This window comes from Calliphora vicina, chromosome 1 (assembly GCF_958450345.1).
Source record: "Calliphora vicina chromosome 1, idCalVici1.1, whole genome shotgun sequence".
Lineage (NCBI taxonomy): Eukaryota > Metazoa > Arthropoda > Insecta > Diptera > Calliphoridae > Calliphora > Calliphora vicina.
In genome coordinates this window covers 108983404-109055492 of record NC_088780.1, presented here as the reverse complement: position 1 = coordinate 109055492, position 72089 = coordinate 108983404, and the positions used below count along the sequence as shown (strand labels likewise).

Below are 72089 nucleotides of genomic sequence, written 5' to 3'. Positions count from 1 at the left end.
TTTTAAAAAATCACATCAATGGCATTTCTATTTCTTGTAAGCAGAAATTTCTTTCAATAGAAGATTATTAAGCTGATATAGCTAATGGGATATTCAGAGGATATTTTGAAGGCACTCATTACGAATCTGTAACAAATGTTTGAAAAGTTTTAATGGCGACTCCAATATGACGGATAAATTTTCTAATTAAAATTTTAATTTTACTTTTAATAACCACAACATACATATGAATTTCAAATTACGCATTTGAAATCAGGCTTCTCACATCATGTCTATTGCACAGTGGTATAAAAAAAACAATTATGAAAGTAAAGTCGGTCAAGGCCGACCAGATGATACCCTACACCAATATAATTATGGACCAATTGCAACAAAATTAGGTGGCATGATTTCTGCATGTATAAAACCTATTTGTGTTGAATTTTATTTGAATACCAAAATTTTTAAGAAATCTACACTCATTAAAATGATTTTCGGAAGTGGGCATTATATGGGAGCTATGACTAATTACACAGTGCAACAGTGAAAAAACACACGATCATGACTATATAGGTTCGACTCTACTACCAAAGGGTAGTAAAACCCTATACTCAGTTTGTCCATTTTGGTGACCGATTTTTTTTATGGGCCCACAAATTTTCTGAAAATCAGTTGGGCCTCTAAAAAAGGTGTCATCAGTTTTTGGTTAACAGCTAATTCAGACTTTGTGATACGGCTTAACTTTATATGGCAATAATATAGCTAAGATTCCGCCAAATAAATTTTGTTCCTATTTTTTTCCAAAAAATAGCTTTTTCGTGCACTTTTGTTGATAAAATATAGGAAAAAAATTTTTTTTTTACTTTTTTTAGAATAACTTCCAGGGTCTCCTAATTTTTCACTAACAATATTTAGGAAAGTTGTAGCTACGGTAAAGTTGAACAACTCTTGAGAACATATCAATGCGCCTCACGTGTCTAGTCACGGTGAGGCGAGTATGACTTATATAAAACTAATTTTTGCAGAATTTGGTTTGGGTAACTATATAACTAAGGTATTTATGAGAGCTTAACTATTTTCAGATAGGGCAAGCGCATGGGGGCTAGGAGAAATAATACACTGATTTTAACTAAATTCAATAGGCTTCGCCCTTGATGCATTAAAGAAGCTTGTATAGAATTATCTTTGAAATTGCGACTTGTAGTTTGATTATAAGGTTTACATGGACGGACAGACGGACGGACATCGCTAAATCGACTCAGAAACTGATCCTGAGCAGATTGGTATACTTTAAGATGGGTGTTGGGACAATATTTTGGTATATTAAAAACATCAGCACTAACCCTATATACCCTCCCCACTATGGTGGTGTAGGGTATAAAGAGCGAAATAATTCTGTAACAAAGAGGTAAATTCTCTGCGAGATGTTAAGTTTTCCCTAATTAATTTGCAATAATCAACAATTCTTTTTTTTTGCTTGACACATACATTTGTTTTTAGTCCAATAAAGGAAAAATGGAGAAAATCGGGAAATATTTGGATCCGCTGTTATCAAAAAACTGGAGTCGGGTGGGTAAAAATGTTGAAAATTGAATTATCAAATGAGGAAATCTCCTAAACTAAAAGAGATAATTGATAGCTAGGATGAGGTTTCTTGTAGTGCTCGACGAGCAGATTATATATATGTAATTTTTTTGAAATCTAGGTGTCCTAATTTGGGGACCCCTGGTGAGCCATGTCGAAATTCAAAACTTAAACTCGACAAACACTTCCTCTTTGCGCATGTGACTAACTGTTTAGAAAATTTTTAGTCAAAGAACAGTAGCTTAGAACTATGTATATTAATGATCGCAAAAAATAATGTCAGGGATAATCATTGGTATCATAATTACTTAAATAAAATGACACTATTTTATTTTGAATCATATTACCAAACTTCAGAGCCATTTCGAAAGGCTAAACCTCATATTTAGATAACCTGTTGATACAATCAGCAACATCAGGGGAGTTACGGTCAGTAGCCTATATCCTGAGGTTAACATAAGAAATAATTTGTATAACCTACAGCACAATAAGTAGGGAGGATATTATTTTAAATTGAATTATGTATGTATGTATGTTTTAAATGCAACTTTTCTCTTTGTGTTAATTATTTTTTAAACTTTTATTTACTTTCAGTCTTCAAATAATATGCTGCATCGTTAATCATTCATTGATTATATATTTAATGTAATAAATTCAACATTAATCTCTCTCTCTCGAAAAAAAAAACTTAAATATTTATACAAACAAGTACGAGTACAAGCCAAAATCACATTTAATCGCCCAAGAAAGAAAAAAAAACAAAAAAATATAAACGAAGTACAAAATTGTACAAAAAGTAAAATTATCTACAAACGAGTAAAAAATACATTCATGTAAAAATGCAATCATTAAATGAACATATCAACTTCTTTTTGGTTTCTTTAGTTTTTTTGTCTTTTCTTTTTGTGAACACAGGTAAAATGTTTATTTATTTATGTATTTTTTACCAAAATTTACGACGTGATTTGTTTTCCTTTCAGTTAACCTTGAAGAGATTAAAAAAAAAATGAAATGAACAAAAAAAATTGTGAACATTTAAATACTTTACATGAAGTTACCAGAATTGCATAAGATTTTAGTTTTTTTCTTCCAATTTGGTTTCTTCTGTTGTTCATGGCTCATTATTGATAATGGGTGGCATGTACGAAGCAGCCAACCAAACAGACTGCCTAAATAAGTAAGAATGTACGTATATCGGTGTAATGCTGGTTGGTTGGTGTCTGCATTTCAGTCGTATCAGTAACAAATTAAATTTTATGTAAAGCAAAATGCATGAATGAAATTATATATTTTCTTTGTATTTATGTATTCCATTTATTGTGTATGTGCGTATTAATGTATAACGTAAATTGATTTTTAAGTTTCATTGTGTATTACATCACTTTTAGGTTGTCTTATGGTGGGTATTGTAATGCATGGTGCTGTGTCTGTCTTGCCTGCATTAATGATTTACAAGAAGAAATCGAAAGTTTTGAAGAATGAAAGCAATATCCTAAATGATTCATAAATAATGCTATAAAAAGTCAGTTATCTAACGGTTAGTTAATGTATATTATGAATGAGTATGCAACTTTGACAGTTTAAAATTTATCGACAAATCAAAATGTATTAAACATTTTATTTTGAAAAACAATTTGTAACTACTTAGTACATGTAAAATAGTGTAATATTGTGTTAGAAAATATTTACAAGAAAACTTTCTTTTATTATTTAAAAACATGGAATATTATACCAAATAACGCAGATTAAAAAGTCCTTGTGCTGATATACCCATGAATTTTCACTTACGATGACAACTAGTTACATAAGTAGTTACGTGAATAGTTATTTTAACACGTGCATGTCCTTTTTGATTACAGTGAGACTGTCTGATAGCTGGTCCAAAGTAGTCAAATAATAGAGTGAGTTATCTTACTAGCTACCTAACTGGTTACTTTGTCAGCTATATAACTAGTTATTTTAACATTGACCAGTGCTGATAGACCTCAAATCGTCAATTAAAAAGTTATCTCATAACTAAAAACAAACAAAAAATTTCTATGGTTTCTTAGATATCAGGAAACCTTTCCTAAAAGCTAAAGATATTATATAAATAAAACTTTAGAGTGAATGATAAATACCGACACTCAAGCTTGATCTGTAAAAATACCAAAGCTTAGACAATGCCCTTTTCATAGTTTTTCTTCCTTAATAAAAGCATTTAATCTTCATTATATAACAATTTAAACAATACAAAAATTAGTTATAAATTTCACTTAAAAATAAACAAACTCTTTTTCATATCTGTCATCCTAAATTTCTTATGAATACTAGTATTTATTTAAAAAAATATTTGTTTAAATAAACATGACATCTTGTGTATTTCCCTATTTAACGAACAACAATAACAGCCAACAAACAGACATTATGGACCAAGTTGAAAACAATTTTGATCATTTAATTCTTATGTTTTTGTCATTTCGTCTAATACTAAAGTTTATGCGATAAATCGTCTTTGTGTCTTAATAAAATCACATTTATTTACAGGACATACAGCAAGCAGACAAACTAAATGAAAAAGGAGAAAAACACACAAAAAAACTCTTGTTCAAATAACAATACTTAACAATAAGAAGGTCTTAAATACATGGCCATAATAAATAAATGGCTTAAAAGCCATACAAACATACATACCACAACAGAAGCCACCAACCATATAACCCAGAAATAATAAGAAACAAGTAAGTATAGTCGGTCAAACCCGATCATATAATACCCTATATGAGCAAAAACCATTTTCCATTAAAATTTTAAACTTTTCGAGCATTACTTTGACGAATGGGCACAACAGTTACAGCGGTTTTAAGTAGCCGATCATTCCATGATATCAGAAATAATTGAGTCTTTAAGTCTTCTTCTACATCTCTGGATTTTTTTTAGCTACATATTCTTGTTGTGAATGTAACTATGTACTTATAAATGAGCTGAATGTAAGTACATTTATAAGTAGGACCCATGAATTTTTTGAAATCTTGATCAAAAATAACTAGTTATTCAGTCAAATAATAAGTAGTTTTCAGTTTGCTCCAATATTACTTGCTGGCCTAAGTAAGAAAAGTATTTGCTGGGTTATTACAACATTTCAAGTGCAAAAATAATAGTTTAAACTGACTGTACTTTATTATACCCTCCACCACCATAAGTGGTGAATGAGGATATATATAAGTTTGTCATTCCGTATGTAACATTGAGAAATATTCATCTGAGACCCAACAAAGTTATATTATTGATCCTTATGAAATTCTAAGTCGAGTGAGCTATGTCCGTCTGTCTGTCTGTGTAAAACACGCTCACGTCCAAATTAGACAAACAAAATTGGAAAACTTGCAAGAAAAATGTTTATTGTTCTCCTAAGCAGTTTGGTATTGAAAATCAGCTAAATCGGTTCAGTGGAACCAGAGTTATGAACCAAAATATGAGACAACCTAAAAAAAACTTGATAATTTTAAAATAGTTTTTGTTATTTGTGCAAATATATTATTATCTGCATTATATTTGCACAAATAACAAAATCAAATCAAATTTTACACACGTTATTTTTATGTTAAAAGGACTAACTCTGGTAAAAATTATAAGAATCGGTCCATGATTTCACCTAGTACCCATACAAATTTCTTACCGAAATATGGTTCTGTGATCTGTAAATGCCTACAAAATTGCTGTATCCACACAAAATTCAGGAAAACTAAGTTTCGTGCTTAAAAAAATCACAACACCAAATTTTTTGTGGATCGGCCCATATTTTACCATAGCCCCCATATAAAGTTCACTTCCGAAAATCACTTAAATAAGCATAAATGTCTTATAAATATCGCTATTAAGTTTAAATTCGTCATAAATAGTCCCCATATATACAAAAATCGCTATACCTAATTCTATGAAGATCGGCCAATAATTGGTTATAGCTCCCATATAAGGACCACTTCAGAAAAACACATTAACATAAATAAATATCTAAAAAATATCAATATCAATACAAAATTTTACACAAATCTCTAATTTATATTTAGAAATCATACTAAGGATTTTGTGAATATCGGTCCATATTTGACCATAGCTCCCATATAAGGTCCACTCCCGAAAATCACTAAAATCCTCAAAAATGTCTTACAAATTTAGTTATCAGGTTGAAATTCCAAACAAATTTGTTCAATATATACAAAAATCGATGTACCAAATGTTACGATGATAGGCCCATAATTGGTCATAGCCTCCATATAAGAACCACTTCCGGAAAACACATTAACCTGCACAAATATCCAAAATAATCTGTACCGAACCAAACTTTTACACCGATCAGTAATTTGTATCCAAGAATCGTACTATAAGATTTTTTAAATATTGCTCCATAATTCGGCATAGCTCCCACATAAGGTACACTCATGTTAATAGCGTTGTTTATATGAAATTCTATAAAAATAGCCCTCAAATACTTGGGCCCATAATATGTCATAGCTTCCATATATTGAACCAAAATAGTACACAGATCAAATCATACTACTGAATTTTGTGAATATTGGCAACAGCTCCCATATAAATACATAAAAATCACTTTAAAATATTTTATGACAATCGAATCATAGCTCCAATATAAATCCCACAACCCAATATTTTTAAATTTGTCTAAATATATTTGTATACTCTGTTTCTTCAATTGAGGTTAAAAACGAAAAATGTTGATCCAAACGTATGAACTAATTATTAAGTATATAAATTGTTAAATTTCATACGTTCCAATATGAATTTCAATTATAAATTGCTTTGTATTCAGTGTGAGGAAGATGTAGATAAAAGTGTCAATGACTTTACGTCATTAATTGTATCGGCTCTAAATCATTCAAAGAGTCAAATATTTCCTAAAACTGATATGCACATTTCCAACTCAGATATTGAACGACTTCTTTTAGAAAAGAGAAAACTCAGAAGAGAATGGCAACAAAGTAGATCACCTGCTGCAAAGCAGAGGCTGTCTGCTGCTAGTAAAAATCTGAAAAAAGCCCTTCAATTAGAGGAGGATCGCAGAAATAGAAATTACATTCAAAGTTTAACAAATACCAAACACACAAATTTTTCCCTTTGGAAGGCAACGAAAAATATCAAGCCACCGGTAGAGGGGCAAAGCCCTTTAAGGAAAGCTGACGGCACCTGGGCTCGCAGCACGGAGGAAAAGGCTAAAATATTTGCCGATCACTTAAGTACAGTCTTTCAACCAAACTCGCCAACTACTGTTTTTGAACTTGTAGAGTCACCTGTGTCAACATTATCTAATGATGACATATTAGATATAAGCCCAGAAGACATTAACGAAGTAATCAAGGGTAATATAATATTAAAAAAATCACCTGGAAATGATTCTGTTACACCTACTATGATTAAAAACCTACCGAGTGTGGCAATAATTGTGCTGTCTACAATATTTAATGCGATCTTTAAACATGGAGTTTTTCCGACAAATTGGAAAACTTCTCAGATAATAATGATACCAAAGCCAGGTAAGGACTTGACCGTACCATCCTCCTATAGACCAATAAGCTTGCTTCCTTCCTTATCGAAACTGTTCGAAAAAGTGAATCATACCATTATTACATGAGAAAAATATAATCCCAGTTCATCAATTTGGTTTCCGGGAACGCCACGGAACAATAGAACAAGTTAATCGTATAACCGGAGAGATAAGAAAATCCTTTGAATTAAAGAAATATTGTTCAGCTATATTTTTGGATGTCGCTCAAGCCTTCGACAAAGTATGGCACAAAGGACTGGTATATAAAATAAAATGTTTGCTGCCACCATCTACTCATAAACTATTGGAATCTTATCTATCGGACCGTATATTTACAGTTAAGTACAATGATTACGTGACAAGAGAATATAGGATTGGAGCAGGAGTACCACAAGGAAGTGTTCTTGGACCTACCCTCTATTTGATTTACACCTCTGATTTGCCTACGAGCGATGAATTGACTATTTCTACATTTGCTGATGACACCGCAATTATTAGCTCGCATGAAAACCCATATATAGCATCTAGTGTACTAGATACTACTTAAGATGTGTTGAAACATGGTTAAACAAATGGAGAATACGTGTAAATGAGTTAAAAAGCAAACATGTTACGTTCACACTGAGGAGGGGATGCTGTCCACCTGTCACACTTAACAATGTTAATATACCTCAGTCCGATTATGTTACATACCTTGGTATTCACTTAGATAGAAGACTTACATGGCGCCGTCATATAGAAACCAAGAGACTTCACATGAAGTTAAAAGCATCTAGCCTTCACTGGTTAATAAGTGACCAATCAAAGTTAAGCCTGGACTATAAAGTCACCCTGTATAAAATCATTTTAAAACCAATTTGGTCATATGGAATCCAATTGTGGGGAACGGCCAGTAATTTCAGTATTGAGCTTATACAGAGGGCCCAGTCGAAAATTCTTAGGACCATGACGGGTGCACCATGGTACATAAGAAATGAAAACATCCACAGGGACTTGGAAGTGCCACTAGTGAAGGATGAGTTTAAGAAAGTCCGCGATAAATATATACTGAAACTGCAATCACACCCAAATCCGCTTGCTCGGCTTCTCGCACAGAGCCAAACCAGATCAAGGCTTTGTAGAGGAGATCTACCACCCCGCTAAGATGTGTACCATCCATCAAACAATGCTCTCTTTAGAGAGCAATTAGTTTTAATTTTAGTTATAAGATTTAATCACTTATTGTTAGGCCTAATGATATAGGCAGATTCAATAAATAAATAAAAAGTTAAAAAAAAAAAAAATTATAAATTGCTGAATTAGATACCATTTTTATGTACTTTTGAAATAAAATATTTTCTGCGTAAACTAGTCTAGGCTAAGTATATCATTCAGTTGTTATACCATCATATTTAGGTGGAGGTATTTAAGATTCGGCACGGACGAATACAGTATCTTACTTGTTTTTTAATTTAATTAGTATATTTCAGGCTAAAATGGCGCCGAAACTAGGCTCCCAATTACCATGTACTATAAATTGAATTTGACTCTGCTATTATCACCATGTTTTACAGAATATATATTGATTTACTGTAAGACAAATCTGTGGCGTACGGTACGTCACGTACGATATTAAATTTTGTTTATTATAAAATCATCCAAAGATTGTTTTTATTTAAATATAACGGATTGTAAAGAAAAATATTTGATTTTGTGTAAGAGATTAAAATAACGACCCTCACAACTTACAAATTTTTATGTCACGTTCGATATATCTTTATTTCGCTCGATATTTTGGACACCAATGTTCTTATTTTTTTTAAATATAGTAATCTCTGAATGAGAAATAAATACCAAATTATTTTTCAGGTACTCTTGTTTTTGCAAAATCTATTCCACTCTAAAGGCTTATAAGTTTTATGACATGGAATTGCCTATATGTATGTGGACCGGTTCCCTTAAAAATTGGTAGTATGACTTAAGATATCATGAAACTCATTTTGTGTCAGTACAAGATTTTTTTCGCTTTAAAGTGTTTTTCAGAAGTGGGTGAGCTATGGGAGCTATGACCCATTAGGAACCGTTCATCTGTAAACAAAACGTATTTGTATAAAATTTGATCTAGATATCAAGAGTACTGAAATATTTATGCACGTTAAAGTGATTGGGAAGGAAGGGGCCGTATATGGGAGCTATTTGTGCTGAATTATAGATAGAATAAAAGAGTTTATGTTAAATTTTGTCGAATTGTATTCAAATTGCGATCTGTAGTTTGAACACAAGGTTTCCATGGTCACAGAAAGTAATCCCAAACAGATTCTTTTGAATATCTTGAGGTGGGTGTCGAGACAATACTTTTGCACATTACAAACATCAGCACTAACCCAACTATACCGGTCCCACTATGGTGGTGTAGGGTATACAAATTGTAAAGAAAGAAAAACATACTTTTATATGGAGCATTACAAATGTTAGTTAAGTATACTTGAAGTTGATTTTCGTGGTCACTGTTTTGTATGGCAGGGCTATTTCTGCAAATTGTTGCATAAATATCACTTTTTTGTCATCTAGTTATAGAGTAGTATTTTGCTTCAAAAAAACAGAAACAAAACAATTGCATTAAAGCCATCTAATGCGTGGGTTAAACATTTTTGTGTCTAATGTGTGTGTCTAGGTGTATCTGTATGTTTTTCTTAGCCCACAACACACTGCTCTTGTAGCGAGAGAAAAATTCAACTACCAACTTCTATTTATTTACGGCTTTAACAATGAGCCTGAATTATAGCCATCAAGTCGTTATTATTTCTCTTCTATTTGTACGTGTTAAGTGCCGACAATTGAAAATAAATTGCAGTATTTTACAAAATGAGTAGAAATAGAAAAATAAATAAAATAAAATGAATAATATGCATTGCCAAGTTATAAATAGTTTTAAATAGATTTTTTGTTTGAGATTTGCATAAGTGAATTGTTTTGTTTTTCTGGATATTTTTTTTTTTCTTCTCTAAATCTTAGGTCAAGGTTTATTGCTGTGAAGGTGTGTTTTTTAATAATTTAAATGTTTAAAGAATTAAATTGATTTGAAGAAAAATAGTAAATCTGTATTAAAAACAACTTCTGACAATTTTAAAAGTTTACATTGTTTGGGCGGACCAGTTAGTTAATGAGAAGCTTGTTGATGGGTTTGTGTTGTTTGTTAAATATTTGTTGCTTAAGTTGTTTTTTTAAGTTTTCATGGTGCTGAATCACTAGACAATTGAAAAAAACTTCTAGAATCATTAGGATAATAGGACATACTTGAACTAAAATAACTATGTTCACTAGGGCGATTCGATTTAGCAATCGATTTTACGATAGCTTTTTCGATTTTCGCAAAAGCTATCGAAAAATCGATGGCACAATATCAATAAATTTTGGCCTTTCAAATCGACCCACCTTAATGTTCTTGTAAAAATATATTTCACTATTCTTTAGGTCAAAATATTTGTCGCAAACAAACAATAGTATGTATACATATAATGTATACTCATAAGATTCTAAGACGATCTAGCTATGTCCGTCCGTCTGTTTAAAACACGATATGGCCCAAACAAATGCAACTAGCTGACTGAAATTTTCTACAAGGTTTGTTTGGTATTGAAAATGAAAAATATCGGTCCACGATTTCATCTAGCCAGCATACAAATGTCCCCCCGGAATACTGTTTTAGCAGTCATAAATAAGTTGATTATGCGGCAATCCAAATTAGTTCTCAAAACTCTGAAATTATAGTGTAATGTTTGGCCAAAATCGGGCAATATTTGTCCCTACAAGGTCCCCATCAGAAAATTACTTGACCATTCATAATTAATATCATGATGAAAACAAGTTTTATATGAACCTAAATCTCGGTCCATAATTGACCCTACCCCCCATATAACCCCTATATTAGAAAAATATTAAATTTCGACATAAGTCATTTAATCCGTCCATAAATGTCAGAGATATGACCTAAAAACCACTACTATCTTATTATTTGATTATATTGGTTATATTACGATCTAAATCTGTAGTCAATAGACTCTCCAATACAAGTGAAAGCCTTGTATTAAGAATCTCAATTTAAAGAAAATCCGATACAACCTATAACAAAATTCTTAACATAAACTACGAATATTGAGAAAAATAAAACAAAATCAAATGCATGACCAAATTTTTAACATGACAATTATTTCAAGATATCAATGGCTAAAAAATCGCCAATCTCTAAAGAATGGTTAGTAGTATCCATCCCCTTATGAAAAACGAGCATTATTGTAGGTTTTTCGATCAGAATAAAAAACACATTCCTGTTAATTATATTAAAAAAAAATAGGGTGTAAGACTTCTTTAAGAATCAGAAGAGAAGTTATCATCCTGAGGTCATATAGAGGAGGCCTTAAAACTTATTGTTGGGCACAATGTAACTCCTGATGTTATTATCAATGCGGACGAAAGAAGTCTCAATTGAAAAATGCTACTAAATTAAAATAGTAAGATAAAATAAAGTTTAAAGTAAGATAGAAAGCTATCAAAGTATAGAGTTATAATATTACCTTGCGCTAATGCATATGAGCAATTCTATGTCATCGTACGTGACATTTTTACGCCTATAAAGTGGAATAGATTTTGCATCCATTCATCGGGTACTATATTTAAAAAAAATAAGAAGTTCTTTCTCATAGTAAAATTTGAGTAAAATCATCTTGAAAAAAAAGTTTCAAGGGTTTTAGTTTTTTAGTCGTGATTGTGGGATGGATAAAGAAACCTTTGTGACTGATTAGTCAATAAGAGGTAATTTACGCTTCTCCAGTTTGGTCACCTTCGCCTAGAGAAATTTTAAGCGGTCAAAATGGGAAACGATGTTTCTCCCAATTTTGGAATAGTATTTTATGTTGAGAGAGCAGTTTCTTTTAAGATGTCATCGAAGCAGTCAACTAAACCACAACATCATACAGGAAGGACCTTCGTATGTACCAGGAAATTTAAAAAAAAAAAATCGTCAAAAAAATGGCACAGACTTTTTTTCTTGTTCCTGAATATAGAGATTTCATATTTTAATTATATTTTATAGTTGATGATGTCTTTCGAATTCAATGTTTTCTGGTTTAATACAGCTTAGTGTATCGTGTTTAGAGGTCGCTTATCAACCTAAAACAGAGTGGAAACTGTGGTTGAAATGTAACAAAATACTTAATATGGGTCCATGTCCGACTTGTGGCCATAGTCGTCATAACATCCAGAACTATTCAACTGATTAAAATAATCAGTTAAAATACCAATGTATAAGTTAAAACCAAATGCCATTATAACCCATTAATTGATAATGGAAATGTTGTATATTCGAATTTATTGAAGCATATGCAGTTTAGTAATTTGTAGGAAAGATTTAAAATAAACTGTAAAGCTAGCTCCATTCAAAATAGTTATTGTCATTTAAAAATTTCGTCGTTTTTATAATATTGTGAACCAAGTTCTGAAATATCAAATTTCAAACTATGTATCTTAAACATAATTCATCAAGCCAATCTCCTGTATAAAACAAACATGTTATTTCTAATAATAAAAACCCTCAATAAACGTGTACTTAAAAAAAACACATTTTTTCACGTCCAACACTCTTGTATTGTAAATAAAGTATACGTTTCACTGTAATCTTAATTGAAGATTTTCTTTAAGACATTTGACAAATATTTACACACAGACCACAACAGTAAAGGCACGTGCAATTTGAGAAATTAAATACGAGTGTCTTGTAAATGCATCCGGAATATTTCGTTTGCAGAGCTGAGTGTAAATTTAAGGTCATTTATTAAGTCAATTATTCTTTTTGATATTTGTATGGAAACCTTTGTCGGAATAGTTTGTTTTGTTAAAGAAACCCGAATAAATATAGAATATTTTTTTGGTATTTGTATTTGGGAGTTTACAATAAATACCAAAAAAAAAGGTGGCATTGACAAGTAGTTAAATACTGTTGAATAAACAGTTTAAACAGATGTTTGGGAACAATACATGGGACTGTACATTCCGGAATTGTATGTTTTTAAGTCAAATACACGAAAAATTGTGATAACAGTTGAAAACATTTGAAAATTTGTTTCAAAATATTCATCGCAGACCCACACAAATATATAATACGATCTAGCTATGTCCGGCCGTCAGTCTGTCTGTTGAAAATACGATAGAGCCCAAACGAAAAGAATTAGCTGCCAGAAATACTCTCTGTTGATAAGGTTTGTTGGGCATTGAAAATAGGCAATATGATTTCACCTAGCCCCCTTACAAATGTCCCCCGGAATACTGTTTAAGCAGTCATAAATATGTTGATTATACGGCAGTCCTGATCAAATTTTGCACAAATCAGTAACTCAGTACGCGAAAATTGGGCAACATTTGTGCCTAGTCCCCATACAAGGTCCCCCTCAGAAAATGACTTGGACATTTATAATTGTCAAATAATAATTAATATCGTAATGAAATTTAACATAAACAAGTTTTATAAGAGTTTAAATCTTTCTACCAACTTTAATGAGGATCGATCCATAATTAACCCTGGGGGTTAACCTCTATATCAGAAAAATATTTAATGGACACTTATTGATGGTGAATTACTTGTTTGTTTCGGAAATGTTTAAAGATTTTTAAGTTTTTTTTTTATAAACGGATGTATTTTGTTTCCAAACTCCTATAGAATATTCATATATTTCATCACTATTTAACTCAAAGTTACTTTATGGCAATTTTGATATTCAATGATTCCAACAATTATTTTTTTTTTTCATTCTCTCTGAAATAATGCAATTACTTTAAACTAATTAAATGTGATTTATTTAATGTTTTCAAGAATTTCATATGATTAAATGCTTAAATAATTAAATAGATTTAATCATTTGTAATACAATGGAAATTTTTGTTTACTAAACAGAAAATAAAAATATTTTTCACCAAAGCAATTGCAATTGCACCGCATGATACATTCACTTGTTGCTAAAGTTGTTTACAAACATTTGAGAATTAAAAATGGAAGGAAAAAAAACTTTAAATCTGGCGGTTTCTTTTGAAAAAAATTCTAAAAGTTCCACTTAAATAGCAAAATCTTATAAAATTATTTCACAAAAATGTTTCCACTACATATTTATCAAACTTCAATTAAATATTTTTCTACGTTTTAATAAAGTAAAAAATATATTTCACAATACTTAAATAGAACGTGATGAACGACGATATGATTTTTATTTTATGTTTTTGTTATAAATGAATCATTGTAAAAATTTCAAGGAATTCTGTTTTACAAGGTTGTTTGTTTAGCGTTGTAATATTTATAATAATTCATTTTTCTCTCCTTTTTTTGTGTTATATTTTTTCTTGTTTGCAAAATATATATTTTGCATTCCTTTGCCTTTAAAACAATGGATTTTTCATAACCAGGAAGTCTAGCATGTTAACGCACATGTAATTACCTCAACATTAAACTTAAATATCAGACAATCTGTCAAAATTAACATTGTTGTAGGGAGACACCTCCCAGCAGGCCATTTTAAATTATATGGGAGTACGATTATGTACATATGGGGATAGTAGACAGAAATAAGACTATTTGCAAAACACACATATTAGCAAACAGGTAAAACAATATACATACATATAAATAAGACTATTTTTAAAATTTAAATGTCTACCTTCTTAATGATGGCTAAAGTACACAAAAAGGTGCCATAAAGATTTCTATGGATTGACAACGAATTCATTATACTGTAAACAGGAACAATTCCTTAAATGGGGTCTCCACGCGCAATAAACTTGGCAATAATTATGTACTCAACTGTCAAATTCTATATTATCATTAAATTTGAATTTTAAGGAACGTAACTTTTAAGGATCAGAAAAATAAATCACTCTTTCACATTATATATACTTTTAGAACGGCACAGACCCGCAACTAAAACACTTTTTTAATATTCATGAAATTCAATAATACTCAAACAATTTTATATTAATTATTGGGTGTAGGACTTAAAAAAGCGGGATTTACAATTGATGGCGTATCTTTTGAACGCGGTTTTTGTTATAAATTACTTATATATCATTTTGAAAGGTACATTTTTGTCATTTATTTTCACTTAGTTATTGAACATTATAGTGAAAACAATAAGGTTTTTTTTTCTTAAATGAAAAAAATTTACAGTCAGTACTGAGGTTTTTCTGAGTGGTTTTGTATTTACATGGGTTCGTAGTTGGTTTGGGGGCTAGTGGGTGTCTCCCCCAAAGGACCTTCAAAATTTATAAAAACAATCCCAAACAAAATTATTAAATTAATTTTTCTTAAAATCAAATCATGTAAATGATTTCATCCTGACTTATTAAAGTAGTTTAAAAACAAACTTTTTATTCTACCATTTTTGGTTTTTATTATAACATTTGGCTATGTCGAATAGACAAACAAAAATGTATGAATATAACACAAGTTCAAATGCAAGAAAATAAGAATATTTATTCCTGTATGTTAATCCTTAACTTTAAAATAGCGTAATACGTATATCATATGCCGATGTTTTTAAAGCCTCGTATTTATCACCTGGCCTGCAAAATGCTCCTATGCAAAATTTTTTATATGAAAGACAAATTATATATAAAGTAATCCTTTGTGATAACTTTGATGGAGAATATTTTGATAAGTGAATATATGGCAAATATGACTCTCATGTAATGCAGAAAAAAAAATATTCTAAAAGTTATACACGTCGCCGGACAGAATTGATTTTCATTGGCAAAAACATAAATTTTGCCATTAGTTAGTAAACATATCAAAACTAAGGTAGCCAAAATATGTAAACATAAATATTTAATTAAAATTTCGAAAAAAGTTAATTTTCTATATTTGATCAGATAAAAATGATCATAGCTAAATTATTATCGATAATGAACTGAATTTTTCTTTCTAAATTGGTTGGATTGTAGTCTTTGAAAACGGTATACTACATGGCATGTGTTATAAAATATTTGTTAAAGTACTATATTTACGTCAATACATCGCACAGATAAAATTAAAAGTATTCTCTTTAACCCTATATATGATTTTATAAACGCACGGACCCGAGCGTAAAATATTAACATAATTATTAACAATTTTTATTCAAATAACGTCCATTTTCTCTATATTAGTTATGGCATTTTTTTAATGTATGGAAGGTTCCAACAATTTGTATGTTCTTAAATTGTTTACTAGTTCAACATTTTTAGTTAATTTTTGTCATAATATCCCTGCCAATTTTTTTGAACTGATTTTACTAATTTTCAACATCAAAAATTTCAGATCATTTGAGTAAATATATAATTTTCATTAGAGTAAATATATATGGCTAAATGAAAATAAAAAAGGCTAAAAAAATGGCTAAAGGCTAAATTCATTTTTTTGGGGCTAAACAACATTGAAAAGGGCTAAATTGGCAACACTGATATAGACATAAATCACACGACCTAATTTCATTGTGAACGGTCCATAATTGGTCATAGCCCCCATATAAATTATTGAAATTTTAAAAGAAAAATGTTTTTGCTCTTTTACTTAGTGTAGGGTATTATATGGTCGGGCTTGACCGACCATACTTTCTTACTTGTTTTTATTTTTAATTTAATTATTATTCTCCTTCAACATCATGGACTGCTAGACATTAATAATTTCGATATTAAATTATGATTCCTTAAAAAAGTACGATTTTAACCCTTTGTCGATCGACGGTACTTATAAGTATCATAACAATAATAAGCATACAAAATTAAAACAAAACATATTTTGACCATTTTTGCCCAAACGTACTTTGAAGTACACTATCATATTTGGAATAATATATTGTTTTGCCTATTGGAAAATGGTTTACCAATACCCACCCGGTGGTACTGCACTTTTATACATTGTATATGCGACGAACAAAGTTTTAAAAAATCGAAAAAACCTTATAAAAAGTTTAAAATGTTTCTATTAAATTCTATAGAACTCTAAAATTTGTTCAGTGATTATAAATTTCATTTAAATCGAAACAAAATTAAAAAAATTATTATTAACATTTTATAAATAACTTCCTGAAGTCCTTATTTTCAATATTTCATAAAAAAATAAAACTTTTTCAACGATTTAAAGTCTTTGTTCACAAGGGGTTAAAATCAGCCATAATATTCTGTACGACTTCGTATTAATCTTTTTAAATTAAGAAACAAATATAAGTCACTGAGAAGCCATGTTAGGTATTTGTATATTAATTTCAATCAATTACATTAATTTTTTAAGATTTATTTCTAAATTCTCTTTTCAGTTCTCTATCTGAACTATTTCTATTTAATGTCTGAAAGGGTTAAAAGTAACAAAACTATTTTCTAGTTAAAAAACACAAGTTTCAAAGTATTCCTGATAGAAACACTAGATGCTAAAAACAGAGAATGAAATCTAGTGTTTTAAAATAATAGTCCTGCTACAGAATGGAAGAAGATTTTCATCTTTCTTAAACTTCTGACCTGAATTGGAATATTGGTAATATAGCAAGTTATAAAACCAAATATAAGTTTGTTCCACCAAGAGTGACAAATCTCCAAACTGCTAGGAACTCGGGTCAAAGGAAGATATTGGAAGATACGATATTAACGGTAAAATAACTGAATGTCACAAGGAATGTGTTTCTAGGTACAAACATAAAAGATGACAGAAATCACAAAAGATCTTCAATCGATTAATCGGTTTCCGTAAAAGGTACATTAGCAGCTTCAATATACATACATAGTTTTCTTTGCATTCTTAGTATTACACAGGAAAGTAAGGGATGACGTGTCGATGGTTATTCAATAATATTAAATAGCTTTCTTCGATCTACTGAATTGCTTTAATGCGTTCATTGGTTCATCTGTTTTTGACCTGTAAAATAATATTATTTTCTTATCTTTGATTACAACTGCATATACATATATTTTCGATATCATCTCGATTTACTATTTATTTGGTTTCATTGATCTTATTTTCTGGAAGAAAAAATTATTATGAGGTAACACAAATGATATTGTTGATGTATCAACAGTTTTTGATAATTTGTTGACAAAAGAAGCAGAAATCCTATTCAGACCCAACTATACAAAAGATATTGCAAATTTACCAAATTTCCATCAATATTATTTAGTTCTTTTTAAAAATACCACCTATAGGGTACTAAAACAGAACAGACAAATATATGTAGAAGCTGGACATTAATAATTTTAACTGAAAAAAAAATTCCCCTATAATTTTGAATCATCAACATGTAACTGAAATAAAAAGTAACATACAGTGATGAAACTTGCAAAAAAGTATCAAGGTCATTGCAAATATTTTTTATGTAAAATAACTAGAAATAAGCATAAAATAAAAAATTATACAGTTTTAAAAAAAAATTAAAACACAGAAACAAACATAATTATACAGAACAACAAGAGTGGCTTATCGCCATCAACTGAGAAAAACAAAACTAAACAAAAATAGTAAAAAAAAAATGGCAAAAGAGAAGATCTACAAAACATTTTGCAATACAATGAATGTTAATTATTTATATTGGGATTTGAGTACGACGCCATTAAGTCTGTAAAAATTGTATGGGGCTGCAATCAGAAAAATAAAACTGGCAACAACAAATTTATAGCAACATTTATCAAGTATTGCCAACAAAAAATATCTTGATTTCAGAAAAAAAAATTTACGAAAAAACACCTACTAACATACATCCACTTATGGCTATACAAAATAATTTTAAAGGCAGTTTATAAAAGAATGTTAACAATTAAAAATGTAATTTATTTCCAAAATTAAATAAATTTGTAAATATTAAATTCTTTTAATATTCACTTCTTTTTTTATTTAATTTTATTTAATTGTCAGTTCAAATAGTCATTTACTCTGCCCGTCACTCAATCTGTTACACTGGTCGTATAAAGACTTGTTACTGTGAACGACTCTAGAAATGAGTACAATACAATTTCCTCTTTTATGTGTCATGTATTCAATTTTAAATACACGTTTTTCTTAAATAAGTATTCCAAACAATTTGGCAAGAGCAAAAAAGCTTGCAATTAATCAATTAATGGCCGGCCAACTTTAGCACCATTTTTATAAACTTTGTTTTACCATTTTGGCAATTTGTTTAAATCTGAAATGATCAACAAAATAAATTCTCGTATTTTTTTTACAAAATTAACCTTTGTAATGTTGAGACTTTGCTGTGAAAAAGACAGTCAATATTTTATGTCAATAACATGGGCATTATTCGTTCTTGTTTTTGTTTATGAATGACACCACTCCTGTTGTTTCTAAATGAAAAGTAAATAGTAAGAGTTTTTGCAGTCAGCTTGTTACGAATTTTATGTACCCTATTGGACTGAATTTGGCAAATGCCCGAGTAATAATTATAACGGAATCTTAATCTATACCGAGTTTTTTTGAAACACAATCAAAATCAAAAATCATTAAAATAAATATATGTACATTTCACCAAACATTTTAAATTAAGTTGTTATTCGAATAAACGAGGAAAACATATATTTTTTATTGGAATGAATAACATTTATCACTTTAGAATAAAAAATTATTCTGTCAATAATTGTCGATTAATCGAATAAGTTTATTTTCAAGTTAAAATTATAACAAGTAAAAGTGTTATATTCGGATGTAACGAATATTGTATACACACCATCAATATGTGACAATAAAATATTTTTCTGAATTATGAACCGATCCTCACAAAAGTGAGTTGATAGATTTATGTTTGTTATAAAACTTGTTAATTGTTAAAAGACAATTATGAATGTTAATATGCTTCGGATTTCAAAAAGTCCTTATATGAACAAATTTACAATGTCATATGTAATTATGAAAATTATATTACAAAAATACTATACTGATTCTAAATAAAATCTATAGAGTTATGAAATCTATGGGCACTTTTCCATTTTTTTAAAATTTTTCGGATCTCAAAAAGTTATATGACAAAATACTCAATGTCATAATTTTGAAAATTATATTACAACTGATTCTGAATATATATATATAGTTCTGAAAAATATGGCTTTCGACCTAGCACATTTCCAATTCTAAAAAAGTTTGGTCCATATTAGAGAAGTATTGATAATTTTAAATTTTTATTTCTTTAGTCTGGTATTTGTAATAATATGTTCTAAAATCCAATATTTAAATATTCATAATACTAAACATTTGTTGTTATAGTTATACAAAAATTAATTAACATGGTTTTATGTATTTGGAAGTCGAGTGCGAAGGTGTAGATTGGGCCAACACCGGGTAATTAGTTTGAAACTTTTTAACATATATTTTGTCTTGTGCACATGAACATATGTAGATATAAATCATTTGAGACATACATATGTATATTTGCCACAAAAGTAATTTCATAAACAAACATAAATGACATATGTATAAGCCAAATGAACTGCTCATCTTTTAAGACCAAGAACGAATCAAGCCAATTTCGGATACTCTGTTCCAAAGTGAAGCGTATCCCAGAGAGAGCGTTCTGCATCGATCGAAACAAATATGTAGTAGTCGGACTGGGCATAGTCTGGACTTTAAAGCGGGTGAGGTAAAACTTACCACAACTTCTTACTAAATAGTTTTTAACAGGTATTGCAACATGTGTTCCAACGTTGTCATGATGGAATATTACAGTTTCATATCTGGCCACATATTTTGGGCGTTTTTCGGCCAATGCTCGCTTCAAACGAATCAGTTGCATTCGGTACAGGATTCCTGTGATGGTCTGGCCAGATTTCCGCAGTTCATAATATAAGTATACATAGAATTACATTAAGCCATGGAAATTTGGCTTTGCGTTCAAACATCATTTCGGACATGCAAAATCGTCTTTCAAGGTCTCTCAGCTTCAATTCGTATGGTATGCAATTTCCCTGTAATAAAGCAAAACTTCCCACATATGACGCTTTGTTGGTAAAAAATTTTTAATTTTCGAACCAAAAAAAAACTGTATTGTTTTCACTAAGTAAGATATGCCATCTGTTGGAAATCCCACTTTTTAAAGTATAATAATGAAACTTGAATCAGAAAATTACTTTGAAATTTCAAACTTGACGTAAGTTCAGAGGGGAAAAAGATAATTAGTACCTTTCTTCTAATATTTTTTTATTATTTATAAAGTACTATTACTTTTTCTTTCTTCAAATGGATTTTGTTGAATTTTCAGAATCAGGAAGATCAGGAGGCCAAAATTTGACATTTTGGCCCAACAGGTGTTTTGTCTCATCCATGTAACTTATTACATATTGTTCTTAGCAAAATTTGTCCCAAATAGTTTAGATAGCTATTTCTTCAATCTTTGGAAAAAAAAAATTAAAAAAAAAACTTTTATTTGCAAAATCAAAAACTTCTTTGACATTTTTTTCAAAATGGTCCTTTGGTCCAAATTTCATACCGATCGAAAGACATCGGTCTCAAAAGTTGTGTCACTTGAGATGAAAACCCCCATAGACATAAATTTTTTTTTTTGTAGTGCGGGTAGGGAATCACGATTCACATGTAATTAACTTATTGCTTGGGCTATAGTATAATGTTACCACCCAAATAAAAATATAATTATGCCTTACCAGCCGTAGATAGAGCAAGTCATAAAAATGCTAATTTTCTTTCAGCTGAACAAAAGGGAAAACGTTGTTTATTTATTTGTACACGTATTAAATGGTACATTCAGTTTAGTATAAGCATTTAAATTAAATTAATTTATTTTTGGGTGCGATTTATTTACATTTGAGAAAACGTCTACAACTAGTAATTACAATAATTACTAAATTAAAATAAATTATTTAAAAATGCAAAATGAAAATGTCAAAGTGACTCATATTATTGTAGATACAGCAAAATTCTTGAAGACCTAATACTTGTAGACTCAATCATCATACTCTTACATGCATACATACCTACACTTTAATCACATTTTCAGCTTTAATGCCTGTAGGTTTTTTTTCCAAGCAATTATTTCATAAACTTTAAAGTTAAAAATTACTTTTCAATCATCATCCTATAATTTCAAATATTTGACATAATAAGGTTAATGTGTCATTTATGTTAAAAAGTAGAAAAAAAAAACCATATATGTTTATACACAGCCAACATTAATGCCATTAAACTCTTAACAACGGCATAAGCCCAAAACTAAAATTATTTATGAAAAGAGGGAAAAAAATCTAAAAAGCGAAAATCAAACCAAACAAAACAGGCCCCACCATCAAATATCATTAACATCAAATTGTCAGTTATAAATATGCAAACAATAAATCATGTAAAAAATAAATAAATTGGCAGCAAAAAATGCGGTATAAAATAAAAATCTTTCACAAAATAACTCAATTACCAAGTAATATGATGGGCTCAATTGGTTGGTTGGATGGTTCGTTGTTTGGTTACTTGCTGGATTATTTAATATGAAAGGGAATTTCAATAATGAAAGACAAGCAAATAAAAGCAGAGCAATCTGTAAAGTTTGCAGAAAAAAATTCACCAAAATCAATACACAAACAAAAACCCAATTATAATTAAGTATGTTTTCTTATAAATACAAGTAAAGTGGAGGAGAGTTTTGTTTTTAAAAACAAGTAAGAAAGTATAGGCGATCAAGACCGACCATATTCTGCCCTACACTGAGTAAATGATGGAAAACATTTTTATTTTAAAATTTTATTAATTGATTTTCGGAAATGTGCTTTATATATGGAAGTTAGTCATATGAACCGATAAATTTTATTTGCATACCAAGATGTTTACGAGATTTACGCTCGTTAAAGTGATTTTCGAAATTGGAACTTGTATGGGAACTATGTATGTACAATAATGGACCGATCACCATGAAATTAGATAGCGTGATTTATTTCTATATGAAACTTCTCTCTGTTAACTTTTATTTTGATTTTATCGCAATAGCTTAAAAATTTCGACCAGTACTTTGCGCACAAGGTTTGCATGGACAGCCAGCCAAGTCCCCAAAGTTGGTCACCTCGGATCTCAAATTTTTTAAAAAAAATCGCCAAAAATCCATTTATGATCCGAATGAGCTGAAATTTTAAAAATAAATTTCGACCCTCCGTAGGCCCGCCATATCTGAAAAAACCATAAAAAGATCGAGCAAAATTAAAAAAAAATAAATCAATAAACCTGAATATTTCTTCAACTAATAGAGATAACATACACTTGTAAGCGTATTTTTTGTAGACCTTCTCAAGGACTATTTATATTTATTAATTTCAGCTCATTCGGATCATAAATGGATTTTTGGCGATTTTTTTAAACAAAATTTGAGATCCGAGGTGACCAACTTTGGGGGGCTTCGCACTGACCCCCATTATCGCTAGGAAGCTGAACAAACGTAAATCAACTCGAAAACACCTCAGCTCAAACCATGTGAAATTTCGTAACAATATATCCAATAATTCACAAGATACCGAATTATTTCCAAAAAAAAAGGTTTCTAAACCACTGTGCATCAGTAAATCGACTTAGAAAGTGAGTCTGAGTCGATTGGTGTACTTTAAGTTTGGTGTTATACTAAAATTTGTGAGCGTTACAAACATCAGCAGAAACCTTATTATGGTGGTGTAGGGTATAAAAATAAGATTGAACATGATTAAGTGTGGATGATACAAAATTAAAGCTTAACACAAATAATAACAATAAAATTATTTAGTATAAAAAAAAAGATAATTACAGGTGAAAATAAATTGAATTCATTTTAAAGGTTTGACTTTTAAAGTGGGTGAGAAAACAAAAGACTTAACTTACAAACTTGATTTAACAATTGTAATTTTTTTTCTGCAGAAAAAACGTGAGATCATAGTTTTGAGCTTTCAAACTTGCTGCAAATTTCCCATTACTTATAATTGTGTAGAATTTTAAATGCAAAATTTATCGTCACTGAAATAAAATAGTTATTTGCCAATTTCGAAAAAGATATTTTAAAAATATAAATACTTACTTATGCGGAAAAAATAGCAACAAAAATTGTTACGCTGGCATTAGAAAAAATACCAGGACTCATTTTGAATTACTTAAGTTATGTTTTGTCAAAATACTTTATTTGAAAATCTGGACTTGAGTTGTTTCAAAATGTTAACAAAAGAAGAACTGCCTTAAAAAAATATATAAATTTCAAATCAAACACTGTATAAAATTGCACAAAAATTGAAAAGGTGGGTTCATGAAACACGTCGAGCAAATTTGAACATTTGCCTGCAGATACACCCTGAGTCTTTGGCAGGAATCGAAACCTCAAACTGATAGTCCAGCACATTATTGTCCAGACTATCGGGGCACAAACCGTCATGTGACTGCAGAAAATTTGATTGGGACAATTTCTTTATTGGGCCCCAATTCAGCACAATACAAATTGTATTAAATTAGTGCATTGCGGCAATCGTGTGATATTTAAAAAATTTTCAATTGACCGTTAGGAAAATATTTGAAGTGAAGTTTAAGTAAAATATTAAAAAATGTAATAAGTATTTTAATTGTTTATGTTAATGTATTAATTATGTAAACCCAGCATATTCCTATTTTTGGTAGAACTTCAATAGAACTTTCGAAGGGTTTTTAAGGGTTAACTGTCAAACGAACTGTCATACTGCGCTCACTTTTTGAAATTTCTGATCAGTATACTCTGGCAAATCATCATGAAAATATTGATGCTTGAATTTGGTAGCGTAAATTAACAAAATTTACTTTGAAAGTGCAACTTTTAGATGACTGTTTTATCGCAAAATTATGTTCAGCGATGAGGCTAATTTTTGGGTTAACGGGTTTGTTAATAAACAAAATTGACCCATATGAAGTGAGACCAATCCACAACAGACTCCATTAAATATATAACTTGAAAAATTAAGACGGAGCTATCTTTACAATAAAGATCGTTTCCACATCATGATCGATGATTTTTTGTTTTGAAAATATGGATGACATTGATCCGGACGAGATGTGATTTTAACAGGATAGCGCTACGTGACCTACGGCGATCGATTTATTAAAATCAAAATTTGGCGAAAACTTGATTTCGAGAAATGGACCTGTCAATTGGTCTCCAAGATCATGCTATTTGACACCTCTCGATTATTTCCTGTGTGGCCACGTAAAGTCTCTGGCTTATACTGATAAACCAGCAACAATTGAGGTCTTGGAGGTCAAAATTGTTCGTGTTCATCAAGAACAGGCCATGCCCGAAATCGCATTCAAATGTTAATGTAAGGCGACCAGATTTTGAAAATAAAAATATATGACATAAAGAAAAAGTTGAATTCTACATTTTTTACATATTTTACATACTCTCCAAGTTTTACTAAAATCGGAAAACGTTAACCCTTAAATCGTGAAGGTCAAAGGCAAAATTTGTCAATATTTGGAATTTCTAATTGATAGATAGCGAAACGTTATATATTTTTAGGCCGATTTTAATGAAACTTTAGAAAAATATAGCATAAAGTCTAGTATTAAAATAAGAATTTAAGTGTTACCATTTATTTTCAAAGTTCAGTAAGAGTATGAAGAGAACAAGCACGACATTTTCTATACGATTTGATAGAAAAAACCAGTGATCGGCGTCAATTAAAATTTGTTTTGATTTTAAAAATTAAGATGACAAAAGATGGCAGATATGGAAAAAGATGACAGATAGAGGACACAAATTTTATAGATGACAGCCAGTTAAAATAGATGATTGTCCTCTAAAAAAGAGGACGTATGGTCACCTTAGTTAATGCCATGTATTGATTTTTTGATTAAAATTTAGTTTTTTGTGTTATTTTTTACAATTTCAAGTTCTATTGGTCTTAAAAGACACCCTTTATTTTTCTTGAGCCGGTCTAATACATATTAAATTTTGCTAAAACATATTTATGTTATTGCATGTTCTTTATACAATTTATTAATCTCACTGCACACATCTCATACTTGTGTTTAAAATATTTCAAAATTTCGTTCAACTTTCTGTCTTAAGTCTTTCATTTTAATCTTAATAAATTCATTTAATAATTTTATAACTTCATCGCAATTCTCGTTTCCCTTAAATGGTATAAAGACAACAACTACAAGAATATAAAAAATTGCACAACAACAATAGCAATATATTACATTTTATTCCATAAAAATAATTTATCCGGTCATAAAGATTCAATAATCGAACAAAGAATTTCACTTTTAAACATTTTACTGGAGGTATTTTATTCATCCAGCCAAAATTGATGATGATACAGAAGAAGACTTCTTTATTTTGAACATTATTTTAAGAAGACACCCAAACAAAATTTAACAAAGTGTCTTTATTTATAATCGCCCACTGTTGAAAACTAAAAAAAAAATAATACAGAAATTCAAACCTGAGGAAATTGATTAAAATTTATTAAATAACCAGACAATATTTTGTTGGCCAAACTCCATTTGCTACAACATCAACGAAACAAACAAACAAACCAACTCAAAAAACATGTTCCTTACAACCAAAATAAAAAAATTATTTATATTTTTTTGCTGTAGTTGTTGTGCATTTTGTTTAACCAAGATATTTCAATTAATACAGGTAAAATAAATTTGACTTTAGTCGTTTAACTTGGTTTAGTCCCAGTTCATTCATGGTAGCGCCAATAATTTTCATAATTCTCACAGGTTTTAATGTTTTAAATATGAACATGTACCAAAACAATATAAAAAAACAAACTCTTTCTTTCATTTGTAATTTTATTGAGGATTTGACTTAAACGAAAGAAATGCAGTTTTTTCATATTTCGGTTATGAAAAACATTTTTTTTTCAGTGAACCAAACGTAATGTTATGGTGCCCAAATTAATGGAAATGGAAATTTTTGGTATTGGAAGTAAAAATGTTAATCTCTTTATATTTGCAACATTGTAATAAATGTATCATTATTTATGCAAAATGTGGGCTATTTGTTTTCGATTCATTTTATATTGTATGTGGAAATGTTTTTGTTTAATTTCACTTTCAAATAAAATCACATTAAGCCGCAGATTAGAAACTAAAAGTACACCAGAGATCATTTTGGCGGCAAGACAGGGCTAAACTTGAATATTGTGTTTTTTTTTAAATAACTAATTATTGAGACTTTTCTTTAGATGAAAGATTTATATTTTGGAAAAAAAATGCAAATTCGATAGCGGAGTAGTTCAGTGTTTGATGCTTATGGTCTTGCGAAAGTGTAAATGAAAAATTGTAAAGGTTTTTGTGTGTATTTTGTTATTATGTTATTATAATGCTAGACCATTCGCACTTAATAGTGAACTCCGCTGATGTTAAATTGTTTTAAAGCGCAAATTTATGTTTGTGATTTTAAATAATTAAATGTAGTTAAAACAAGTAAGAAAGCTATATTCGGCTGTGCGAATCTTATATACCCTTCACCAAATTATACTTAAAAATATTTTTATTTAAACAAAATCAAAATTTTTTTTTAAAAAAGTTTTTTCAAAATTTTTTTATTTTAAATTTCTTTAATTATTTTTTTTGGAAAAAGAATTTAGACAAAAAAAAATTTTGATGAAAAAAAAATTCGGGTTAAAAAATATTTTTTTCCGATTTTGACCCATTGTATGTCCAACTTACTATGGTCTTATATACGTCGTTGCAAAGGTCTTTGAAATATCTTTCATTAGATATCCATATTGTCTATATTAATGACTTAGTAATCCAGATATTGGTCAAAAATAGGTCAAAAATCGATGTTGTTCTAGTTTTTTCCTTATATCTCAGCCATTTGTGGACCGATTTTCTCGATTTTAAATAGCGACCGAGCCGGAAGAATTTCGGAGATATTGATGTATGAATCGTGTATGTAAGTTATTTGGGGGCTTCGGAAAGTTGAATTCAACACACAGACGGACAGATGGACATGGCTATATAGATTCCGCTATCTATAACAATTAGAATATATATACTTTATGGGGTCGCAAATGAAAAATGTGGAAATTACAAACGGAATGACAAACTTATACATATATACCCTTGCCACTCATGATGAAGGGTATAAAAAGCAAAGCATACTTTTCGCCTGTTTTAGAAAATGTTTATACTTTTATCGATCATGAATTCATTCCATCAAAAAACACAGAAAAAAATGTTTGACCATAGGTCTTCCACATATCATTTGGAGTCCTTTGAACATTTTAATTCTTATTCTTTGAAATTTCGAAATTTCTTTTAATTAATTTTAAATTAATTATTTTTTTCTAAATCATTCATTTACAACTGTTCATCAAAACGGTCAAAATGGGGATAAAAAAAAGTATGTACGTGAAAAAATAATTAAAAATTTTCCAAAAAAAATCCTATATGGACTTTCAAAAAAATAGCAAAAGATATGAAGGTTCAATGTCTCACTGATTCAAAAGCCATTAAACAGTATAAGGAAGACTTGAACATTGAAAGATAACCAGGACCATGAGGAAAAAAAGGTCTAACAGATATTGGTAAGGCAAAAGAAGTCGAATTGAGGTCAAATTTTATAAGAAAAAAATACACCTGTTGAGTGATGGATAATCGTATGTACTGGCAGACTTTTTACAACTTCCCGGTCAAAATTTGTATGTGGCTGAAGACCGATGTAATGTTCAAGAACAACCGAACAACAAAACAAACAAAATTCCCCAAGAAGTTTGTTCTGTGGTAAGCCATTTACAGTTGTGGCAAAAAAGAGCCAATCGTTTGTGACATCAGGCACGATAAACACAGAAATATATATTACGGAGTGTCTACAAAAACGGCTTTTACCTTTCTTAAAACAGCACAGAGATTTCCTAGTTGCTTCCGTTACTTTTTTGGACGATGATATCCACTTACGCTTGAAATCGGATATGTCCTGTGATATCACTCATATGTTCTTCAGTTCTTTTTTTACAAGAGACCAATATCTTTCCACAGGACAAAAATTGGAACAAAATCTTCCCATAAAATTAAAATTGTTTTCTTTTTCGAATCAAACATTTAAGCGTAGACTGAAACAATATTTTGAACAAAGTTTGTAAATTTGTTTCTTTGCTTTTATTATTTTTTTTATTATTCTCCCCTTTGTATATTACCTAATACTGTTATCGTATAATGTATATATAATTATTATACTTTATATTACAAATTTTTTTTATTGATTATTATATTTTTTTAAAATTTTAGTTTTTAATTTACTTTTCTTTAATTTCTATTCTTACTATGTATAATTTTTTTAATTTTATGTAATTAATTTTTTCTGAGTGGAATATGAATCATATTTGGCCCTAAGGGCTTGATTCTAAATAAATGAAATAAATAAATAAAAATAAATAAATTTACATTTTGTTTGGCATCATGCCACTATGTAAAAAAGGCCGTTGAGTGGTCTTCAAACAATAATGTCAATTGTGTTTAAGATAAGAAAGCAAGGCATACGTTTAGGCTGCTACAGAAAATGATTCACTTTTATCAGTACAAGCTAATTTCATAATTGACATTTTAAAATAACATTTTAATTTGTTTGGCAATTATTAAACATACATACATACATATATAATGGACAAAATAGAAGAAAGTATATTTTCTCTTCATCCACCATATTCAAATGCTTGAAGTAGGACTTGTGGATATATAAAAGAAGATACCAACTTTCCAAAGAGAACGAGATGTACACACAATTACAACTAGATATAGTCGTCATATAGATGTTAATATTGATCGCTAAAACACTGATAAACCTTTTTCATGTTCTCATATTATATACATATCCCTCATTTGCTGCAACAACGTCATAATTCAAAACACGAAAATTTCTAGTTAATATCACCATTGGATAGTAAATAAGTCATGAACTAACTAACTTCTAAAATTACACACAGGATCGCAATAGAAGCATCTTGTCAAAATGTTAAAGTTATCTCCCCTGAAATAGAATTACAGCTTAACTATCATTACAGCTAAGCTATCGTTACCGAAATATCGTTGAGTTTATTGAAATCTACTTAATTAAAAATATAATAAAATACAAAACTTGTTATATTGAATTTTTGTAAATTTTTATTCAGGTATGTGATGAAAAACGATTTAGATGCAAAAACGATTTCAAAACGACAAAAGATGGAATTATCGAAATTAAATGTTCACATTAATTAAGGTAAACGAATGCAGAGTTGCTTATTTTGTTTTTTTTTGCTATAAAACTGATACGGAAAGAAACACAAATGCAATATGAAATCAATCGAAATTCATCACACCTAAATCGTTTTTAAAACTGAAATCAATTTTTCATCACATTAAATACAGTTACTGCTTGCTACCGTTAGCAAAGTAACTGCAATTACCTTTACCGAAATAATACAAACTATGATCGTCCGGTGGCCGAAATTCGACAACTTTCAAAACGCCTTTTATAACTTTTATAAAAAGGATTTTTAAACATTTTTTATATAGTGCATATCTAGAGAAAATAACATTTTTAACCATAAATGTTTCATCAATAATGCCGGACAATAACATACTTAAAAGTGTACCGTTATCGGTTAACCGTTTGAAATCGGTAGCCAACCAAAATTTTAGAACTTTTGCCTCAATCAAAAAAATCTATTTATGTTTTTAAAATTTGCTCTTGAGTATTAGTAGTTATTGTAAAAAAGTAAACATGTTGCATCTATTAATTAAATCAATATTTTACTATTATTATTATTATTATTCAAAGTCGATACTTCCTTTTAATTGCATAATAACAAAAATATAAATTTGCTTTTATTTACAATAAACGTTTTCTTTTCATCGTCTTCAGCATACATTAAGAAAAAAGACAATTAAAAATGTTCGGCAGTGCAATAAAAACACACAAAAGAAAATGAAAAATAATAATAATTATAAACACATATAAATATCATGTTCCATTTATTTCAGACTTTAAGGATCCTCAGGAGTAATTGTTAAGGTTAAACGTTTAGGTCCCCGGAATATGGTAATATCTAAAGTTTTTGAGTTATCGGCTAAAGCTTCGTACACATCGGAAGAAGTTTTGATTTCTTTTTTGTTTATATGGGTGACAATATCACCAGGACTTAAGCCACCACTAAAATACAGAACAGAATTTTAAATATTGAGAAAAAAATTATATAAGTTTCAAACTTACATATGAGCTGGTGAGCCTATAATAACCTTCCACACTAAAACACCATGAGTTAGATTGGGCGGCAGAGTTTCCGATCGATTTTTCAATTCATTAAGTATTTCATTGGTCAAAGTTAACATAGTGATGCCCATATACCGCTTGCCCTGTTGTGTGGGTCTTCCCGCTGAGCCCAGTTTTCTACGTTCCGATACCTTTCCCAAAAACAATTTCACATAATCAATTGGTATGGCAAAACTAATGCCCGCCGTTACTTTCATTGAGTTAACCCCTATAGCCTCACCATCTAAATTGACTAAGGGTCCCCCGGAATTGCCAAACGTAATGGCCGCATCGGTTTGTAGGTAATTTATATCACGATTTCTAAGACCCAATTCCTGGGAGGGTCTTTGTGTTGAACTAATAACACCGGCAGTAACAGTGTTACTAAGAGCCAAAGGACTACCTAAGGCCACTACCCATTCACCCGACCTTAAAGTGGAACTTTCACCCAATCGCATTACGGGCAAATCTTTACAATTTATACGTATGATGGCCAAATCTGAGGAAGAATCAACATCCTCTATAACAGCAGGAAATACACGACCGTCATGCAATCTCACCTGGACCATTGTATGAGGCTTATTGATGACTACATGGGCATTTGTCAGGATGGTGCCATTTGATTCGATTATAAAGCCAGAACCGTTAGAGGCAGTCACCGGTTGTCCAGAAAAATAATCGAAATGTCTGGTATCTTTAATTTCAATATAAACCACCGAGTTGGCACACACATCCACCACATCGGCAATAAAATTATATTGCTTCCGTCTACCGCTAAGATTTGGTAAAGTTTTTGCTTCTACCGCAGGCCATAATTGTAAATCATGCCGTTGCTTTAACCAGTATAAAGTGCCCAAGCCGGCTATAGTAGCACCAGTTAAAGCAACAGACTTCCATTCTTTACCTTTGGTTTTTTGATGATTTTCATCATATTTTCGATTATTTTGTAGACTTGTACTAAAATTATTTTTCTGTCCACTAAACTTGTAATTCCCTGAAGCAATACATGATCTCATTACAGCATTGTGGGCCACATTTTTTGTTAATTGTTTAAATTTATGTAAATACTGTAGTGCCATTAATTTTGTATTTATTTACTTTTGTAATTATGCAAAGAAAATTATAAATTTTGTTTTAAAAGTATCAAATTATAGCGTAAAACTGAAAAAGCATACAGCTGTCAGTGTGTAAGTTGTTCTGCGGTTGATTTATAAAAACAGCTGTTGATTAGTTTTCTTTAATCATTTACAATTTGCTAGAGCTACCAGATCAGTATAGTAGGAAATAACTGTTAAGTGAATTTTAAAAATAAAATGAAAGCAAACTGCTAAAATTGTAAACATATTTAGTTCGGGAGAACTATTGCTTATTTTATTACAAAAACTATCGTCTTTTAATATTTAATAGAAGTTGGAGGGTAAATACAATATTAACTTTTGAAATATTAATAAAGAATTTGAAATTATTCACAAAATTTCGGTAACATTTTGTGTACCTAAAAATTAATTTTGGAAACTTTCAGAAGCAACTGATCTCGTAAATTTCAACTAAGTTAATTAATTGTAATTACATTTAATAACTGATTAAAAATCTGCAATTTGTTAGACGTTAGAAAGGTCGCAGAACATAGCTAATTACTGTGTTAATAGCTGGTCTTTTATTGTAATTAATAATTATAAATGACTATAACAAGAGATTTCTCGACTTTTCAGGCAAATTGGGATATATTTGTCCAACCTATTTCTAATAATTTACTGATTTTTTCTTAATAAATATATTTAAAATACCCCTAATTACAGTATGTAGTAGTTCATTCATATCCATAAAAATCTTAGCGGTTTTGTGTGTGAAAGGGTTAAATATTCGATTCAATAACCGTATTTGATAAAGCTTCATTTTAAGTCCGCATTATGTGATCTATAATTTACCAAAGGTTTTTTTGTATGGGATTGAGAACTGGCGATTGGACAGACTACTTCAAAACACGTACCTGATTGTATTGCAACCACTTGGATACAACACTATAAGTGAATTTGAGGTCAATGCCGTGCCGGAATCTCAAAACTAAGGGCGTATTTCCCTCAGAGTATGGATATGTATCCGATTCCAGCCATAGTGTCTTTTATGATTTGAATTGGACCGCCAAACTTTAATGCCTTATTTGTGTCTCTTTCCATTAATTTTTTTTGTCTTGGGGAAGTTTCACTAGGTCTTCCAATTTCCTCTTCATCAGCTGGTCAAAATGTTTAGACTTAATTTAGACGTAATGTGCTAATGTTGATTTAAGCATGTTCATCAAGACTGGATTGTATTTTATACAATCACTAACACAACTTTCAGATATTTCAAATGTACCATCACGTCTTCCGTCTATATCTTTTATGGTAGCTACCACAAGTAAACAACCAATGTAGGTTTGAAATTATATAACTGAACTACAAATTATACATCAGTTGGTTTCAGTAATAATAGCAATAAAAAACAAACAAAAGAAAATGTCAAAATGGTTGTGGTTTGGAAAGAGAGACACTCTCACTCTGCAAACCACAACCATTGAAAATTGTTTGTAGAACATCAAAATAAACATACGGTTCAATATTACTTTTTAGACAACTGCCATTTGTGGCATATCTGTAATAATATGTGCTTAAAACAGAGGCCAAGTAATTATGACTATTAAATTTCAGTGGGTAGAGTCACTTATACGTAAACTACCTTTTTCCTTTTCTAAAATACATAAATATCTTTATATTTTTTTATGTTATTGGCCAAAGAAAATCTTATTGGCGTATTTCTGTGATTTATCTAAAACATTAAATTGAAACCATGTATGTAAATAATTTGTATTAAAAAAATAAATAGACACATAATTTCGAAGAAGATAACTAATTCCAATAGCACTATAAACATAGATCTTGGTTAAAATGTATTGTAAGAATTACATATTGCATAAATAAAAAATTAAAGTTTTTTTCTTTCCATATTAAAAGAAATTACCTATGTGTAGTTTCCACAAAAGATGGATTAAAATTATTGCTGAATTTAATTATGTATATAAATTAATATTTGTCAACATGTTAAAAATTTATGCTGTTTAAATTTATCTCGTTATTTTATAACGATTATTTTGTATTTCCCCAAATACCCGATTAAAACCGCATTTAATCTATTACAATTACCCCAACATCTGGTAGCACTCTTCATGTTTACTCATTGCAACATTTTGCTTTCTCAGAATTCGTGGTGTTTTTTTCTTTATTCGTAAAATGTCATTCGCTGTGTAAAGAAGGTGTAAGAGAAAAAATAATGCAAAAATTTTAGTTGGTCTGTGAAAAAAAGAAACAATTGTGAAAAATTGTTAATAAAATTAAGAAATATTACGAAATAACACAACGAAAATGGAAGTATTTCAAACAGATAATTTTTACATATTTGTAAAGCGTGAAAAAAGTTTATGGTGGAATCGAACAACATCGGAATTTACAATTAAAGCAGGTAAAACAAAAGAAATTCCTACCCACAGGAAAATGAATGAATTGTAATGATGCACTACCAAAGGGATGGCAAACAATTTACAAGAGCATTGACATTTATAATAAATAAAAATTTGTATAAACAACAAAAGTGTTATAAAATATTAATCAAAAAGTCTAAACTTTTTCCCATGATAGTTTTTTGTGCAAATGAGTCAGATTGTATGTGCTTGTTGAGTAGGTTGAGGGAATACTACTTGGGAACTATTAAAGGGAAGTTAAATGTAGTGTTGCTACGTGTTTGTGAAGCCATCAATAATAAATGTTTATTTGTTTTTAAGTTCTTTCACTTTTATTTTAATTAATTGATTTGGAAGGCGTTAACAAACGTTCTGTCTGGTTTAAAGACTATTGAGGGAATCTTTTATTTATAAGTTATTAGTGCTTTTGTCATGAAATTTATTAAATTGCTCAAATGCATAAACACACAATTTTAAATTAGTTGCCCTACAGCTGTTGTGTTTTCATTTCTGGTTATTTAATCAATATACTCTTTGTTAACACACTCAGCTCTGTCGCACTCTCTTTTTCAGTCCCTTGGGGCGGTAAGAGTAATATTTTTTTTTTATATTGGGTCCAGTTATGGTTTTCTTTTGTTTGTTTTTTTATTTCTATATGTATTTGATCTTTTTTGTATCCCCCCACTTCTAGTTCTCTTACAATGTCAAGTGTATAATCTGTGATTTTTTTTGTTTACTTTTTGCTTTTCGCCCCAATGGGTTGTTGTTGGTTTGGGGTGGGGGTTGTCATTTACAGAACGTGTTGTTTATATTTGTTAAACTTGTTATTCGTATATATTTATATGCAAAAGTTTTAAAATGTTTTTGTTCGTAATAATTTTATGAATTTCTTTATCTCTCTCCATAGGAAACAATTTAATAAAACAATAAATTGCAAATTAAATAATTATTTTTTGTTTGTTTGCATTTATTCTCTTGTTAAACATTTAAATACATATGAGTAATGATTAAGCAAAATAGTATGATTATGAGCTTCATATTATACTTTTTGAAGATACTTATCTTAGAAATATAAGGAGCTTGCAAAGAACAAAGTCCTAAAATTAAAATAATGTACATACAGTATTGGCCATAACTAAAGCACCCCCTCAATGGATTTTTTCAAATCATAATTTTTTTGATAAAAACGGCTTTTTTGGGATGTATTTTGTATATAATTTATTAACTAATATTGTTAATGTTCATTTAATATTCATTTAGTAAAAGATAATTTTATTTAAAATTAATTTAAAATGATAAATCATATAAAAACTCAAAACGCAATGGACAAAACAAAAGCACCCTCTTATAAGATGTTTAAAAATTTGACTCGGTACTGCATATTTGCAATGTGAGTTATCGGGAATCACATGAATGGACTTAAAAATTCCAAAAGATAAAAATATAGGAAGACGTAGTGTGCAAAATTTAAGTTTTATACAGTTTATTTTAATAAAAACAAAGGCATGGAAAAAGAACTCCAGTGAATTTAAAATTAAAGTTATTGAAGACTGGAAGACGGGTTTATGACGACATGAATTGAGTAAATAATTTTCAATTAACAGATCAGGTTTTTTCAGGCTCATTTCAAAGTTTTGCAGAATGGTCGCATATCAACGGTGCATTCTGGAGGACGTCCGCAAAAAAAACACGATATTATGATTACTTGATCAAAGGAGCAATTCAAAAATATCCTATAGCATAATCTAGTCATGTATGAACAAGTTTAAGCTTATGCGTTAGCGAAAGAACAATCCGTTGAAGAGCAGTACAAGTCGGATTATTCAGTTGACGACCAGCAAAAAAACCCATTATATCAGCTAAGAACAAGAAAGCTAGACTGGAGTTTGCCAAAGCGCACATCGACTAGAGTGTCCAAAAATGGAAGACAGTACTGTTCACTGATTAATCCAAATACAACTTAAAAAGTTCCGATGGAATAAGGCGTGTACGCAGACCAAAAGGAGAAAGACTGAATCCTAAGTATTGCAAAGGAACAACTAAACATGGAAGAGGCAATGTAATGGTCTGGGGTGTCTTTTCTGGTCAAGGAATTGGGCCAAATCATAAAATTTATTGGATTATGGATCGGTTTATGTACCGTGATGTATTGAAAGCTGTAATGTTGCCTTATGCCAGTGAAGAGATGCCATAGGGAGCTTACAACAGTATAACGATCCTAAGCACCCCTCCAAAGTTTGTAAAACTTGGCTACACAGCAATAAGATTCTAGTTCTTCATTGGCCTGGTCAATCTCCCGATCTCAATCCTATTGAGAACTTGTGGCACATTGTTAATATGAAAATAAATCGTGAAAATTGTTGAAATAAGGATCGGAAATTTTCACGATTTATTTCATGCAGTTAAAATAGCTTGGGAAGGAATATCGAAAAACGCCAAAAAACATATTATCTTCTATGCCAAGAGATGTTCTTGTGCCATCCAAAACAAAGGATTTGCAACAAAAAATTAACTAATTTTTTTTTTACAGTATATCCTTGAAGGGGTGCTTTAGTTTCGTCCGTTTCATTTTTTACCTTAAAATATTTTTTTGATTTTAAGTTACCTCTTATAGAAAGGTTAACTTTGAAAGTATTTGTTTATCAATACTAAACATATTAACAAATGAAAATAATACATAATAGATATTTAAAACTTTGATTTTATACAAAAAAATACCATATGAAAAAAATTCATTGAGGGGGTGCTTTAGTTATGGCCAATACTGTACGTATTTCTTAATAGGTAATTTAAAATTTTTAGTGAATGAGATCGAACTAAATTCATCCTTAAAAACTGTTTAGCCTAAAAAGCACGCTAGTAAACAATGTAAATGCTGTTTGAAACTAAAGTATATCTGTGATATAAATTCAATTAATAAATTAGCAGTTACAAAAATTATAAAAAAAAATTGTGAGACATCCCAGCAAAAACTTACATTGAAAAGTAATGAGTTAAAATTTTAATATGACTACTCTTCACCACTTATATATTGGCATTTTAACACGGTGAAGTCATTGGAGGCAAGTACTTATCACCTTCGCTTATAAATAGAGAGTTAAATAAGTCATTACCACGTTCGCTTACAAATAGGGAGTTAAATAAGTATAACATACAAAATATTATTTTTCATCTCATTCATATTTGAGAGTTTTCAAGAAGGCATCAATTTGTATTAGATTTTAATCAACAAAAATTTAATCAATAAAACGTTAAAAGCGTTTTTTTATGAAATAATTCTGAATTTGGTAAATCAGCTCATAAACAAGTACTTATGCATCGGATTATATGACAGCCATCACTAAACTACTTATATGTAATGCAGGTAGTATGAAGTAGTCATTGAAAAGTAAGCAGTTCAGTCATTGCAACTCATTAACAAGTTTTTGCTAGGATGTACTGTAAAAACTCAACATTATTTATTTAGAAGGTATTAGGGATGCCAAACGGAAATGGGTTTTACAAATCCCGGGATTCGGGATTTTAGAAATGTAAATCCCGGAATTTCAGGATTTTTCGGGATGTTTCAAAAAACATCAAGTTCAACATTTAAAACTATTTGTTTCGTTAATACACTAAGTAAAAATATAACAAAGCTAAAACTAATGCATTGAATTAATATGTATTTGACACAGAAAATATTTCATATTCTTATTCATATTCATACCCTATTCTGAACTTTATAAGAATGAGAAATCCATAACAAAACTGAAAATTTAAAATAAAATATAAAAGTATTGTTTTATTTTATAACAAAAAATTTCCGTCTGTCTGTACTAGAATTTAGTACTAGAATTTATAGTGTAAAGTAATGCGGAAACCGGGCTACATTTGTCCCTAGTCCACATACATGGTCCCCTTCAGAAAATGACTTTAACATTCATAATTGTCTACCAACTTTTGTGAGGACCAGTCCATAATAATATAACCTCTATATCAGAAAATATTTTATTGTCAATAAATAATTTGTATATACATATTAGAGTGACAATCAGTTGTATGGAAAAAAATTTTTGTTAAAATTTTGAAGAGTGCCGGGTGGAATATTGTGACACTAGGCCTAAATGTTAAGTGCTGAAAATTTGAGCCAAATCGGGCAACGATTTCTGGACGCGCATCGAGGTCAAAGTTCAGATATATGCAAAATTTTACTGTTAATATGGAATAAATAGGTGAAACTCGTTAACTTTCTGCATTGTTTTCTAGAAATGTGTAGATTTATTTATATTAATGAATATTACATTAAAAAAAAAATTTTGAAAATTAGCCCTGTATCTCCTTTGGTTCAAAATGACCCAAAAACTGTATTATCGCCAAAATTAGAGAAAAATGCAAATTTTTCAGTTTTTGAAAAAATTTTGCTACTAAATAAATACTTTTGCAATTGAATGTAAAAGAATCGAAATATGTACGTAATTATCGTTGTAATGAGATATAAATGACAAAATTTGATTAAAAAATTTCAAAGTTATTACAAATTCGCCAGACCATTAACGTGTTTCAGGCCAATTGAACAAAAAATTTAGGAAAAAAATTAAGATATTTCGAGAAAAATTAAAATAAAAGCTCATTTTTACTTAAAATATGTCCATATTTACTTGTATATGAGTTTTTGTCTTCCTAGGATATCGTTAACCTATTCGCAGGTAAGGCCAAAAAAAATAATTTTTTTTAACGGCTGTTTCAAAACTCCATTTTCAAATTTTTAAAAATTTTGTTAAACAAATTTCAGATTTTTTCGATCATCACATCGGGGTTTATTGAGATCAAAATATGGAATAAAAATATGAAAAAATTATGCAATACCTCTTACAGTTTTTCCGTACCTGCGATTTAAATTTTGGGTTTTTCAAGAAAAACTAATTTTTTGTCCATATTTAGGCGAATGAGTCCAATTTCCTTACTGTTATAAATTTTAAGTAAAACCTATTCATAATATTATATTCCTTGTAATTTTAAATATGTTCTGAAAGTTTTACTAAAATCGGAAAACGATAACCTTTGAATCGTGAAGGTCAAAGGTCAAATTTTTCAATATTTGGAATTTTTCATGGAGAGATAGCGAAATGTTATATATTTTTGGGCCGATTTTCATGAAACTTGAGGAAAATATATATTGGTGTCTAGCATTTACAACAACAGTGCAAAAATGGATTTTAACCTTTAAGAGGACTTTTCAAAAGAATATATGCAAGCAACTTCCATACGACTGGAATGTTCATTTGGAAATCTTACAGTGAGTTCCATATATTGCCCCCCACGATTTTCGATGACTAAGGACAAATTTGAAGAATTCTTTGAAACTCTAGGAGATCGTTTCCTGGCATGTGGTGATTACAATGCGAAACACACATACTGGGGTTCACGGCTAATTAACCCTAGAGGAAGACAGCTCTACAAAGCCCTAGTTGACAGTAGGAATTGCCTGGATGTCATATCCCCTGGCCAACCAACATACTGGCCTACTGATCCTAGGAAAATTCCTGACCTTATAGACTTTGCCATATCCAGAAATGTAGATCGAAATTCAATATCTACGGAAATATCTTTTGATTTATCTTCCGACCATTCACCCGTAATAGTCACCTATTATGGGAAAAATATACCAAAATCTCCTGAAAATATTCCGTTTTACAAAACAAATTGGCTTAAATACAGAAAGTTTATCAGTAGCCATATCCACACAAATCCAAATATACAGTGTGAGGGAGAGATAAACGAATGCGTCAATGACTTCACGTCATTAATTATTTCGGCTCTGGATCATTCAAGGATCGAGATCTCTAGAAAGCCAAAAATGCATATTTCCAATTCAGATATTGAACGATTGCTTCTCGAAAAGAGAAAGCTTAGAAGAGAATGGCAACAAAATAGATCACCTGCTGCAAAGCAGAGGCTGTCCATCGCTACTAGAAGACTGAAGAGAGCCCTTTGTTTAGAAGAGGATCGCAGAAACGAAAGATACATTGAGAGTTTGACGAATACTACACATACGAACTTTTCTCTTTGGAAAGCCACACGTAACATCAAACCACCGGTAGAGGGAAAAACTCCGTTGAGAAAATCTGACGGTAATTGGGCAAGAAATGATAAGGACAAAGCATTAATTTTTGCCGAGCACCTACGTAATGTATTTAAGCCAAATCCACCCAACAATGATTTTGTACTGGAAAATCCTCCTGTTCACGAGACAGCGGATGATCATATCAGAGTAAGTCCCGAGGACGTTCGAAAAGTTATCAAAAATAACACAAATACAAAAAAATCTCCAGGATATGACAAAATTACGCCATCCATGATTAAAAACCTACCGAATATAGCTATAATCGTGCTATCTGTATTGTTTTCTGCGATCATTAGACTAGGCGTTTTCCCAACTAATTGGAAAATTGCTCAGATCATAATGATACCTAAACCAGGAAAAGATTTAACAATGCCGTCTTCATACAGACCTATAAGTCTACTGCCATGCATATCAAAGTTATTTGAGAAAGTATTGCAATGTAAAATTATTCCATACTTAAATAACCAAAATATTATCCCAGTTCATCAATTTGGTTTTCGTGAACAACATGGAACCATTGAACAAGTTAATCGATTGACTGGAGAGATCAGAAAATCTTTTGAAAATAAAAAATACTGCTGTGCTATCTTTTTGGACATCGCCCAGGCCTTCGACAAGGTGTGGCATAAGGGGTTGATTCACAAAATTAAGTGTCTACTGCCACCAAGTACGCATCGATTGCTGGAGTCATACATATCAGACCGAGTTTTTAGAGTGAAATATTGCGATTATGTAACAGGAAATTATGAAATTAGAGCTGGTGTTCCACAGGGAAGTGTTCTCGGACCAACACTTTATTTGATATATACTTCTGACTTGCCTGTGTGTGATAGACTTACCATATCAACTTTCGCTGATGATACGGCAATACTTAGCTCACATGCAGATCCGCAGGTAGCTTCTACGAAATTGGCAAATTATCTGAGACTCGTGGAGATATGGTTGAATAACTGGAGAATACGAGTAAATGAACTCAAAAGTAAACACATCACATTTACTCTCAGAAGGGGTGATTGTCCACCTATCACACTAAATAACATAAACATTCCACAGACAGATACTGTTACATACCTTGGTATTCACTTGGATAGACGACTTACTTGGCGTCGTCATATAGAAGCCAAGAGACTTCACATGAAGTTAAGAGCATCTAGCCTTCACTGGTTACTCAATCACCAATCAAAATTAAGCCTTGACTATAAAGTCATCCTGTATAAATGTGTTTTAAAACCAATCTGGACATATGGAATCCAATTGTGGGGAACGGCCAGTAATTCCAGTATTGAACTTATACAGAGGGCCCAATCGAGAATTCTTAGGATAATGACAGGTGCACCTTGGTACATAAGAAATGAGAACATCCATAGAGACCTACAAGTACCGTTGGTTAAAGACGAATTCAAGAATGTCCGTGAGAAATACATCATGAAATTGTGGAACCACCCGAACCCGCTTGCAAGACATCTCACACAGACCCAAACAAGATCAAGGCTTCGTAGAGCCGATCTACCACCCCGCTAAGATGTGGCCCTTATGAACATCAACGCTCCCGTCAGAGAGCATTTAGTTTTAATTTTAGTTATAAGATTTTATTACTTATTGTCAGGCCTAAGTAAGGCAGATTCGATAAATAAATAAACGTTAAAAAAAAAAAAAAAAAAAAAAAGAGGACTTGGGGTCAAAATGGTTGTGTTTTTCGTGATTTTAAAAGTTGAGGGTAATTTGAACCCCAAGTGCTGCTAAGGGTTAATTTCCATTTTTGTGCTGTTATTTTAAATTCTGGACTTTATGTTATATTTTCCTTAAGTTGCATTAAAATCGGCCCAAAAATATATAACATTTCGCTATCTTTTCATTAGAAATTCCAAATATTGAAAAATTTGACTTTTGACCTTCACGATTTAAAGGTTATCGTTTTCCGATTTTAGTAAAACTTTCAGAACATATTTAAAATTACAAGGACTATAATATTGTGAATTGGTTTTACTTAAAATTTATAACAGTATGGAAATTGGACTCATTCGCCTAAATATGGACAAAAAATTAGTTTTTCTTGAAAAACGCAAAATTTAAATCGCAGGTACGGAAAAACTGTAAGAGGTATTGATATAATTTTTTCATATTTTTATTCCCTATTTTGATCTCAATAAACCCCAATGTGATGATCGAAAAAATCTGAAATTTGTTTAGCAAAATTTTTAAAAATTTGAAAATGGAGTTTTGAAACAGCCGTTAAAAAAAATTATTTTTTTTGGCCTTACCTGCGAATAGGTTAACGGTATCCTACGAAGACAAAAACTCATATACAAGTAAATATGGATATATTTTAAGTAAAAATGAGCTTTTATTTTAAGTTTTCTCGAAATATCTTAATTTTTTTCCTAAATTTTTTGTTCAATTGGCCTGAAACACGTTAATGGTCTGGCGAATTTGTAATAACTTTGAAATTTTTTAATAAAATTTTGTCATTTATATCTCATTACAACGATAATTACGTACATATTTCGATTTTTTTGCATTCAATTGCAAAAGTATTTATTTAGTAGCAAAATTTTTTCAAAAACTGAAAAATTTGCATTTTTCTCTAATTTTGGCGATAATACAGTTTTTGGGTCATTTTGAACCAAAGGAGATACAGGGTTAATTTCCAAAAATTTTTTTTAATGTAATATTCATTAATATAAATAAATCTACACATTTCTAGAAAACAATGCAGAAAGTTAACGCGTTTCACCTATTTATTCCATATTAACAGTAAAATTTTGCATATATCTGAACTTTGACCTCGATGCGCGTCCAGAAATCGTTGCCCGATTTGGCTCAAATTTTCAGCACTTAACATTTGGGCCTAGTGTCACAATATTCCACCCGGCACTCTTTGAAATCTAAAAAAAAAAAATCGGCTGTCACTCTAATACATATATATAACGATATTAACATAAATTTCGATACAAGTCATTCATTCATAAATACTGATTCAAGTCTCCATAGAGGGCCAAAACTAGATATTGATGGTGGGTATACAAGATTCGCCACAGAATATAACACTCTTACCCCCATTTTCTCAATATCTGGTTATCGCTTTTCGTAACGATAAACCTCCAATTAACATTTTTTTTTGTATGAGAACTGTCAGTTTATCGTCACGATAAAAAATAACCAGATATTGAGAAAATGGGGTTTACTTGTTTTATATTAGTACATATTATAAGTATGCTATTGTTTTAGGTATTGTTTTTCACAAATCCCGGGATTCGGGAAATCCCGAAAAATCCCGGGATTTTCGATGAATATGAATTACTTCTGAGATGGTTCGAAAAAGTATAAAAATTTTGAAATATCTTTCAATTTAAATTGTGGAATTTTTTATTTTTAGATTTTTTAAAAATTAAATTTTATATTTTTTAATAAAATTTTGAAGTTTTAAAAAATTTTGGAATTTTAAAATATGTTTGATTCTTTGGAAAAATTCCATTTGTTGTAAATTTGGCGAATTGTTGATTTTTGTAAAATTCAGGATTTTTTTTTTAAATTTTCTATTTTTTGTTAAATTTAAGATTGTTTTATAAAATTGTTGATTTTGTTAAAATTTTTCAATTTTATTGTTTGAGTGTATAATTTAAAAATGCAAACAACTGATCATCTTTTGAGGCCACGAACGAATCAAACCAATTTCAGATACGCGTTCTGCATCGATCGAAATAAATAGTAGTCGGACGGGCTTGGTCTGGACTATAAGGAGAGGCCTACCCCCATACATATTGAAACTACCCACCATACATACATATTGATGTTTGGTACACATGATTGGGCACAGTCGCAAATAACATTCTTACTTGTTAATATTTCTTATCTTTTATCACTCTTTTTTTAATAAAACAAAAAACAAACAAACATTTCTAACAAAAAATACATGTTAATAATAATAATTAAAATTAATGCAATAGATAAGGGATTGCGAAAGAAATGCCATTAAAGCTTCATTAAAATTTTAAGTTAACAACATATTAAGTAATTAAAAAGTATAGCAAAATTAAAAAAAGCTTACAATATTTATATATGAGAGTATTGATTTGTTGAAATTGGCTTAAAGCCAAAATAAATGCAGTCATTTGTGATGGTAAAAACTCTAAAGTAAATTACACGCAAATTTTTTATATTCGTCATTTAGAAAAACTTAAGACAATATATTCATTCCATTCTTTGTGTTCTACATATTGCTTTTGAGTTTATAGTTTTTATAGAAATTTTATTTTTGTCCTTCTGATAAAAAAAAATATGACGCATTTTTAGTCACTTATTTCTATACCTTTCACTATGAGTGTTAGTTAAGTTTGTCAATGCGTTTGTTTGAGAACTATAAAATGTATTTATTTTGAGAAGTCAATTTAAGAAGCTTCTTCCCAAAGACTGGATCCTGTTACCGAAGTAATAGAAATTACCGTAACAGTTAAGAATCGGTAGCCAACCTTGTTATTCATCGAAATAATCTGAATTTTAATTTTCTTTTAGTGTAGACTAAAGTGAAGTTATAGAAGATTCGACATAGCCGCATATTCAACTCTTGCTCTTTATGTTTTTAACAGCTATTGTTGATCACCATCAATGAGCTGGTTACAAAATATATTTATTTTATTATATTTAGAGATTGCGTGATATGTATTGAATTATTTTAAGTTCAATAATTTAAAACGTAAGCTAAAAATTATAATTGAATTAGGTGTGCTTTTCAAAATATGTATGTGAATTTGTTGAAAGTAGTAGACAGTCCCTGTAGGTAAAATTCCATGGTGCAAGAGTACAATTCTTGACTGACTATACGAATATGCAAAAACAAGATGGTCCATAGAGACTACTTGTAGGACGAAAAGGGCAATATGGTCTGAATATAATTTTCGTCGATCTATTGCTACGACGAACACACCTCGGGTTTTGCTGTGGATTTTAGTTGCGGCGATCACAGGTCACAGTTTATTCGGATTGCTTGCCAGGATATTGAGTCTTACATTTAACGACTTTTTAATACATGCCTTTGTTCTTGCATCTGGAAGTTTGCTTAAGACCTCAATACGGTTGAGGGGGTACTGATTTATTTGTACACTAAATCTAAAACCCTTTCTTTCTAGCTATTATAACGGGAATGATTATGATGGACTCAAGTTTGTCACGACTTTATAGGCCTATTTAAATTTATTAGATTATTATTTCATTATAAAGTGAAAAGCTAAAACTAGTTCCACTATAATGAACTGGTACCAAAACGGAAATTCCACAACTATTATTTCAATCAATTAAGGAACTAGGTAAATTCTTGCAGAACGATATCTGAAGATCCTCCCAATTGATTTAAATATATCAGATTAGTTTTCTTACAATTCTTTGCCAATATTAAGCAATTAGTTGTATGTACTACTACGATTAACCAAACAAGATAATATTTTTTTTGTGTTTTTTATAAACGGTTCAACAGGGGGTGTCATTAATTATTTGGTATAAATTGTATTGCTTTTTTACGTGTCAATCAGAGATAATTACTTAAGTGCATATATTCTCAGTTTTTATTTAATGCCAATGATTTTTATATATGTAACTATTTTTAGTATCTTTTTGTTTTTATAAAATTAATGTCTCTATTTACGCATTAACAATTTATTGCTATTAATAAACTATAATTTCAAATTTAAGTTGTTGTGTATGACCTCCTTTCCTTCTACTCTCTAATGCATTTTGTGTTTTGATTCAAGAAACATATGGCAGTAATCCTTCGAGGCGAAAAAGCGAGTAAACAAAAAAAGGAAATAATATATTAATATTTAGTGTGTGTATTGTTATACCGGGTTAATAGAGTTCATAACTTGCATTATTATTAAATATTGTTTTTTATAATCAAACAGGAAATAAGAAAATGTTGGATGGCCAATGAGAAAAATAAAATGAGTTTCATAGATATGAAAACTTGATAATTTGAAACTATTACACTGTGATGTCTTAAATATATAGCGGAAAGGACCTTAGATATATATTTGTTTATATATACTATTTATTAGGGCTGTCAATTATTTGAATTTTATTTTAATATAATAAAAGTTAGAAGATAAATTTGTTAAAGATTTAATATAAGATAATGCAAATACTGTTAAAAAGTAAAGCATACATAAAGCTATTACTGTTTCAATTGTTACTAAAGTTTTTGCTGGTTAATATTGTTTCTTAAAGCAATTTTATTAAGTAGTACAAAATACTATCCATATATTAAACGGTGTCAAGAGTCAATTTGTACATATGTACATTAGAGTGTCCCTTAGAATTAATTTTTTTAACGGCAGTTTCAAAACTCCAATTTCAAATTTTTAAAAATGTTGTTAGACAAATTTCAGAATTTTTTGATAATCACATGGGGATTTATTCACAACATAATAGGGTATAAAAATGTGAAAAAGGTATGTCAATACCTCCAGTTTTTCCGTACCTGCGATTTAAATTTTGCGATTTTCGAGAAAAACTAATTTGTTGGCCATATTTTGGTGAATGAGCTGAATTTCCTTACTGTTATGATTTTTAAGTAAAACCAATTCAGAATATTATAGTCCAGGTCAATTTAAATATAGTCTGAATGTTTTACTTAAATCGGAATACGATAAGTCTTAAATCTTGAGTGTCAAAGGTCAAATTGTTCAATATTTGGAATTTTTCATGAAGAGATAGCGAAATATTATATATTTTTGGGCCAATTTAATGAAACTTAAGAAAAATATAACATGAAGTCTAGTATTTACATTAACAGTAAAAAAAATGGAAATTAACCCTTAATAACACTTGGGGTCCAAATGATCCTGAACTATTAAAATCACGAAAAACACAGTCTAAGGGTATCGTGTGAATTCAGCACCCTTGTAAGAATTAGACACATCAAAATATGTACATGAAATTTTAACTTTGATTATCCGACTAAATAAAGGCCAAATCACGTTATTACACTTCTACACAAAAGTTTTTTTTGAATACTTTGCAGAAAACTTTTATTTGCGAAACACGTTAATTTTGCTCAAAAAATATATTCGAAAATTTTCATTTTTTAAAAAACCGGTTTCGAATACGGATTATATATTTCTTTATTTTTACTAGAAATTATTGGATTACAAATATTGTGTATTTTTATATGTAAGTAATACAAAATTCAAAGGGGAACAATAAAAAAAAGTTTAAAAAGTTGAAAACTGTTATTTAAAAATATAAAATATTATTAAAATGCAGTTTTTTTGAATACAAAACATTTATTTTGATAGATATCCAACTAGCATCCCACTAAGCGACCAAAAATTTCTTCAAGGGAAAGACTTAAAATTTCAAACATTTTTTATTTTTAAATTTTTTTTACTTATATTTTGTAAATTTATTTGTAAAATATAATTTAAATAAATAAATAACTGTTTGTTCATTTCAAAAAATTTGAAAGCTTTTTAAAATATTTAAGTACAAGAGTTTTTGAAATGAATTTTTTGCGATGAGTGTCTTGGGGGCATGCTTAAGCATTAGAGGGTTAACATTTTCTGTTTTTGTCACAAATAGTTTTGGTTGCGACGAAGAAATCTATGCATTTAATCGAATTATTCCATTGGTAATAAATCACAAGCACCAACATTTTCCGACAAAAATTTCCACTATCTGTTAGTGGAAACTGCACATTTACTCTGCTAATAAATATACTTACATATGTATTGGTTATATTTATATTTTGCATATAGTATATAATAAAATCAAAAATGTCCTTACTTTGATTGCAAATTTAATATTTAATCCATCATCATCATCATTCACATTGTAAGTTTATGTTTGCCACTTAAACGAAAAAGTCGATTTTTTCCCTCATAAAACTAAAATAACCCACTTTTGAGATGACTTTTTATATCCTTGATGGCTAGTATACAACTACTAGAGAGTTCATGTATTTTATTCATATATAAAATTAGTTTGTTGTTTGGTAAATGCCAGGCGACTACAACCAAACAGCACGTACTTAAACTTTTTTTTTTTGTATTTATGAAGGAAGGCGGGTTGAGGGAAATGAAAAGTGAATATTTGCTTTTTAATATATTTGTAAACATATATATAACTGCTTTTAATATTTATTTAAACTACTAGAACATGTTTATAAAAAAAGGACATTCACAAAAAATCTAGTTCAATATTTCATTTGAGACAGAATGTGTTTATAGTGGTTTTTAAATGGTGTCAATAAAACAGAAAGTTTTAATGGATTTCAATTGTATGTATGATAACCTTTAGGTTTCCCATAATTTGCGTGTCAAAACCAATTAACTGTTTCACAAGGATAAACATGTTCAACACCTGCAGCGCGGAAAATATAAACAATACACAATAAACTTGTAATTAGGAACTGTTAAACAAATAATCAATAATTCATGTCCATTTCTTTATTTGTTCACAATCATTCTAGGTTGGGATCTGTCTTCGGTGGATGACATTGAATGTATTGGCATAACACAGGGCATAGTAGGTGTCATCTCGTTGCCCAATGTCTATGAACCACATCTAGTGATAGTTAAAGAGGCCACTCCCATTGGTGTTTTATATCCACCACATTTAGTTTATAAAATTAAATCCATCTGTTTATTAAGTTTGGATGAACCCGATGCTGCATTACCCACTTGCACTCGACATGCTAGCAGTTCCAATACCACACCCACGCACTCGAGAAACTCTTCAACTTCATCCTCCATAAATGCTAACCTTAATTCCAATGCTAATTTGACAACTGCTGCGAGGCCCAAGCTATTCGAGGGCAATCAGTTGATGAATAAAACCTGGGGTGCTGTTAAAAGTGCTGGCAATACTATTAAGAATACTACACAACAAGCGGCTGCCTTGGCCTCTAATCAAGTCAAATCATCGGTGGGTATACGAGATCCATCACGCATTGGCAAACGTATAACGGAGGAGTTGCATAAAATATTCGATGATACGGATAGTTTTTATTTTTGTTTTGATCATGACATCTCAAATAATTTACAAAGACATTTGCCCGTGGGCTCAACGGATCAACAGACACCAGATGAGAGATTCTTTTGGAATATGCACATGATCAAGGATATTATGGCACTAAATGTGAGTATCATTATTAAATATCATAAATTACACCAACGAACACAGAGAAAACACAAGTTTCTGACCTTAGATTTTCGGATTTTCATCATATTCGGTAAACACATACAGCCCAATTATGAAAAAATTTTCCCTTTTCTCATTTTTCCTATTCAAATTCAATGTTAAAAAAAAACGAAAAGGGAAAAATCTCCCGGGGAATTTTTTTCATAATTGTGTTGTGGAATTTATTGGACATTTACATTTTTATTATTTTAACGATTAATTTAATTTTTTTTGTAAGATCATGAAAATACACACATTTCATTCAGTTGCTTGATGTTGTTGTTTATATTTTATTTTTTACCCAAAAAAGCCCACAAATTAAATGCCTCTATTTGCCTACCAATGCTCTAAAGAGTATGTGTTTACCGAATGTGATCAAAATCGCAAGACTCAAGATCAATTTGTTTGTAATAATTTTATAATTTTTCTAAATATTTTTACATGGAAGGATAAAACCTGGATTTTGCCCATCATACAAGGATTTGTTCAGGTGGAGCCTTGTGTTATAGGCAATGAATGTTTTACTTTGGCGTTGGTCTCTAGAAGGTCCAGGCATCGTGCTGGTACCCGTTATAAGCGACGCGGAGTTGATGACAAAGGAAATTGTGCCAATTATGTAGAAACAGAACAAATACTCTCATTCCGCCATCATCAATTGGCTTTTACACAAGTAAGAGGCTCGGTGCCAATATTTTGGTCACAGCCGGGCTACAAATATAGGCCACCACCACGTTTGGATAGGGGTAAGTGAAATATTAATAAACTAAAATTAAAATTTTCATAATAAAACCTGTTTTAGGTGAAACTGAAACCCAGGACGCCTTTGAAATTCATTTCGTTAAGGAAATCGATATTTACGAAGGCGTGTGCATTGTTAATCTTGTGGAGCAGAGTGGCAAAGAGAAACTTATAGGTGATGCTTATGCCAAACATGTCTTGAAATACAATAACGATCGTGTCGTCTATGTGACCTTTGATTTTCATGATTATTGTCGTGGTATGCACTTTGAAAATGTCTCTACCCTTGTAGAAGCCCTAGCACCAGAAGCTGGTGCCATGGGTTTTCATTGGCGTGATCAACGTGGAGTTATCTGTAATCAAAAGTCAGTGTTTCGTGTTAATTGTATGGATTGTTTAGATCGCACAAATGTAGTGCAAACTGCTATAGGCAAAGCAGTTTTAGAATCACAACTAGTTAAATTGGGCCTATCTCCCCCCTATTCACCCATACCAGAACAGTTGAAAACCCCATTTATGGTATTATGGGCCAATAATGGCGATATTATAAGTCGTCAGTATGCGGGTACAAATGCTTTAAAGGTATGTTTATTGTAATCACTGCCGTCTATTAATAATATATTTTTTTTTGTCAGGGTGATTACACTCGCACGGGAGAACGTAAAATTAGTGGTATGATGAAGGATGGCATGAACTCAGCTAATCGGTGTGTATTTATGTATTATTGTTTGTTTATTTGTTGGTTGTGTTATTTTTTTTTTGCTTTTAGTTTTGATATGTATTTAACTTGTTGTTTTCGTTTAGGGTAATAATTGTTGAAAATACTTTGCCAATGCTTAATTCTATGATTTTTTTTACTATTGTAAAAATATGGAAGGAATTATCTTTACCATTTCTAATTATTCTACTAATACGACTTTCAGTTTTTTTATAGCATGCTTTTTCTAACTTTTTTTTGAAAATAATTGTTGAAGAAATTGTTTTCATATGAAAATTGTTAATATGATTTTCAAACACTTATCGCGGTTGCAATATGTGTTTTACGCCTACGACAATTTCGTACTAGGTTAAAGATAAAATGTAACCAGTTTCTTGAACCTAGACGCCTAGGCCTAAAACTCGGTTTATCAGATCTCAGGCATATTATATATCTATATATATGCCTGAGACAATATTTTTTATATTAACACTAGCTGACCCGACAGACGTTGTCCTGTCAAATTAAAAAAAAACTTGTGTTCGATTTGTGAATTTGTGAGAAGCGGTTTGAAATTGGTAAAAATAGTTAAAATTAAAAAAAAAAAAAAACATTGTTGAATGATAATTATACCCTTCAGCTTCGTGAGAAGGGTATATATAAGTTTGTCATTCCGTTTGTAATTTCTACATTTTTCATTTCCGACCCTATAAAGTATATATATTCTGGATCCTTATAGATAGCGGAGTCGATTAAGCCATGTCCGTCTGTCTGTCTGTCTGTCTGTCTGTCCGTCTGTCTGTCTGTCTGTTGAAATCAGTTTTCTGAAGACCCCAGATATCTTCGGGATCCAAATCTTCAATAATTCTGTCAGACATGCTTTCGAGAATTTTGCTATTTAAAATCAGCAAAATCGGTCCACAAATGGCTGAGATATGAGGAAAAAACCAAGACAACCTCGATTTTTGACCTATTTTTTACCTATATCTGGATTACTAAGACATTAATATAGACAATATGGATATCTAATGATAGATATTTCAAAGACATTTGCAACTACGTATATAAGACCATATTAAGTTGGACCTACAATGGGTCAAAATCGGGAAAAAAATTTTAACCCGAATTTAAAAAAAAAAAAAAATTTAAAAAACAAAAAATATTTTTTTTAAAATTTAAAAAAAAATTTTAAAAAAACAATTTTTTTTAATTTAAAAAAAAATTTGAAAAAAAATTTTTTTTTTAAATTTAAAAAAAAAAAATTTTAAATTTAAAAAAAAAAAAATTAAAATAACAATCGAAAAAAATTTTTTTCCAAAAAATTAAAAAAATGGAAAAAAAATTTAAATTTTGTTTACCTAAAAATATTTAAAAGTTTGAAGTATAATTTGGTGAAGGGTATATAAGATTCGGCACAGCCGAATATAGCACTCTTACTTGTTTTTTATACAACTAAACTTTTGTATGGTTGTGTGTTGGTTTTTTTGACAAAAAATCAACAAATCGTATGTTTGAATGTGCATGCTTTGAGTATTTTGTTTTTCTGTTGTGTTTTGTTTCTTTTGGCGTTGTTGTTGTTTTTTATACAATTAAACGTATGTTTGGATGTGTGTTGGTTTCATTGCCTTGCGTATTTTGTTTTTGTTTTTTCTTTTGGTGTTCTGTTTCGTTTGGCGTTGTTGTTGTTTTTTGTGTTCTTGATAAATTTAGGATGCTGTAAGCTGAAAGTGGGCAATGTACATACATACCTATATAGGTACTAATTATAAAAAATAATAATGCATCCACAACAAAGGTGAAGGGTATATAAGATTCGGCATAGCCGAATATAGCACTCTTACTTGTTTTTATTCATATTGGGTTATGTTTGATTTACATTTGATTTTAAAATATATACAATGAATCTTATGGTCATAGAATAAAGAACCTAAGTCTGTTGTCAAAAACCTAAGTCTTGCAACAAACAGAACAACATGTAAATCAATGTACATATATCTGAAATATGAGTGATCACCGATCGAGCTCCTTTTCTTGATTAAACGCTTATTGGCCAAGTTATTAGCGAATTTATATATTTTGAGTTTTTATATACAAAATCGGTTTTTGGTCAGAAATATGAGTGATCACAGATCGAGCTCCTTGATTAAACGCTTATTCGCCAAGTTATTAACGAATTTTTATAATTTGAGTTTTTATATAAAAAATCGATTTTTGTTCAGAAATATGAGTGATCACAGATCGAGCTCCTTTTCTTGATTAAACGCTTATTGGCCAAGTTATTAGGGAAATTAAATATTTTGAGTTTTTATATAAAAAAACGATTTTTGTTCAGAAATATGAGTGATCACAGATCGAGCTCCTTTTCTTGATTAAACGCTTATTGGCCAAGTTATTAACGAATTTATATATTTTGAGTTTTTATATAAAAAATCGATTTTTGTTCAGAAATATGAGTGATCACAGATCGAGCTCCTTTTCTTGATTAAACGCTTATTGGCCAAGTTATTAGGGAAATTAAATATTTTGAGTTTTTATATAAAAAAACGATTTTTGTTCAGAAATATGAGTGATCACAGATCGAGCTCCTTTTCTTGATTAAACGCTTATTGGCCAAGTTATTAGCGAATTTATATATTTTGAGTTTTTATATAAAAAATCGATTTTTGGTCAGAAATATGAGTGATCACAGATCGAGCTCCTTTTCTTGATTAATTTGATAATAATTAATTTAGATAATTTGAGTTTTTATATAAAAAAACGATTTTTGTTCTGAAATATGAGTGATCACAGATCGAGCACCTTTTCTTGATTAAACGCTTATTGGCCAAGTTATTAGGGAAATTAAATATTTTGAGTTTTTATATAAAAAAACGATTTTTGTTCAGAAATATGAGTGATCACGGATCGAGCTCCTGTTCTTGATTAAACGCTTATTCGCCAAGTTATTAACGAATTTATATAATTTGAGTTTTTATATAAAAAATCGATTTTTGTTCAGAAATATGAGTGATCACATATCGAGCTCCTTTTCTTGATTAAACGCTTATTGGCCAAGTTATTAGCGAATTTAGATATTTTGAGTTTTTATATAAAAAATCGATTTTTGTTCTGAAATATGAGTGATCATAGATCGAGCTCCTTTCCTTGATTAAACGCTTATTGGCCAAGTTATTAGCGAATTTAGATATTGTGAATTTTTATATAAAAAAATCGATTTTTGGTCATTAAATATGAGTGATCACAGACCGAGCTCTTTTTCTTGATTAAACGCTTATTGGCCAAGTTATTAGCAAATTTAGATATTGTGAGTTTTTATATAAAAAATCGATTTTTGTCCGGGAAATTAGGAACCTCACTTTACTTAGTGTTCGGAACAGACAATAATCAGGTGAAATATTTGACAACAGCTGATTTGTTTATTTGTTATTGTTAAGTCTCAAGAAACCATCTTATCTTTTAAGATAAGATCAGTATACAGAAAGCAATGATATTGACATACGAAAGCAAAACACTGTCATGGCAGTGAGTGGCAGTGAGTGAAATTTCCAGAACCAGCTTGAACGCTGTGTAATTGTACCGGTTGTATAAAAGATCCTTATCACTATCATCGTCAGTGAAGACCTAAAAAGATTCCCTTGTAGAGATAAAGAATAGATAAACATAACTTCGTTATATTAAATAAATCCAGATATCAGGGCATCAAATTTGTCAAATCTAGCTGCAATTAAAAAAATTATGGAAATACCACGCATAATTGTCATTCTGCCTAGCTGTCAGATTTACAGCAAACACCAAAACTCGGACGTGTAATATCTTCTTTACATCAGGACAGCTAGTTTTAATGGCTTTCAAACAAGTTTAAAATCATTTAACCCTTAAGTCATTAAACAAATAATTGGTGGTTTATTATTAAATTGAAATTAACAAAAAATAATAGGAGCCATTCTAATGTACGTACCGAGAAAGAAATCTATTATTTCCACAACTTGTCGCATGCATATAGCTAATACTCTTTCTAGATAATCGTTGCGGAACGATTTGGAATGGTTCTGACACCATTTCTTGAATCAATGATTTTAACTCGAAATTGTCACTCTCGGAATTATGTTTTTGGAAGCAGTTTCTAGATCTAGATCATTCACTAGCTATCTTTGTTTGAAATTGTCATGCTTGGAACCAGTTGAGAATTTGTTATTGTTTTTTGTTTTCAATTATAGAATCTGTTTGAAAACTAGTCAAGAACATAGAACCAATGTAAAAAAAAAATTAAGTGGAATAAACTAAAAACATCAACAGGCTCTAAATATCATTGGAAAATTTCTATTTCCAAGGAAAGCATATTTATATGATTTGTCTCAAATTTGAGTTGGAGTATAATCAGAACTTGATTTCTCAAAAATGTTCAAAATTTCATTTGAAAACAATTTCTCACAACTTAATCACTCATACTTTTATTAAAGTCCTACTACTAACAATAATCATCAATAAATAAGTTAACTATCATACATTTTTGGAAACTGGCAAAATATAACATCTTTGTCTCATGCTCTTTCTAAAAAAAAACAAAAACAAAATACAAACAATCCTCTTTCTCTCTTCGTAGTTTTTTCATACAAAATTTTGCTGATACTTTTCGTCAGTGCATGATTGATTTAATGCAGGGTCAACTCAATGATGCCCAACAATTGAAAGAGGATGAGGTGTTGAGAACCATGCTACTGATTTTGTGTCCTTCAACACCAGCCCCAACACGTGGCTACTTTTATGCTGGTGTTTTACAGCCAGAAATACATTTGTTGGAAAATATTATTTATACCAGGTTGAACGGAAAATAACCACTAAACCATAATTCCATTGACAATAAATATTTTCAACAATTTGTTTTAACGAAATTATTATTTAATGCGTTTAATTTATTTATGTTTTGTTTCTTTTTTTAAAAGGTATATTTTCTTGCTTTACTTCTGTTGATTTATTTTGAGTATTTTTATTTATTACTAAAATGTTTTACACTTATTTTGTTTGTTTATTTATTAGTCATTGCTGCCGCTTGACTGGGATTATTATACATATTAATATTTGTGTTTACTTTTAGTTATTACCTGGCTCGTTTTAAGGACAGCTATCGTCAGGCCACTATTGATTTAATGTTGGGCAATCCGGTTACCCCCGAATCTTTAAACGCCTTGGGGGGCCAAGCGGTCCCAGACGACAGCGATGCTTCAGAGGGCGCCGAACACGCAAAATTGCTTGTGGAGGATTGCCGTAAACTATTGTTGGGCTCAGCTCAATATCCAGTGGGTGCTTGGGGTCTTATAGATGCCGATCCTAAGTTAGTTTAGTTTGATTTTTTTTTTTTAATTTCCATTAATAAATTATTTTTTATTTAGTTCTGGTGACATAAATGAAACTGAAGTCGATACTATACTTTTGTTAACCGATGAAAGTTATATAGTGGCTGAATACGATTCACATTTAGATAAAATTGTGCGTTTTGAGAAGGTGTTGCTGCAAAATGTTACCCAAATTGAATTGGGCATGTATCAACAAACGAAAATCTTTCAAGGGTCTTCTCCGGCCATGCTATGTATAAGAATTAATTATACTTTAGAGGGTGCTGATGGTTATTTCCATATGTTTAGATCGGCTAATATACGATTCTTTAATAATACAGCTTATCCTATAAAAACTCCGGAGGAAATATCTGGTAGGTGGAATTTAAATGGATTAATTTGGAATAATTGGTTTTAATGTCGAGTTTTCATTTAGAATCTATGCAGTCTATTGTGGAAATGTTCCGTATTGCTTTGGATAATGTGGGTCGAGAAGATGTCAGATTTACCACAGGCGGTAATTTGCAAAGGCGTAAAAGCAAAAATCCTTTACTGGAGGTGCCAAAGGTAAATTTTGCAAGGCATTTACTCTAGTTATAAATGATAGAAATAAGTTTTCATTAAGCTATTTTTTAATTTCTACATAAAATTTTAACTTTTTTTAATTAATCTCTTGTATTTTTTAAAACTACAGCAAGGCTTGCCACGCAATCTGTCCGAATCTCAATTAATGCAAATAAGTTCAAAGGCATTTTCGAATGTCGCCGGTCAATTTTCCAAACTGGGTCAGTCCCTAAATCCTAATAAATCCAAACAAAGTGCATCCGCCTCATCATCGGCCTACAACTCAAAACGCACCTCACCTACATCCTCTAATAAAACAGCTCAAATAAATCCTCAAGTAATGCGTCAATCACAAACTTCTATTGATAAGGCCATTGAGGCAACAGAGAAACCCATGTTTACCGTTGGCCGACAACCCAAATACTCAAGTGGTTCAGATTCGGAGGAGAATGACAGCAGTATCTATGAACCAGAAATTGATTCCGACACTGAATTGGCCATATCTGCTATAACAGCAGCGGAAAAGGTTAATTTTAATAATGAAAATAATTTCCTACCCTCGGTGGGTATTGTCATGGGTAATGCTCAAGAGGCTGCCGCGGCAACTCAACAGTCACCCACATCTGCTGGTATGCAACAATTTGGCGATAAAGACAACCATGCCAAACATTTGGAAGATGTTTCGTCCATTTCTATATCGTCGGTGGCAAATAATGTGACATTTCCCACGGGTCTCTTGGAGAATGCACCGCTGGTAAGGCCCATAACACCAAATCCTCAAATTTGTGTGCAGGATGATGGGGGTAATTTTACAGCAGACGCTATGCAACAAAGGTCGGTATTTTATACATAATTGTGATTGTATTGTGCAACAGACAAAACATACTTAGTTGTAATAATAATAATTCGTATGTACTGTAATGGTGGCTTGCGTATTGTTCTATACTTATTAATGTTACAAATGTTAATTTTTACTCGAAAACAATTTATTATTGATATACCTCATACATATATGATTTCTTTATTAGTATTATAAATGTACTACTTCTTCTTTGTAGTTGTTTGTAAGATGTTTTTTATTTTTTATTTTATGTTAATTATATTGCAATTTTTCATTAGTATTTATTTTGTATGTGATGTTTTTTATTTTGTAAAAATTATTAATGTAAAAAAACGATGATTTTATTGTATACAAACTATTTTAGTTTTTTATTGTTTATATGAAATTTGTTAAAGTTTTAGGTAGGGATTATAAAATGATTTGTCTGCAACTTTGTTACAAGTTCGTTTTTGAAAAATGTACCTTTTTAAAAATATGTCCTATTTATTAAAGAGAAAATACTATAAAATGGCCTTTTTAAAGGTCTAGGTTATGTACCTTTTAAAAAAAGAACTTTAGAAAATAAATAATTCAACAGTTGTGTCTTTCTTGAAAACAGAAATCGAAATTGTGTGAATATTTAATGGTTTTGATTAGGCTCTATTCGATTTTTAGATCTAACCTGAGAGTTATAAAGCTCAAAAATAAAACAAATTTAAACTTTTAATTGGAGACGAAAATCTTTTTTTATTGTATGTAGATAAATATTTCCTCGAAGAAGGAATACGTTTCGTATTTAAATAAGATTACACATAGTGCTTTTGTAGAATTGTTTTATAATGTGAAAACAACAAGCATAATTTGGTGAAAACAATATTTACTCGCTAAAAACCAGTAAAGTACATCCAACAAAGTTACATAAAAAAGGAAGCGATAATAGATTCTAACGTTGTTAAAGATAGTATAATTAATTTAATGTAGTTATTACCAAAAGGATGCAACCTATACACACAAGGTTCTAGCGAATACAGAAGTTTCCCATGAAAACATGCTAAATGTAATCATGCAATAGACTAATAAAATAAATCAGTCATATCTCGACATTATAAGCGACATTCAAGGGCTACTGTACCTCAGGACAGCTTCAACAGATTGTGTCAGTATCGCATAGGTACGATCCATAAAAAAGCTTCATGCTTTGCCATACAGAGATTTAGGTCACCATAAGTCACAAATTAAATGTATCCATAAGTCCGAAAGCGAAAAAATTCAATTATGTCCAACTGTAAAAAAGAAGAGGTGGTCATCTCGATAGTCGCGTGTAAAATCAATAAATGGTTAACACTTTGTATTAGAATTTCAAACAGGGTAATGGATTAAATTTTGTAAAGCTCATATATGTCTCGATATTAGGGAATATTGGTCAATTATTAAAGGATTATTAAAAAATACAGGAATGGCTGTGCCAACTAAAGAAGAATTCCGAACTAAGTGGAATTTCGCAGCCAACAAAAGTGGACGAAAATCTCGCGCAAACACTTATGTAAGTTCAATCGACTTCGGATTTAACCTTTAACGCTTTGTTCAGTAAAGTAAATCTCAAAAGTGATTGTTCCTTCACTTTACTAGAATGTTTTCTTTACAGTTCTCCAGTTGTTATCAATTATCTTCCTCTTTGAGAATCCTTAGTGATTATTTCTTTTGCTATACCCAAACCAAGTAGAAAAAAAACAAATTCCAAATAAATGTGGAAAACAATTAATTTAACATAGGGTGATGGTTCGTCCTGTTCATTGAATCAAAAGTGAATTATCTTATAATGTTTTACCAAATTATTAAATAAATACGTAGAAACAAAATAATTAGCTATGAAATATGTACTCCTCATTTTTATCTGAAATTAGTTTGGAAGTTGTTAAAAATAACTTCCAAAATATCTTAACAAATTTCATATTTACAAAAGAAATGTATTTGTAATAGCCATGATTTTAGTTAAATTTCTTTTAAATATGTAACTTTTTGATTTTTTAAGTATTGTTTTATTTAAACACTTAAACCATATAAATAAATAGTAAATGTATTATTTATGCACCGAAAGCTTTAAATGCACACATGTTTGTTGTCTACAAATGTATTGTATTCAAAACTTATTTATCAATGTGTTCTTTATAGAATTTTAAATAATAAAACAAAATTATAAAACCAAACTCCTCATTTATTGTTCTTTCTTTTTTGGTAACTAAACAAAACTTCCTAAAAAATATCCAATATTCCCTTTACGTATCTAAATTATAGATCAATATCGCCAAAAGATTTAAAATTACCCATTAATAGCAGCAAATTAAATCAATTCAAATCAATGACAAGTCCTCTAACAAAAATAGCCAAAGGAGTACAAAATATTGGCATGAATTTGGATCCTAGAAAAATTGCCACCAAGGTAAATTCAAGAAAAATAAAACTAAACTAACAACTAAATCATTATTACATGAATTTTATTATTAAACCATTTCAGTCTGGCGTTTTAACACCCACTACGGCTTCAGCTGAAAATTCTCCGCCCGAGCGTGGCGCTAGTAACAAACTGCAATTGGAGGAAATGTGGCAGGAGTCAAATTGTAAAACCAAATTAATTGCTTTGTAAACTAAAGGCCTACTAAACACAATAAATGGAGTAATATTATGTATTAATGAAATTATAACAATTATTATTACCATAGCATATTAAAATATACTAAACTATACATAAATAACTAATCAACTCACAATATACACACAATTAATTAATGATACAATAACAGAACTAAAGTTTTTAAATACACACAATGCAATTATTATAAATATTAAACAATTATGTACTCAACATTATGTTTTTCTAGTAATTAGTAGTTTATAAATTATGTAGATTTATTTATTAAATATGTTTATCTAAATATTGTATTACCAACAGTCTGTGGCAAAAATTGCAAATAAGATTTAATTTTATTTTTATTACTTGTACAATTAGTTGTTAAAAAAGCATGGTTTCTGCATGATATTTAAGTATATAAAAAGTAATGTTTAAGTCCTATATTTTATTTATTATATGTATTTGCATTGATTATTGTTTTTTTATGTAAAATTTAAATTATTTTCTCACTGACTGTTTACTAGAGTGTTCCAAAAATAAAAGCTTTAACGAAATTGCCCTCAATTTCATTTCTTAACCATTCCGTTAATGAATTCATTATGAATTAATTCATAGGCTTAATTCCTTTGTACTTCAAATGTATTGAATTCATCATTAATTCTATTTAAATGTAGCTAAATAATTAGATATTGGGAATGAATTTATGGATGAATGGATCACATTTTTTTAATCCTAATTAAGAATTTTGCGAATTAAGCTCAAATTGAATTAATTAATTCAAAGCTCTGGGGGCTAATTCTCGCATTCGTATTCGATAAAGATAAAGGTCTAAAAATAGCAAACTTCAAAAAATGGTGAATCTAAGTTGGGGTCGAATTACCGCTCAGTTTTACTCGAAACTGAAAAGCTTTAGAATTTGTGTGTTCGAAATTGGACTCAGAACATTTTCATTTCTCAGACTAGTAGTGGATATGACAAGTCATCGACTTTGACACCCAGCACCTTCAGAGGTGAAATATCAGATTTTTAAGACCACAAATAATTCGATCAGTCAGATTTGATTAGATTCTCATGAGCATCTAGGATATGAATTGGTGAACATCGTTAGAGAAGAAGGTTAATATTAAACCTCTTCAAAAAACAAGATATTGACTAAAGATATTGAGAACATTTTATCAATACTACCGATTAAAATACAGCTGAAATATAAGGCAGCTATAGCTGCAACCAGATTCATGGTAATTGGAGAATGGCTAGTAAATGACCGCGATGATCAGAAATCAAAAGGTAATAAATATCGTACCAGAGATTTATATTACTACTGATAGATGTAACAGAATATATACATATAGTTCAAATCTATTTCCATGAACTAAGACGAAAAATACTTTATTATTTACAATATGATTGATAACAAAACTCCAACTATTTTGCGGATATTCATGCGATAGTTTAAAACCTTTTAAAATGTAAACATGAAATAAACTCTTACTATAATTGGCAAAATATTGAAAATAATATGGGTTCCAAGTCATCATGTCAATATTAGAAACGAGAAGGCATTCAAGCTATCCACGACACTTTGCAAAGTTTAAGAATAAACTAAAGTAATGGGCAATGAATGACTACGGTCGACCAACATCCTGTGGGGAAACACAAACCTAAATAGTTTTGGACTTTGGTTTTTTTAGGTTTATGGAAATGGGAAAAACACTTCCTTAAAATCTTCCGTCTACCGAATTTAACCTAAGTAATTAAAATCAACCGTTTATTCAGAATATTATCACCCTGCAATTAAATCCATCATCCATTTTTTTTTTGCCCAGAGTCTTCGATGAAGTAGGTAAAGCAATGATCAAAGTTCATCTTTCTTAGATTTAGTCCGATTTGAGGTCACCATTTTTCTACAGCTCTTGGATTTATTAAAGAATTTTGAACAATTTTGAAATATAATATTGAGACAATGGAAGCAGTTTTCTTATTTTTTTGACACGCGTAAGTTTTGTAAATCCAGCTATTTTTCAACTATTTTAAATGAGACACATATAAAATTTTGATTAAAATTATGCCGAATATTAGGTTTGAACGGTTTCCACCAGACTCTATTTTTTAGTGAGTCCTTACTCATTTGAGTGTGTTAAGTTTCATATATTTTCTTTGGAACACTACAGTTTTTAAATACATAACTATTTTTATAGATTTATAAGTATTATGTGCTTTAATTATTTGATTATTATTTACATTTTTGTTTAAAAACGCTCCAAATTAAACAAAATCAATTATGCATGATTGTAGGGAATTTAAAATAAAAATAAATATATACAAAGCAAATAACAAATTTTAATTAGCATATATTTTAGTGATCTTTTAATTATATTTCATATTATTTATTATGGATTTTCTTTTAAAAAAAAAATATTTCAATGGAACTTCTCGGTTTAGTTGCGTACTTAGCTGAGTGGGTTGCTTCGTAATCGGATTCAAAAGGAAACACTTTCGTATTATAGGGACGAAACTAAACTATTTTAAATTCGCTTTGGTTTGTCTTTCATCGAGGTTAAAAAATGTTGTAAAATCGTTAGATATTATTTATAAAACAGTTATAAATCAAGATCGTCGAAACAGCTTTCATTATTAAAATTATAAGAATTTAATATACATAATAGTAAATTTCTTATATATTTAGAAAATTATCTGATCATTATGGGTATCGTGCAACCTCTTATATTCAAGGAAAATCTTTTGAAAATGGCTTCTTGAGAAATCATTTGACTAAGGAAGATTTTTCATGCTATATCCTGTTTTGATGAGAAACGGATTTCTGGAAAACAATAGATAGATTCGGATAAAAAGTTCTTAAGTTATTTGCAGTTTTACTTTAGGTATTTTGTTAAAAAAAAATATGAATAAAAACGAAACTAAAGCGAATTTTAAATTTCTGGTGAACTTTGAATTTTGTATGATCATGGAAAACATGTATCGAATTGGGAAGATGTTCAAAAATCCATTTTTTTGATCGACATTTTTCCCTATAATGTATTTAGCATACAAATTCAATGATTTTCGAATCGTATTACAAACAATCAACCCTGTTTAGGTCAGTTTTAAATAATTGTTTAAGAACAATAAATCTTTTGATTAGCAAGGAGATTTGTTAAACCAAAAAAAAAAAAACTATTACTTGTTATTCATTTTGTAAAACGAAAATTCAATGGAAAAATGCATGTTGTTAATTATAATGATGAGACTCTAATCAAAAAGAAGGCGAAAATTAAAAAGTAAGACACTCAAAATTTGACCGTAGCAATTACGATATTTTGAGTTACAATTTAAAGATTTAAAATAAAGACATTTGCAGTTAACGGTAGTCAAGTTAACGAAACTTAATAACTACAGGGGCATTTTTTAAATTCAAAGTCCTCATTTTAGAAGAAAACATTTTAAAATTTAAGATTTTCTTTTGAAAATTACAGGGACATTTTTAAAAATTTAATTTTTGTATGTCACTTTTTCGTTTTACAAAATGAAGCATACATTTGTTCAGTTTATGATCTAACAATTCTTTATGTATAATTGTAATACCAAATAAATATGTAGTTGATATTTTTTAAATATAATTGTATGTAGATTTAAGTACTAATTATATTTTAAAAGCTTTTTGATTTGAATATATGTAATACAAATAAAGCAATAAACACTGAAATGGTGTAAAAACATATAAATAATTTATTCAAAGGCGTCATTTGGTAAAACGAAATGTTAAACCTTAAAGGAATTATCATGTATAATTGTTTTAGGGAATTAATTAGTAAAACAAATTTAGAAAAAAATTAAAAATTTCTTACCATTCAAATGGTTTTGTCTTATAAAATGGGGGTTCTAAAATTTCAACAAAAAAATTTATAATTCAAAGCACTTATTTAATAATACATAATGGGGCCTTTAAATTTAAAAAAACATTGGTCATCACAAATTATGCACATTTCTTACGTTTTATAATGTTTCCTTTTACATTATGACAACTTAAATTTATAGTTTCTTTTGATTTCTAATGAATAAATTTCTCTTTTCTATTTGTATGTATGTTGGTTTCATTTGCTTCCGGCTATTGTTTGTTTGTTTTGTAATTTAAAGAATTAAATTAGAATTAAATAATACAATAATATTAACTTGAATACACCAAAGTTACATTTTACAACATACAATTAAAAGACTTGATATTCACAACAATTATTTAAACAATAATTAAATTATGTACTACGTTTACACATTTACACTCTTGTCATTGATAAAACGCAGTTAATGGCAACAAAATATTATATAAAATATGCATATACATACTTAATCAACGAATAAAATTTAACAATTAATGTTATACTGTAGATGATATAATGAAATATATTCTATTATACATGCCAAATACTATTATAAAATAAATTATTGCTGAATCCACCGAATAAATATAAAATGAAGAGTATATAGGACTTGAAAAAATTTTATTTATTCAGGGGTCGGTTCTGAACTGAGTGTGCTACTACTACCTATGATTCAGGTTGTCGTTGTGCAAAACGAATAGTATTAAAACTTAAGAAGTTTATACGAAAGATACTTTTATTTGAACGCTTCCTCGTTTTGAATCTTAAAAAATATTTAGTTTCACTTGGTTTAAAGATCGTAAAATCTAGATTTTAAAACTATAAACACAATTTGGAAATTTTTATTTGTTTCTTTTCACAATATTAGGCCCTGAGTACCTTTGGTGCCGTTCATGATATGTAGATTTAACTATGGGCAATTCCATTATGTAGCACGGGACCGTCGTACACATTTAAAGTGAAAAAATTTCAAAATAAATCGAAATTTTAGTTTGAGAAAAGGCTTAGTTTATAGCTCTCAATTAGCCCTATAATTGGTGCTAAGTTTGATTTTGGGCAAGTTTTCATTTTCAAGGTAATTGCAAATAACCGAGGCATTCGCACGGGACAAATACAGAAGTCATTTTCGCGGTCATCCATTCGAACGTCAATTTCAGCGAAACCAGATGCAATATTTAAATGTGACTAGTTTTAGAAAGTTGTGCATTGATGCCTCTTAAAAATGGTTTTGATTTTACGCAAAAATTAGTTATACTTTTTTTTAAATTAATTTTAATCACAGTCGCACGGGACATTTTTTTCCATCATCATATTTATGTAGTTTCTGTTGCTTTTTCTTTTATTTTAATTGTATAAAAAATCTCTGTTTGGACTCAATATTTGATAATCTTCCTGCATATACTTTCGACGCACTGATACCAAATGTTGTTTTTCAATGTCGCACGGGACATCGAAATATGCGATAATGCAAAGCAAAAACTTACAGTTATTTGCAATCGCTTGGTTTCTTATGCATTCTTTTTTGACTCTTTGTACCCTCAGGAAGATTTTAGATATCAAAAGCCAATGCATAATGTCTCTCTCTAAGAACTTGTATCAAAACAAAATGTGCATTATAAATATTCAAATCAGAAAAGCATTCGAATATCTCGAAATGGGTTATGAATAAATGGAAAATTTCTTTACATTATTTAAATTTGATTGTTTCCCTATGAAAATGGGATAAAACAATGTATTTTCAAACACTTTTCTGGTCTCGCTGGACATTTCGGTGGAAATGCCCATATGCTTGTTTATTTCATTTAGCAAAGACTAAAACCAAACCTTAATTTCGAACAATGGCCGCCAGAGTGCTATATGAAAAGATTTTTAATAATATTTGTATCCGCTTTTATTTTAGCTTATAAATGTGTAAAATTGTTTTTCCTTTTCCGGCATGAAAATACAGATTATTCATATATTTTTATACCCACCGTCACAAAAGAGTTATACATCGCAGACCCACAAAATTAAATATATGTCCTTATGAATTTCTAAAACGATCTAGCTAAGTTTGTCCATCTGTATGTCTTTTGAAAACACGATAGGGCGCAAACAAAAAGAGCTAAAATTTATAATTATTTTACCTAGCCATCATATAAATGTCCCTGAATACTTTTTGAGAAGTCATCAATATGTTGATTATGACGCAATTCTGATAAAATTTTGTTTAAATTAGTTCTAAGTATGTACTCTGAAATAACGAGAATCGGACAACATTTGACCCTACAAGAAGGGAAAAAATATAGTTGTACACGTTTACAATAACCATTTAAAAATTTTTAAAAGTTTTTTTTAACAATATTATAGTTGCTGTAATTATTTACATAATTGCTGTAACTATAATATGTTTAAGTTGCCATTCACATCATTGTAGCAATATTTATGGTTATGAAATGAATCTAGCGCGATTTTGAAAAAAGAGCTTACTTCCCAAAAGTTAGACTTTTTTGTTATGTAAATTTATGTTTTCAAGGAAGTTTTTCAGAATTTGTTATCACTATAAACTGACTTATTTAAACAACATTAACATTTCAATATAAAAACATTTAACATGAATTCAAATGGAATTATGTATTAAACTTAAAAATTAAAAATAAATAAAAAAAATCATTTAGTTGAGAATGCTGTTGTGTAAAGAGTTGAGATTGAGAATGCTATTGTGTAAACAGGTAACCGAAATTAAAAAAGCATTTTATGCTTAAAATTTTTAAAGCCAAAAAATTATTGTTTTTCTTTAATAACGAAATTAGCATATTGAAGAAATAAGAAAAACATTGCAAATTTTTATAGAAATAAATAGATATAAAACAAATTTTTGTTGAAAAAAAAATATTTTAATAAATATAAAATTAGAAAAAATCAACAAATTATACAAAAACTCAAAATATTGTCTAAAAATCCCAAATACGATATAAACATTTAAAATATTCACTATCAAAATTCTAACCAAAATTCTTAAAATATTCTGAAACGGATAAATAATTAATACTCGACTTATAAAATTTTTCTGTTTTAATTTGCCAAATTAGCCAAACGGAACAAAATTATTATTTAATAAAAATATTATGTATTTAAAACTTAAATTCTAAATTTTATTTAAAATATTAAAATTACCTTGAAAGTGATGATGAAAGATGACAATTGATTTTTATTTTTTTTTACATTTTAACACATTTCATATTTATATTTAAAACACTTTGACTACCTATTTATAATAAATTTATTTAAAAAAAACACACAAATATATATATTTACATACATATTAAAAAGGCCATATATGTAGCATTTTTATCATTTATTTAAATATATTACATTCTTTAACTTTTTTTCATATATTTATTTTTAACACACTCATTTTTTTATTTTTCCGGCGCGCCAGCGAACTGAACGACTTATTAAACGAACGAACACGATCAATACGAATTTCGTAATACATACACCATTAACAAAATTTTATTTGAAAAATTATGAACGACGATTTTTTCCTAAATGCAATATTATTTAATTTTTAAACACAAACAAAAATACACTTTCACTTATTTGCATAAATATATACATATGTATGTTACAATCATACATATTATCAAAAGGCCATAGATTTTTATTTTTGCATTATGATTTTCATTTAAATTTTCTTAATATATTCCTTTCTTTTATTTATATTACTGACTTTTTTTTAAATTTAATTTTATAATTTTTATCACACTCGACTTTTCTTTTCATTTTACCGACGACGAACCGAACGAATTAAATGAACGACCACACCAAACTATTCGACAAAAAACGAAGCAAACGAATTAAAAACATCACGCCATTAACGACAATTTTATTTGCAAATTTTTAAATTCACTTTTATATCGTTTACATTAAACAATTTTTAATTCTTTCACAATAATATTGTAGACTATAATTTAATTTACAAAATTTCACTATTTTTTAAATTTATTTCATTAATATTAACAATATTTTTCACAAATTAACTAAAAGTTATAAATTTTAATGTTATCCCCACCGAGACTTACTAGAAAAACAATTAAATGAAAGGAAAATGGAAAGAGTGGAGTGAGTGAGGAGATCCAATACGGTACTTAATTTGTGTTGTTGTGTTTGTATACAAATTTAAAAGAGAACTGCACTAATGGGAGTTATTATTAAGAGTAATTTGATAGCAATTGCATTTATTACGTTAAACTAAGGATATTTTCATATTAAAATTTTAATTAGAACTATATTAATAATGCCATATTGAGTGTTGATCAATACTCTGTGGTTATTATAAAGTTTTGCCTAACATTAAACTCTATTTAGTTTTACTAATCTAATCTAATGTGATTTATGTTACTCCTTGTTTATCCACTATTTTTATCTAAACATAAGAACATTTTATTTGTGAACTTATAACATTGATTATAATTGTTTTAGTAATATAATATTTAAATACATAAATTAAGGAATTTATATATACTAGGATCGCCTGGTGGTCAAAATTCGACCACTAATAACGAAATTATACAGTTACTTTGAGTATAAGTAAAAATATTTTTCACGTTTGTGTACAAATACAAGTGTATTTAGATGTGCATAAACATGTTGTTGTTGTTTTTCAAGCAAATTTAAAACGCTTTTTAACACTTTTATGGAAAGAATTTTTTAAAAAAAATGTATATTGTGCACATCTAGAGAAAATAATCTTTTAACCCATATAGGTTTCATCAATATTGGTGGACAATAATATACTTAAAAATGTACCACAAAAAAACGTGTGGCCTATTTATATATAAGATTTGCACTAATACCCCGGTTTGCGTCTCAAATTAGAACCGGTGAAACACGACGCAAACCGAAACGACGCAGATCGAAGCACGATTTTCCACACATTTGTATTAATTTTCATTTAATTGGTTCCGAGATTCATAATTTTAGTTAAAAAAATAGATTTTTCGATACGAACATTTTCATATTAACTACGCAGATCGAACGAAGTACAAACGACGCAACTTAGAAGACATGCGGCGCAAACTGAAACAAAAACGATGCAAATCGAAGGATTAACGACGCAACGACGAAGCCATGCGACGGAAATTGAAACAAAATCGACGCAACTTCGAAACGACGCAAACCGGGGTATTGGTGTATTTACATTACTAAAAAAAATCTAAATAAGCTACATTCTTCGAAAATTATTAAAATCTAAATCACTTATTTAAATCAAATGATTTTTTTTAGATATTTCAAAAACTGAATTCAAACATATTTTAGAAAAATATTGGATGCACTTTAAATACAAAAATGATTGAATAGATAATTTTCGTAATTGAAAACACATTTTTGTTATTTTTTGTGTTTCAATTACGAAAATTATCTATTCAATAATTTTTGTATTTGAAATTCAACCAATAACGAAAATTGTATATTCAATTGTCAAAATAATCAAATTCAAAACTCAAATTTCAATAGAAAATATCAAGAAATTTTGTTTTTGAGCAAATGAATACTTGATTTAATTATGAAATAATTGAAACCAGTTCAATATCGGATAAATGTTTGAATTGAAATATAATTTTTTTCTGTGTATAATATTCTATTGTCTAAAGGCCCAACTATAATATGCATACACTAGTTTAAGTCAGCTTAAGCAACTGTTCGAATATACATATGGGGCATTTCATGTCAAGTGAACCAACTTTTGAAATCGATGTCTTCCGATCCGATGAAATTTGCACCAAGGTTAGCTCTATTGGATAGTAACTCAGACACAATTTTTCAACAACATCGGTCGAGAACTCTCTGAGTTATAGGGGGTGAAATTTTGACAATTTGGTCAAACAGGGGTTTTTTCTTATCCATGTAACTTATTACCTATTGTTCTTAGCAAAATGTGTCCCAAATAGTATAGATAGCTATTTCTTCGATCTTTCGAAAAAAAATATTTAAAAAAAAAAATAAAAAATTTTTAATATTTTTTTTCCGAAATCAAAAACTTTTTTGACTTTTTTTTTAAATTTTTTCTCTTTTTTTTTTTTTTTTTTTTTCTTAAAATAAAGTTTAGATATTTTCCTTGAACACCTACTTGGTCGCTTAGTGGGATGCGAGTGGGATATCTATCAAAATAAATATTTTGTAACTCAAAACATAAAATATTTGACTTTTTTTGCAAAATCAAAAACTTTGTTGACTTTTTTTTTTCAAAATGGACCCTTTTTTAATCTTTTTTTTAGGTCAAACAAAAGCTTAGATATTATCCTTGAAGACCCTTTTGGTCGCTTAGTGGGATGCGAGTGGGATATCTATCAAAATAAATATTTTTTAACTCAAGACTTACAATTTTTGACTTTTTTTTTGCAAATACGATTTTTTTTCCAAATGGGCCCTTTTTTTAAAATTTTTTTTGTAGTCAAAAGAAAGCTTAGGTTTATTCCTTTAAGATATTTTTAGTCCCTTAGTGGGATGCGAGTGGGATATCTATCAAAATAAATATTTTGTAACGCAAGACATACAATTTTTTAATTTTTTTTTTGCAAAATCAAAATTTTTTTTCCAATATGGGCCCTTTTTTAATTTTTTTTTTTGCTCAAAAGAAAGCCTAGGTCCATTTCTTCAAGATATTTTTAGTCCCTTAGTGGGATGCGAGTGGGATATCTATTAAAATATTAAAAATTTTTTATTTTTTTTTTTAAATATTTTTTTTCGAAAGATCGAAGAAATAGCTATCTATACTATTTGGGACACATTTTGCTAAGAACAATAGGTAATAAGTTACATGGATAAGAAAAAACCCCTGTTTGACCAAATTGTCAAAATTTTACCCCCTATAACTCAGAGAGTTCTCGACCGATGTTGTTGAAAAATTGTGTCTGAGTTACTATCCAATAGAGCTAACCTTGGTGCAAATTTCATCCCGATCGGAAGACATCGATTTCAAAAGTTGGTTCACTTGACATGAAATGCCCCATATATAAAACGTATGTGACAAACTATAATGTACTTAAGAGAGTTTCGTCAAGTTTCGTCAAATTTTATTTGCTTAAAGGCCCAACTATAATATGCATAAGCTAGCTAGGTAATGTCATAACCGAACGAAAAGTCTGTCAAATGCTTAAGGAAATCCGAAGAAACTTTTAGATGACCATAATGTACTTACGTGCATTCAAAACAATTTAGCTCCATTTGCACATTTATGTGCAACATGCAATTAAAAAAATACGTATTTCTTATTATTTTATCAAAATAAATTAATTTTCTTCATCGTTTTCATTTATTTCTCTATTTTCTTTGTATAAAATAAACAAACAGCTGATTCCGTACGGAATGTGCGACCAGCTTCG

General features: G+C 29.6%; 2 protein-coding genes across 4 annotated transcripts; one reads left to right on the top strand and one right to left on the bottom strand.

The window, feature by feature from the left end:
* Positions 1–30838: 30838 nt before the first annotated feature.
* Positions 30839–32453, bottom strand: HtrA2 (HTRA2-related serine protease). Its single transcript, XM_065515475.1, has 2 exons — positions 31264–32453; positions 30839–31203 (listed from the first exon to the last, which is right to left on the bottom strand). Exons 1-2 carry the CDS (start codon positions 32379–32381, stop codon positions 31038–31040), a joined length of 1284 nt encoding a protein of 427 aa, XP_065371547.1. The 5' UTR covers positions 32382–32453; the 3' UTR covers positions 30839–31037.
* Positions 32454–34555: 2102 nt separating this feature from the next.
* On the top strand, positions 34556–61055 carry sp3 (spermathreecae). 3 transcript variants are annotated; one of them, XM_065515474.1, is made up of 12 exons: positions 34557–34797; positions 49357–50024; positions 50515–50809; positions 50866–51386; positions 51440–51510; positions 56105–56320; positions 56597–56833; positions 56892–57208; positions 57271–57401; positions 57529–58232; positions 60514–60658; positions 60734–61055. In XM_065515474.1, the coding sequence occupies exons 1-12, from the start codon at positions 34701–34703 to the stop codon at positions 60860–60862; spliced, it is 3531 nt and encodes a 1176-aa protein (XP_065371546.1). In that variant the 5' UTR covers positions 34557–34700; the 3' UTR covers positions 60863–61055. The 3 variants fall into 3 exon arrangements, with proteins under 3 accessions (XP_065371545.1, XP_065371546.1, XP_065371544.1); XM_065515472.1 differs by lacking the exon at positions 56105–56320; XM_065515473.1 differs by lacking the exons at positions 56597–56833; positions 56892–57208; positions 57271–57401; ... (1 more) ...; positions 60514–60658; positions 60734–61055 and having other exon boundaries at positions 34556–34797; positions 56105–56393.
* Positions 61056–72089: the final 11034 nt, after the last annotated feature.

Coding starts and splice junctions, on each gene's coding strand:
- HtrA2 (XM_065515475.1), bottom strand. CDS start 32,381: ATGGCACTACAGTATTTACATAAATTTAAACAATTAACAAAAAATGTG. Junction 31,204..31,263: donor ATAGGCTCACCAGCTCATAT/GTAAGTTTGAAA, acceptor TCTGTATTTTAG/TGGTGGCTTAAGTCCTGGTG.
- sp3 (XM_065515474.1), top strand. CDS start 34,701: ATGGAAGTATTTCAAACAGATAATTTTTACATATTTGTAAAGCGTGAA. Junction 51,387..51,439: donor CGGGTACAAATGCTTTAAAG/GTATGTTTATTG, acceptor TTTTTTTGTCAG/GGTGATTACACTCGCACGGG. Junction 56,321..56,596: donor GAAAATATTATTTATACCAG/GTTGAACGGAAA, acceptor GTTTACTTTTAG/TTATTACCTGGCTCGTTTTA.